This window comes from Dermacentor silvarum, unplaced genomic scaffold (assembly GCF_013339745.2).
Source record: "Dermacentor silvarum isolate Dsil-2018 unplaced genomic scaffold, BIME_Dsil_1.4 Seq517, whole genome shotgun sequence".
In the NCBI taxonomy this organism is placed as follows: domain Eukaryota; kingdom Metazoa; phylum Arthropoda; class Arachnida; order Ixodida; family Ixodidae; genus Dermacentor; species Dermacentor silvarum.
Window position 1 is genome coordinate 56,079 of NW_023606362.1, and position 63,923 is coordinate 120,001.

General features: G+C 47.2%; 1 protein-coding gene across 1 annotated transcript; it reads left to right on the forward strand.

Annotated features, from left to right (window-relative positions):
• The first annotated feature begins 32,026 nt into the window (after positions 1 to 32,026).
• Positions 32,027 to 60,711, forward strand: LOC119435197 (sodium-coupled monocarboxylate transporter 1-like). The gene is made up of 9 exons (XM_037702117.2): positions 32,027 to 33,604; positions 41,895 to 41,963; positions 42,986 to 43,037; positions 46,566 to 46,633; positions 47,211 to 47,291; positions 48,067 to 48,140; positions 57,495 to 57,635; positions 59,048 to 59,177; positions 60,589 to 60,711. Exons 1-9 carry the CDS (start codon positions 33,266 to 33,268, stop codon positions 60,679 to 60,681), a joined length of 1,047 nt encoding a protein of 348 aa, XP_037558045.1. The 5' UTR covers positions 32,027 to 33,265; the 3' UTR covers positions 60,682 to 60,711.
• Positions 60,712 to 63,923: the final 3,212 nt, after the last annotated feature.

Consider the following 63,923-nt stretch of genomic DNA (forward strand, 5'->3'; position numbering starts at 1 on the left):
GCGAAGGGGGGGGGGGGGGGGCTTGGCAAAAGAATGTTAGTCAGTTTTTACTGAAGAGCCTTAAGTGACTCACGGTTGTTGATCCTTTCCGCGTGAGGAAATCTGAAGAAGTCTCTGAATATGTGAAACACAACGAGAGTATCGATTATGGTTTGTCTGTCGACGTTGAGTACTTGTTTTATTCAGTACCTCAAGATAAGCTTTTAGTTGCTGTTAGGAAGCGCATTGAACAGAGTGGCGAATGCGATTTCCAAAACTCCGCTTGCTTGTCGGTTCATTGTTTAACGCTTTTAGAATGTTATCTTAGTGTAACATTTAGTGTTTTTAACGAGCAGCCTTTCCTGCAACGTAGAGGAGTGTGCATTGGGTCTTGCGTGGCTCCGATTCTATGCGACACATTTTTAGCTGATATTGACAGTGCGCTTAATTTGGCTTTTATTTGGGGGAAGGTATTCAAAGTGTTTCGGTACGTCGATGACTTTTTAATTCTTTTAAAGAAAGAGGACGGTTTCCCTGCCCCTGGGAGTATTTTAGATGTTTTATTCAAGCTGGGCAGGGTTTGAGTTTCACTCATGAATTGCTTGGAACTGAGGGGTTACAATTCCTGGATCTCAGGCTGAAATTTAGTGTAGGCCATGTTCGCTGAGAGTACCTCCCACGGGTTAAGAAGTGTCCCCTGCCTTTTGACTCTGCCCGCCCAAAAATTGTAAAAAGGGGCATCGCATTACAATGTCTGGATGCTGCGCTCCGTAAGTCATGCCAGCATTCAATGCAGCATAGCTTTGACAATCAGATTGGTCGCCTTTTAGCAGCGGGATTCCCTGAGTTGCTTGTTGTTGCGGTGGCCGAGTCTATCCTGCAGAGGGTAAAGAAGAGAGCTGGAGCGGAAAGGGCTGAGACCCAGCGATGGATGGCGAGACCCGTAGCCATGCTTTATATGCATCAGGTCTCGCACAACCTGAAGAAGGTCGCGAACAGGCATCGTATTCCTGTGGTCTTCACGGCTCCTAATAAGCTATCCAGGCTCTGCCCTCGAATTTGCGGTGACAGGAAAGGAGGTTGCCAAACCAGCCACGATAGCCGCTTCGTGGGGTGTGCGACAGGAGTGGTATACTCCATCCCCTTGTTGTGCGGGAAGGTGTACATCGGCCAAACCGAACGGTGCATAAACAACCGGCTCAGGGAGCATGCGCTAAAAGTTAAGAAAGAAGAGGACAAGTATGCTCATTTGGTTGCCCACATCATTACGTGTGGTTGCAAGGCACGATTTTATGAGACCACTATCTTAGGCAAATCAACACACTACACGGCTCGAGTGGCTCTAGAAGCATTCTACATCCACAAGAACTCAGATATTTGTATAAGCGTAGCGCCAATTCTTTTGCCCAGTGCCGAACTGAACTATTTGAACTCTGTTGCCCGAGGCAGAAAGTACTGTTAACTTTTTTAGATTTCTTTTTATCACCTCGCATGGGAAAGGGACGTGACACTGGTGTACGTGGTTCACCTTATAAATCGGAGGGTTTGTTGACTGAAATAAACGGTTGGTAGTAGCGCTCGTCCGCATCTGTCGTGTCTTCGTGTGTGTTGAGCGTACTTTTTTGCGCTATGTCTGAAAGTAACTCGTGATATGTACTTGGGCCATGCGGCCGTTGCGACAGCACCATATGGGTAGATAATAGAGGAATAATGCAGAAATCAGTACGAAAATGTATAATTTAACTGCCTGCAGAGCGGCGACAAATTTTCTGCACCCAAAATTAAGGAAGGGTATTGCTTCCGCTCAAAAAAGAAGTAAAAGCGGCTAGCTAAAAAGGAAAGAAAAGACCAAACGAAAGCCACAGATGATGCGGCAAGTTAAACTACCCAATATCCGAGTGTGTTTGTTGGGAAACGCCGCGAGGGCCGGGCTTTCAATAAACAAGATCGGTAAAAATTGGTTATTGATGTCCTCGCAATTTTCGTTTTCACACAATAATTTTGATCATGATGCTAACTGTTTGAATAAACGGCGAAAATTTCTGCGGTTTTAGAAACTTATGAACAGTCATACGTTTTCATAATTACGAGTTTATGGACCTGAAGGAACAGAACTTTTACTTGCATTGATTTTTGCCGCTTCGCTATCTAAAAGACAAACTTCACTCGGCGGGGAAGTTTAGTGAAGCGGTCAATGACTTCGGACACGTTGATGCCGACGTCTCTGTGGACGTATATAAGCACCTGCCTAACAATGTGTTCCTCTGACATTGTAGAGCGCAAGTAGTTTTTTAGTAATCTCATGTAAAAAAAACACCGCATATCCACGGGGTGAATGATGAGTGGGCGAAGCTCCGGAGGGAACCATCGGTAAACCGTGAATCTTCCGTGTAATTCGCCCAGTCTCGCCACACTAAATCGAACGATTGACTTCCACCAATGACACGCGCCATATGTGACGTCATTCCTATTTTATAACAGCGCCCTTCATTATAATTGCACCATCTCCCGCTTAAGGGGACGCTAGCACAAACGCGTTAGAAACGTGCAGTACTCTCTAGTAAGGGGGAGAGGCCACAGCGTCTTACGCAGCCGTTTACACATGCCGGAACGTGCACCGCGTTTGCCGACGCCATCACATGACTGCTGAGAGAGTATAACCCCCGTATTCATTAACGCTCCTCGACTTGAACTTGACTTGCCACCGCCTTCAACGCGTTTCGAACGCGCTGCCCAAGGCGGTGGCAAGTCAAGTTCAAGTCGAGGAGCGTTTATGAATACGGGGGTAAGGCGGAGAGGCCACAGCGTCTTACACCAGCTTCTTACACGGGCCGTAACGCGCTAGCACCAATGCGTTAGAAACGCGCAGTCTTTCGTTAATGTTGGGTATTTATTGTCATCGTGGTGCGTGTGTCCATGTGCGCTTCGTGGCGTAGTGGTTAGCGCCGCGCGTTCGGAAGCGAGGGGTCCCTGGTTCGATTCCGCGCTGCGGAAACAAGTTTCGGAAATTTTTTTTCATAAAAGTAGACGTGGCTACCTACTACTACGACGACTACTGCTACTACTACTACTACATACTACAGAGGAGGGACAGACCCCCACCCTAAGGAGCTTCGCCCCTAAAATATACTATCTGCGCTGGAAGTGGTTACTGGAAGGGTGACTAGAATCTGAAGCCGTTTCTACACATTTACATAGAACCTGCAGTCGCAGTGAGAGAGGGCATCTATTCCGGCGCTAAAACCTAAAAGTACTCCTTCGATGTCGTTGGCATCCTTGTTTAGGTACCTTGCACAAACAGTAAACTGTTGGATACCGGCAATATCCGTCGTTTCGTCAGCAAATATGGAGAAGCAGCCAGCACCATTTACTTTTGCATCTAGGATTTCTTTGATAATTTCACCATAAATTTCTATAATTGGGTTTTTTACATCTGGGCTTAAATGCGAGGTATTACTGGGGCAACATACAAATGGTTCTTCAGATATGTATCTCCACAATCAGCTCGCAAATGAAGAAGCGCTCTGAAAATACCAATATTTTCAGAGGGGATTTGCTTAAATCCATAGGACCACTGTCCCTATGGTCACGGAGAGCCAGACCTTGTCGTCCGCAAAAAAGAACCGCCTCAATAATAGGCCGTTAACTTTCTTCTGTTTTCGCTTATTTTACTTTGCCTGCCCTGGTCCAGCTGATTGATCACATCGGGCGCCCTTCCTGGAAATGTTTGGAGAAAATTATCAGCTGCCAGCTGGCAGTCACGGTCATATTCAGTATTTTCGTGTGTGTGGAAGATTGCGAGCGCGGGCTTCCATTTCTGAAACTGCTTGGACACGAGGGCTCCAGTGCGCGCATGTTAGCTCAAGTTTATAAGAATATTAAACCCATAAAGTTCCAGAATTGAAAATCTAAAGCACGCCTTTGGAAATGTCAGTGCACCTTTCGCGTCATAAGTTTATGATAACTTTATACCCATAAAGTTTCGGAATTGAATTCCATGCGCTCCGTAGATTCCGCCGCCGCTGCGAGATGCCGCAACGCGCCCGCTCGCTATCCAAAAGCCCTTGAAAGTTTGTGCTCGGATGGGGCTCCTTGCGTTACGTGACTCCAGGTGCAAGGGCGTTGTCGCGAAATCCAGCCCGAGTTCGCAATGTTCGTGCCGAATTGTCTTTTCGAGCGTGAAAAAGACATTGTAGACAGAATCCAGAATGATTCCCGGCGTCGGTGGCAGTTTTGGTCGGCGGTGCATGCCGGCACGAAAAAATTTCGAGGGGGGAGGGAGGGTCTGAAGCCCCATCAGTGCTACTACTGCTACTACTACCCCTACTGCTACTACTATAATACATTATTATTAAATAATTATTATAGAGGAAGTACAACAATAATGAAAGCTTTACATGAGATCCAACGCAGTGTTTTAGCATAAGTGATGCGAATGTTCCATTGCGATTATAGAAAAGTTTTCATGCGTTAAATCTGTCGATTTGATGCAGATTGACAGTGGAATCAACATACTCTGGCTTACTTATCGTGATTATTTTTTTTTCATTTACGATAAACCACATCTCCAGTACCAAATCTCTTAAGCAAACTTTAGTGGACTCTGGGCTTGGGCTCCCGTGTACTGGTGAGGGATAGTTGATACGGGGTAAGGCCGGCTGATCCGCTGTACACGCAGGGCCTCTCTTTTCCTCGCGCCACCGGCACCGCCGTTGGCCGAGCGTCGTCACGCCGTGACAAGTGATATAAGTCGTTCTACTCGGCACAGAGCAGAGAACATGGCGAAAACAACGCCGGTATACCACTTGCTTCAGCTCTTGTGCCATCCGTATCGGCAAAGGCGCGTTCCCACCACGGCGTCAGGAAGCACATCTGGCCGCTTAGGCCGGAGCAGCGGTCTCACTCCTATCGCGTGCACTCGAGTAGGGCCGCGATTTTGTAGCGAGGCATTATGACTTATTCTACTCTAGTCTTATCATCCACCGCTCAAGGCCGGCTGATCCCGTTGATAACGCGAGCGGACCGTCGCTCCGACCACTGACAAAGCGCGATAAGCGCGAAAAGGCATTATTACCGGAAAGGCATCGCTACAAAATACCGGCCCAGTATACACGCTTGCCCTCGTCGCCGCGCAACAACTATCTGCAGCAACTCTGAGCATGACGGGATGCCGCGCATCGGGGCTGCGCAAATCGCAATGAAAATGGGAAAGCTGTTTACTCTGTGCCGTGCAGACGGACCGTTGTCGTCTACAGTAGTCATTAATGCGAAAGCATTACATGAGCCTTGAGGTATAAAAGCCGGCGTCGTCCACAACGAGTGGTATCAAAAGTCAATGTGACGTCGTCAGCGTCTTCAATGAAATCAGTAGTAATAGAGAAGATAGTAAATGGTATGACAACGTTAATTAGTAGTAATTATGGGTAGTTATTGTGAAGTAATGTGAATTACAGTGAAGTTAATTAAAGTTACAACAAGTTATATTTGGGTGACTTAAGGTGGAGTCAATTGAATTAATGGGAAGTAAATTAAATTACAATGAATTAAATTTGGTTAAGGTGGATTAAAGTGGATCACCATATTAATTCGTAGCTACTCGGCGATGAGTTCTGAATGGTTGTGGTCTGGTGATTAATGAACGCAGAGAAAAGAAAGCGAAGGAAGGATTGCAAAAAGGTTGTAATAATTAAGAAGTCTTTATTGGTAATGACTAAGAGAAGTCATAATGATTTCGCATTCAAATCACGTAAGGATACTTAAGGTACAATTTTTTTGCGCATGGGCCACCACAGGGCTATCGCTTTAAACCCCACCGCGCCTCTACCCGCCATATACCTCTTTGCAATAAACCTTCGCTGTGATAGCGTTAATGATCCACCATTAAAACCCGCCATGTTTGGCTGCGTCATAGTGCACAGCTATCGGTTTAATATCAACAATCTTTTTAATCTTCGGCGCGAACGATCCGTCCCATCCAATTATCCTCGCGTTGCAACGGCAGCCCCCGCCACATCCGAGTTGCACCCCACCGCCCGTATACTTCGGCCGGCAGCGTGCTGCACTGTCATTGCTTGAAGGGGTCTGCTGCGTCACGGCGTGAAGCTCCCCTCGCTACAAACCGGCGTAGTTTCTGCGCACGCTAAGAGTGCATGTTTATTTCCCCTTAACCACTACGATTAGCAACATCTAGGTTTTAAACGTTTAATTAAATTATAGGCTTTTACGTGCCAAAACCACGATCTGATTATGAGGCACGCCGTAGTTAGGGACTCCGGAATAATTTGGACTGCCTGGGGTTCTTTACCGTGCACCTAAATCTAAGTAAACGGGTGTTTTCACATTTCGCCACCATCGAAATGCGGCCGCCCTGGCCGGTATTCGATCCCGCGACCTCGTGCTCAGCAACCCAACACCATAGCCACTCAGAAACCACGGCGGGTCGGAGCAGATAGAAAATTGAAATGAATCACATGCATCAAAGTTTGCATTGCGAGTATTATGAAGGACAGTTTCAGTTTTTTTCTTGCAATTTATGATATATGACAGTCTTTGTGATGACTTCAATTTCCTGTATTACGTTTAGGCTACTGACACTGCACAAAATATATTTTTTTGTCATAATACGGAATACAGGCACCAGAGTGCGGCTCATAAACACATCGGTATAATGAGGTGTAATTTGTGGATACATTTCTCGGTATGGGTAATATAGGAGCTCCTTTCTCGCAAATATGTGTCTTGGTTTAGAGAGCTTGGGCTGAAAGTGGACTGATTGTCCGCGCTTTCCGTGGAGCTGCCGAAGTGACTGTGAAAGCCTTTCGCTGTGTAAAGGTGTAAGCCCTTCGATGCCAGGCGCCTGAATTATACACAAAGAACGCGCTCGTCCGGAACCAGAAAAGTCGCAAGCATCACGCCAAGGTCGGGATTACCCTTCTACGGGTTAGTCGCGTCCTTGACAAAAAAAGAAAAACCGGGGAGTGACAAGTCATTTTTAACGACGCGCTGTCGTTCTTATCGTGATCACACATGACGATTGCGCCAACGTACCGCGCTTTGTCGGGAAGCTGTGATGGTTCATTCTTTAGAAAGGGTATTTTTTTTTCCGCAACGTAACTTACGTCATCGGGGCAGATTTAAAAATATAAAGGTCACGAGTCAGGCGGTGGTACCTAGGTGAAATGAACGCCCGAGAAAGATGGACTTGTAGTCACTTTCTTTTGGAATAACGTTGCAGTTTAAAGCACAATAGAACTTCGTACACAGTATTTTTACCAACAGCTTAACAGAAGGCTATTCAGTCGTGATATTATTAAACTTATAACTTTTTAGCAGATACACTCTCACATGGCTTCAACATATATACAATAAAGGGCTCTGTAGTTTCCACCGTGACTTAACCTAGGTACGTTGGCGTACTTCATGCAATAATCCCAGTCAGCCTACTCACATATACCGCATTACTAATCATATCTACCATGGCCTCGGCTACATCCGAAGAAGTAATTGCCTACCTCTTCTCATTGCTAAAGATTTGGTAGGCGTAAGACAGGCCAAAATTCGAATATAAATGCCCTGTATGGAATTAGCATGGAACCTTTAGTGATATAGAACGTATGCATTACACTCGAGTCTGTCCAGAAATGGACAGTAACATTAATTTACTCTGACTATTCATTTATCATCAGTGTTAATAAACAAAAAGCATGCTGAGCTTCTATCGCTAGGTTTGCGTCGTGAAGTCACCTGACCTTGCAGAAGTTCTACAATTCTACGCTCTAATATTCCATCATCAAGAGCTCGGCGCTTGTCATCACGTATAAGCTAAAAAGCAGCCTGGCCTTCAGACCGTATAGTCAGCGTCCAAAGCTTTCGCACGCCTGAAGCTGAAAAAATATTATATTTCTACGCCTGAGGCACGCATCGTGGTATTCGGATTTACAGCGTATGCTGGTCTAGAGTAAACAAAGGTTTTGCATACTTTTACTGGCTGCGGGCGTAGCTGCGTTGAAAATGAACTTATTCGCGGAATCTCGGCCGCGTAAACTTTTGACGGTGACTGTGCCATTGAACACCTGTATTTTCTTTATTCTGCACACATTTTTTAATGAATGGCCTTCCAGCCAACGTCATGCAATGCTTACACCTGGTTAATTTTCAGGACAGCCATCTCAGACATGATGTATTAAGTATAAGAACTGAACTACTATGTAGTACGTCATTATTATCACCAATGAGGTGTAATAAATTTGTAAACAAATAAGGATAATAACATTGCCTATGAAATTTTACTCAAATCTCAGGACTACTTCAAAACTTCGCCTGTTCGTCTTGTGTACCTACCACCCTATGCTTTCTAGGAAACTGAACGGGCGAAAATCAAGTGTGAAATTGACATGTCCTGTGGCACCATGGCAGAAAAGGGAAGGTTTGGCTTAGTGGGACATATGAAAGGTTCAGCTGCCATTGTGCTACTCACACACGAGGAACGACACTTTGGCATTTTATGTATAGGCAACAGACAAAATGATAAATGATGCTCAGTGCACGCTGGCGTGATCATGACAAAACGACCGTACCGATATGGGTCATAAACGATTCTAATAAAGGAACATTTCTGCAAACCCTCACGGTCCTTTCTCATGTTTCTTCAATTGTTCAAACATGTTAAATTTAGGGTAGAAGAATATTCTCGCAGAATTACTAAAGAATTGCACCAGTAATTATATCATGGTGCTGTGACCTGATTCAGCAATAGAGTTAGTCAAGAACAGAACAGCAGAATGCTATATGGCAACTTCGGTAATTGCAGTGACTTCTTGCACGACTTTGTGGGCATAACTCAAAAAGGGTGATTGGAGTCGTTCTCTATTTTTACACGACAGGCTACATTAACACGTCCCCAGAGTCTTTTCGCATAATTTCCAGTACTCCTCTGCGTAAGTTGTGGTAAAAGGGTAAAAGGATATGAAGACCTTTAGTATTTCTGGAATTTTGTGAAGGTATATGGGAATGGTTCAAATGATAAGACACGTGCGCTGCATATTGAGGGTAGAATGTTTATGTTTCGAGGTATCGGTTTGTACTAAGCAAACAAGCTTGTGCAATAATTCGGACAGCCTTCATTTGTACCGAAGATCAGGTATACACAAAAATTCTGCTTTGATATAATGCAAATATACTCAGTCAAATAGCTTCAACTGTATTCCTTTGTAAAAATACTACGTCTGGGGCTGCAGCCAACTTTTCTACTTCTGTGTCTTTTAATTGCACACACTGGACGCTAGTTATTTTTGTGGTACGTTTCAAGCCGCACAAGAGTCGCACAAACACGCCTTTCCCAAGACATAGCTGAAAAGGCAAAATATTTCTTAGTAATGTCTTCATAAATATTCACCTTAAGAAAGAAATGAACTTTCAAAACACCGTTACCTGGGTTTATTCTCCAAAATACAACATACCTAAAGTGCAAAAGGTGGTTGGAAGCACGTTCGCATGTTCTCGAATCCAGCCAGCTATTTTTTTAGGAAGACGTTGGTACAGTAGAAAGTAACCTAACAAGAACCGTAAGCAAATGACCTGCGTTTCGGAATATGCCATTCTGGCGAAAAACCGCCAAACTAAGCAGCGAAAAAGTGATAAGAAGCGTGGCGCAGCTGGCATCGAACCTGCGAACTCACGATCGTGGTATCAGTGATCTTGATCTGTGGTCGCTCAATACGCTCGGCTACCGTTTCGAAGCGCTGCTGTTGGCGAAAACTAGGTTTATGTATGTACCACAATAAATTCCGCGACCTTGTTATGAAAACTGCGATTTTGGAACGACTTCTTTGCCATTTCAAGAGCTGCTGCTTCAACTAGCTGAAAGCTGATTCATTGAAGTTGATAAATCCCCAGGAATACGTCAGTCGATGCAATAGGTTCATCGCAAATTGCTTTTATTGGCCAAAAAACAATTTTACACGCCTTTAATTTCAAAATCTGTTTCTTTTAGGCTCATTGTAACTACTGTATGCTACATACTGGGGCCGGATTCACAAAAACGTTCTCACGCTAAAACTGTTCGCAGAAGCAGGTGTCAGCCAATCGTGGTGCAGCACTTACGATCGAAAAGCTTTGTGAATTCGGCCCCTGGTGCTTTGTTTCTCTGTTTTAGATCTGGTTTTGGTTTGGGTATCACTTCTTATAATGTTACCTTGAAAAAAGTTTTAATGCGTGTATACATCCTCCCCGCTATAATCCTCCTCGAGCAAATATGGGACTGTATGATAAATAAATGAAAGGCTGTTCCAGTGACTGAATCGTCCTGGTTCTGTTTTCAAGAAGGCTTAAATGTGCGTGCGATGAGGCGAAATTTAGTCACAGCGTTACGCAGGCTAATAACCAAAGTGGGCCAAGCAGCAATAAAACATATACGTACCGCCACTAATATATACAGGCTTCAAGCGTTGAGTTGTACGAACAATGCTGAAAATGTGTTCCTATAATAAAGTTTTACAGCATGGCCTGCATATTGGTTCTTGGTTCACTAAAGTCATGTTATTCTATTGATTGACTAGTCATATGCACGCCGTCATGTGCAACAGTTGTCGCCTTGCGTCACCCTTGAATCACCTGTTAACAATAAGATTGTCGAACTTAGTGTGTCCTAGTGGTTTTTCCCTCATTCCTTTGGTGCGAGAAATCATTTTGTAGTTGGATTCATGATCTGTCTCGTTAGCGAATTTATTGTAAGGATAAGACCATGCCGCGTGCAGTTGTGCCTTTTCTCTGTGCTCTATAATATCTGACTAGCGGCATTTTCAAGCTTAGTACATTAAATAAAAGAAGCAAATCAATGCAGCACTTACACCATTGAACATTGATTTGGAGAGCACAAATTTTTCATGTGCCAAGAAAATGACAACGTAAGGGTGTGTAAATGGTGTCATGCCACTGAAAAAGCTTTTAGCATTTAACGAGAGTGCATCAATCAGCTGCTGAATATCGTATTTGACCGTTTTTTTTCCCGAAGCTCTACTCAACGCCGCCACACACGTCGCATTGCGGGAGAAGACGAATACTGTCGAAAATGTTAACTTCACATTGACAATGCTTATTCTAACCAGAAAAAAATTTTCTGCCGACTTTTTCCTAGCGCAGCATGCGCTAGAAAGAAAGCAAGTGCTAAGATCCAAAGACAGAGAGTTGATATACTGTCACTATCCGCTTTCAAAAGCACAAAGCCAATTTGTCTTGTTTGTGGTAAGGTTGTGACTGTTATTTGACCGTAGGGGGGTGGGACGGTTTTTTGGCGAGAAAACAAAGTAGTAGCCCTGGCATTGTCCGATAAATGACCATACCCTGACAGTCCATGTCTCGGCCGCACGAGAGTGGAGCCACGTGTGCAACTTTCAACAAAAAACGACTACAGCGCAAAAGCTAGTAATACTTGCCTTCGCGTACTACCATTAAATGTCGCACGTTTAATAAAAGAAAAAGAAAGATGAAGTAGCACTGTGCTTTTTGATCACCTCGGAAGGGGACTACTTCCAAGAACGCCGAACGCAGATGACTCTACCTACTGCAAAAATGTTTAGGTGTTTCCGTCGAACGAGACAGTGACCTTATGGTAATGTATTGAGACGCTGCCCAAAACAAACAGGAAGAAAACAACAAGAGACGGGAAGCAGTGCAAACTGCCTAATACCACCATTTTTGGGCACTTGTACTTTGGATTCACTTTTAAAGCAACGGCTTGCGCCAGAGAATATATCCATTTTTCGAACAAGGAATCGACCCACCACCCGAAATTCTCTTTCTGCGTGCTGATCTGCGCCATCCAGTAGAAAACCGGATTTACAACATGTCTATGCCACCGTATCCACAGTGACCGACACCAAGCTGCTTTTTGTAAACGACACGCTGTGCCCCATTTGCTCAAAAAAAAATTATCGGCACTCAGTCGCAATGAGACAGAACTGCGCCTGTATTTGAAACTTGTATGTGTATTGCGCCTGGCTTGAACGTAATAAGTAATAATAATATTAACTACAATAATATTAACAATAAGGTCAATTTCGCCCGACAGGCGAATCACTGATTGTGACAGAAATTTATTAGACAGCTGTGCAAACTAAGGTTAGTCGTTTTATCAGCTGCATAAACTGCTGTAAACATTCGCTTACTAACTAAATTAACCTGCACGTTGTCACGCGCGCACAATCACACACGAACACATCTCTCTCGATAAGCGCGGACACTCACTGTCAAAACGATGGCGTGGGGGAGAGCGGCAGCAACAGCGAGCGAATTGTCCATCGTGCTACTTCTAGCTTCAACGCGAACTAATTGCGCCGAGAATACACCGCACACGACGGCATCAGGAGCGCTTTAACGAAAAGCTATTCCAAACTGCCTCTATTCTATTTCTGAAATCAGGCCTCCATGATTGCCCAACTTCACTTGTCCTTCACGCAACGTAAAAAAAATATTTGCGTAGCTTGCACGGGAGGCGCAATGCTACAGAGAAAGCGGAGCTGATGGGCACCTAGCTTCGCCTGGCTTTTGGGCTAGGCTAAGCACTACCAAGTCATCCCCAGCATTTCCGGAATTTATTGATCATTTATCGATTATCGATTAGCTGCTGTTTGACTATCGGTTGTCTATCGATGACAGACTAAGCTTAAGTAGTCCCAACCATGCTTAGCTAGACTTAACCAGGCTCAGCTTCGCCAGTTCACAGAGGTACGTGTCATTGCGCTTGTACCCTTTCTGCACAACCGCCAGGATCGGCCCACAATTTCTGTTCGCAGGTTACGGACTAACGCTCGGCTTAAACAGCTCCGCTGTTAAAAAACCTCGAGAGCTACTCACTCTTATATGACGTGTGCACACTAATTATGCATGTGAGACCGAACAACAGAAAAATCTAATTTTTCGATTCTATGCCTTTTTACCATCAGCCATCCGCAATTGGTCAAAAGTTTTCGGGCTGCGTCCAGTTCACCTGTCTGTCACCTGACGTCCAAAAACAGTGAAAAATCACTGCGTCAAAGTGGCGTGTACGCATTAAAGATGCATTCTTACGCCGATCAAAACTTAATTTTCTTTTTAATAGCCGGACACTGCCCCGTTCCGACATGAATAGAAGGTGGGTACCCGCCGATCGCTCTGGCACTGGCTAGTCGTTGCTGCCGTGGAGAATGGATTAATTTGCCTATACTAAAAATTTTGCTTGACATTATATCGTTGTCGAGTCCTTTCAGCACGTAAACAACATCGCTATGTCAAATTTTCTTCACTGAAGATTCGTTTTAGCTGCATTGTTACGTTTCCGTTGCACGCCGACGTGATTTTCTAGCAGACACCGATAGCTAAGTAAGAAGAAGCAGGGCAAACGCAGACGCCGGCAACACCCTCCTCATCAGGTTATCTACTTTCACTGCGCTAGCCCGGCCCCACCTTACCGCCTCCACTTCTGCGTGCTCATCGCCCTTGGTCAGCCAATCAGGTAAGAAATATATGTCAAGTTAGGCAATGCTATTCCTTTTGAAAGCAAACAACAGTGACCTCCTAGAAAATAGGAGAGCGTTTCAATAGCCTTCTCAAACAACGCTGCGAGTCACCGCCCGATGCTTGCGTTGGCGGTTACGTAAATTGGACATCAGGAGATTGGAAGGAAAACAGATTGGAATAGCTTTACGTTATAGGGTCCCAGCCATCGGCCCGCCTAGACTTTGTACCCAGCGCAGATCGCTCTCTAGATCGGGGCCGCGCGGCCGCGCTCAGCCGCGTCATACGTAGCCGCCACAGGAGTAAAACGTCCCCCACTTTCCCTGCGGCCTTGTGCGCGATGGACGACGGAGCGCTTTTTCCCCGCCTTCCTCCCTTGCGCACGCGAGACTAAGCAACCATTCTCTGCTCACCCCTCTCACGCTTCCAGTTTCACCCACACCATACGGCGCACGGCCACTATGTTATCGCACTTGGACATTATACGAAACATCACGTCGACGACGACGGCGGAAATGTGCCTGCAGTGTCCATATATTTGCAATCGCAATAAAATTATGTGGTTCCGACTCAGTGTGGGAACCAGAGTAAGCGAAGCTTTCTCTGCTGTTTGCTTTGACTGACGATAGTACGCGGTGATCTTAACAGTGAATGTTTAATTTCTTCAGCATTTAGTGCAATGCGAGAGTGGTGAGTCGATGTTAAACGTTACCCTGCGTGCACCTGTTTGTCCGTGTAATACACACAATACACAGCGAGACGTGCTTGCTTGAGGCATTGTTGTGCGCCATTTTTCATAACCTTCGAGATTGAGCCACCAGGCTTCTCATATGAATCTGGCACGCTTCCACTCGCACCGGCAACTTACGGCATCCGGCCGCGATGTTATCGCACTCGGACTTCACACGGAACATGGCGGCGACAGCGAAGGCGACGCGGATGACGTCGGCGTAAATGCGCCTGGAGTGTACATATAATTTCTTTCACAATAATAAAAAAAAGTTTTGTACGGGAAATACCGCTGCCATAAACTAGAAGCTTGTTTCCCCACAGTGCGACTGAGTTTGTGGAGAAACAAACGAATTGTATATTTTCTTCGTATTTCCAAGCGATTTGGTGCGACAGCATTTAAAAGCCCGGAATCAGGTTAGTCATGTCCGAACGACTGTCAGACCAGTGTTTTCTTGCGCTACGAGGATATTGTAAGAGTCACCTTACGAGAGGAAATATTCCCGACCAGGCGGGGCTCCGAGAAGTATTGTCAAGCGATTACCTATTTGCGCAGCTAAGCAATCGTGTGGCTCACAGCAGGCCCTACAACAATTAACCCGGTGTAGTTCAGCGGTTGCGGCTCCACTTTCTCAAACCCTCACAACCCTACTTTCGCGTATAACGTGCGAGATTTGCGTACACTTAACAGGCACGCATGATTTTAGTTATACTTCCGAACTGAAAAAAAGAAATCACGCAGAAAGTCCTCTGGAAGTTGCCTAAGTATGCACAAGCATTGTGCCGCTTGTTAATCGCCACGCAGCCCAGTGTCATTATCAATGTTATGAAATTTGATTCGACCAGCATAAACCCTTATTAACCCTCATCCATCGTTATCAACCTTATCGAACATGATCTGACCCTTATCAACTATTATCGGTCCTTATCAACCTGGATGTCCAGCTAAGCTGTTGCAAAACTACCACTACAATTGCTGAGGGGGGCATGCAATGTTTTATTCATGGTTCGGATGCTTGTTTTGAAGTTTTTCTTTGTTGAAACATGTGCTGTTCTTTGTATTGTATGGGTGACCTCAATGAATGTATGCGCTGTTCGCTTCACTTCGCTGAGCGCTTGTAGCCTCTGCCTTACGTGGTTATGAGCCATTGCATTAGTCTGACGTGACGGACGGAAATGGTAGACATAGATTTGGTAGGCATAGAAATGCTTTTGCATTTAAAACTAAAATGACATCGTTTATTAAACGAGACGAAGCTGCTGATTTTCGCTGTAACACGGGGACTCTGTTTTTTTCTTTATTTCGTTCCGTCACGCGTTCTATAGATCATAAGTTCTCCCTTTCAATTTTTTTACACTGATAATATTCAAGCCTTCGCATTGTCGGCAAATTGCACTGTCAAGTAAACACAAGTAACAAGTGCTCCATTTGGCGATGTCCTTTTGTGTCAAAAATTTGCGTAACAGTAAATCTTTCTAAATACCTTATCGTTCTAAATACCATATGAAACACTTTACCATGCGCCGAAACTTGAGAAAAGGGGCAGGCGCAGCCGTTTTTAGTGCTTCGATGGCACTCCATAAAGCCATTTGGCCCGCTCCTTCTTGCAGAATCTGACACCATCATCTTTCATTATACGCCAGGGCGCAAATATGCATCACAGCTGCACATTCGTGTCCATTTTTAGCATGGTCCACAAGCTCTTTCCCATCAATTCAACGGCGGACGAATCTTTTGCCCCTGTAAAGATGCTTTGCCGCATAGTAGCCAAACAAAAGCGCCCCAGGAAAAAAATTCAGCCAGCGGAATAAAACCAAACTGGACCTACATATATAGAGAGACCTACAGTATGTGCCACTAGAGTGCAATTAGCGGATTAGTTTTTACTGTGCTGCAAATGACGTTTTAAAAATCACCCCATGCATTTTAAATGGGTCTACAAAAGTGCCCCAGGAAAAAAATCCAGCCGGCAGAATTAAACTACACTCGACATATAGCTTGAGAACGTTGTCGGGATTGAGTGCCTAAAGTGCAAATCGCGAGAAACGAGCCATTGCTCAGCAATTGATTTTTTAAAAATGCTGCCCATAGAGTTACGCCAACCGCATCGCCCCAGGGTTGGCTTCACCGCAGTAGTCGATGTCCCAGATTGCTGGACTTGAGAATGTGTGACAGGCACGCTGAACCACCGCGAAGCACTCGGTCGTTTTTTCGGGAATCTGCTGCCTACGTCCGTAGTGTGTACGCTGCTCAAGAAACAGCGCCGGACTGGATGCCTTTATTGGACGCGTGCACATGCTTGCCTGACTTTTGAATATGTACCTGTAGCGCCTTGTTTCTTGTGTTGCTGAAGAGTCTGCTCCCATGTAAGAGAGAAAAAAAAAAGTGGCTGTATGGCACAGTGGCTACGGCGCTCGCTTTGAGATCATGCCTATGCTGGTTCGAATCCCGCCCGGGCACGAATTTTTTTTCTTAATATCACGCTTTTCTTTTTTTTCCTCTGTGTTTGCCAGCGTGGTCGTTGGAACCCCGGTGCCACGGCGGCAGCCGTGGTACCGGGCGCCGACGCGAAGCGGCGGTCGTTGGGGTGTTGCGAAGCGCAGCGTAGCAACACCCCAAATAAAAAAAATACTGCTCCAGTCAGGTAGACTGCTCCCTCTCTGATAGTGTGATTATATTTGGATCATCAAAACAGTGATGCGTTTATAATACCACCGATCCCAACAGCAGGCTAAGTCACCACCGGCCCAGCGTTTTCTCCATCAACGCCTCCTCCGTTCCAACGGCGGCGGCTCGAAACATGGCACGCGCGAGCGGCGCAGCGTGGCGCCAGCGGTCAAACGCTGTACCTACTAGCAAATGGAAATGCGCTCGCCGGCGGCGGCGCGCGCCCGGCCTGAAAGCTTTAACGTAGACTTTCTAGGTGCGCCACCATCGACTTGGCTTTCGCAAGCAAAAAGTAAAGAAAAAAGCAAGCGCTTATGGAGAGAAGGCTGCGGAGGAAAGAGTAGATGGCGGTACTTTTCTTATATAGGGATTTTAACCCTGCTCAGCCGTTCCCAGCCGCTCTGTGCAGGGCACGCAACGCTGGAAGATTGGGTCGGGTGCGCTTCTTACCTCACCGTGCATTCAAGAAGAAGTCGCCTAATATAGAGGACGCGTAAATGGTTCATCTAGGCTTCTTATCAATGGATGCAGTGTAACCGTATTAATACATCGAGCTTCTTTAAGTTCACTGGGGATGCATGCGCCGGGAGAACAGCCCTCCATCATCAAATGCATTTTGAGGAATGAAAATAATTATTTATTGCTCGTATGCACTTACAATGGTTGCCATACTTTCAGGCGAAAACTCTTGCGGACACAGGAGCTCACAAATGTGTCTTATTCACAATTACAATCTAAAGTGTTTCCTTGGCGGCTTGTGTACAGAGGCCGAAGGCTTATCGTTTTCGTCTGTCAGTTGGTTTGACTGATTTACTGGAGTATTCTCAGAAACTTCTCGGCAATTAAATTTGTGGATCGTATCGCATCACTGTCGTCAACACCTTCAGGGCAGCTCAAGATGGGAGCGCGGTGTAAATTGCGCTGGACTGCTCTTTCGAGTACTTCTAGTACATTCCTGCGTGGCAGGTGTTCGGAGGCTTTATCGAAAAAAAAATGCGATTATTTATTTATGTTTATTTTATAAATACTGCAGTCACCATGCATGCGGTGATTTTAGCAGGGCGGTACAAGCTTGATGAATGCATTGGTGCGCACAGAAAATGCACAGGTTAATAGAAAAACTGTTGGTTGAATAAATACAAAGCGTACAGGTTGGGCAGACGCAACGTTACACTAAAGAAGTAAAACACTGTCACTGCAAACATGACACAAACAAAATAATGTCACTGTAAACATAAGAAATAAGTGAACGTTAGCCAAGAGAAGACGTCATTTTTTAGCTGGTTCCAGTCCACTATTGTGCGCGGAAAAAAAGAATGCTTAAATGAGTTGCTGCGTGAGGAAAAAGGAGTTATAGTGAAATTATGTCTTTGCAGAGTAGCGCATCCGGAGAAGGCTACGATCTATCATCTTTGTTATGTCCATCTTATAATTTCCCTTTATTAGTTGATGCTATCTTGTCCAAAAGCGCTAGAAACTCGGGCTAGAAACTCATTGCTTGGGAACTGGTGAAAAGAAACACCGGGTGTTTTCGTGGAACGGGACTTGCAATAAGGAAGACAGCAATACACCATCACACAGCGGATGTGCAATGAACGGCGCCAAGTGTTGGCTGTGGCAGCGTGTACTAAAGGCTGTACGACCGTCTTCACGAGCCCACAAGTTACTGCATACTGAACAACACTGACAAAGCACCGAATAAAATACGCGGGAAAACGATCGTGCGAGCGCGAAGGCAAGCGCATGCACGCGGAGCAGGGGAGGAAGGGTCAGGGTCGCAGCGCCCCTACCGCCGACGGGTGGCGAAACGTGCTGAGAAACTCTGCCATTGTTTCCACGACGGGTGACAAGGCCGTAAGAAGAGAGCGCGCAAGCCAGTCGAGCCCGGCCGTGGTCAGTCATGATTACTTCCTCCGACTTCCGTCGTGAGGCGCCACTCAGTGGGTACTCTCCCCCACGACCGTAAAACAGGCGCGAACGCTAGCCTACGGGGAAGAGTAGGAAAGGGCGACCGGAGAGGGTGGTGAATGGTTGCATCGGCCGCATCAAGCTGTCCTCCGTTTTTTTTCAATGCCAGCCATATAGTTGTTCAGAGAGAGGAAGGAAATAGCATCTTCCTCCTCTGTCTGAGCCACAAATGGCTGGCATTGAAAAAAATGGAGGCGCTATTCAATGGGAACCGCCGCTGAGGGATGGATTCGAGCACCACCTGTCACTATTTCTCCAGGCTATTTGTCATAGATCACATGACCATCCGGCGACTACTAAATAAATATTCGAAAAATTCTAAATATATATCGTCATCAGTTAATTCAAGGTATTGTGCTTTACATAGCGAATGAGTGCAGGTGGCGGAAAGCTACTCGCTTTAAGAACGAGTTCGAGACATCACATCATATTCTCTCTATATTCTTTAGAAGCAAACATTACAACATCCCTGTTTCAGCATATGTTTACCTTGCAATATGATGTTAAGTTTACGATTATGAAACAAAGTTAAGGATGTTTTGAGGTATGTGCATGTTAAAGTTGCTCGCCCCGCTAATTTTTTATACTAAGAAATCCTAATCAATAACCAGAGCAAGTAAGGTGGTTTTTCAGCATAGCCTATGTTAGCAGCGCCAATAAATATTTGGCTCCGTACACAATGGACACACCGTAACAAGCTTGCGATCCCCGCTCTGCTAAGGCGAGCGCCGTAGTCTGAAAGACGGCGACGGCGACGCCGACGGCAGAAATCTGCTTTTGAGTGTCCATATAATTGCTATCGCAATAAAAGAGCTGTATATGTAATGGTAGAGCGAACTTCAGAACTTGCGCCAATAGTACGTGTAGGCCGATTCTAAAAACCTAAACAGCCGTCACAGCTGCCGAAGTAAGTAATTTTTATGATAACATGACATGCGTTTCTCCGTCGCTCGAGCTGACGCGGGTAAGCGTTGAGACATGCTGTTGCGGCCGATTGGCTGGAGGGCAGCCTTTTGCATGTCCCGAGTGCGCATGCGCTGTAGCCTAGCGGCAAGCCCGGTAATTGTTTTGTACGGCGTCGTTCGTTCGTGCAGCTGACGACGCACGCGTATGCGGCATAGCCGTCGAGCACGCGAACTCTTTATTGTCGGCGCTGTGCCAGTCGACGACGCGGTATTTGCGCTGTGTTTCGGTAGAAACTTCAGCTGTTCACAGCGATATTCGGTTAACGTGCGGTACATCACAATATATGCCGACACGACACCGATATCGGTCAGAAGTCGACCTCACGCCGGCGCCAACGCTCGGCCGGCTGTAGTTGTGATACTGTGCCAGTGGGAGACCTATATTTCCATACAAGTATATGACAAAGAAGCGACCGACGACGCGACCGACGATAGCGAGTTATCGTAGTTTGATGAGCTTTTGTACCGACGACGCCGACTAAAGCAGTGTGCTGATCGCCGTGCGAGTGGCCGCCGAGTGAGAACATTGCACCGACAACGTGAATATTGCCGCAAATGCGCTCGTGTATGTATTTATTGACGCTCAAATTGAGTCGAAACGTGCTTCCGACGCTGACATGCACGGTTTCCAGCCCTTTACAGCCCTCCACATCAAGTTTGAGGCGGTGTCGGTCTCGTTCAGGCAGCTTCATTAGGCATAACACAGCCTACGAGTTCGTCCGCTACCGGCGGACCTGAAATATGGGATAAGCAATTATGACGAAGGAAACTGCTTATTTAGTTCGGTACTGACCTTACCGACTTGAAGTGAACCACTCTTAGCATATTACGATGCACACACAGACAGTGGGAAGCGGAGCCACGGCGCAGTGCTAATACCGTGGTATACAGGCACCGTTCTTGAACGAAGGCTGTCGGTCGCAGTCGCCGGTGCTTCCATGAACGAAGTGCAACTACGGCTAGTGTATTTTTATGCTGCCAGATTTAGTAGTTAACGAAAATACAGTTTGCCTCTTATGCTAAACAGGCAACAAGTGATGGCCCTTTCGATGCTGCATCGTAAGCAACAACACCGCTCGTTGCCACGCGAGTACGGCGGGCATCGGCATTTTCGCGTGCCACTGCGGCTAGGTGGTCGTTGTCACCGTTTTCGATGTGCCCGGGACGTTCATGCCTTTCTCGTCTCAGTGTGATCGCTTCTGATATGTGCATGAGAAGTGTTCATATATGCTTTGAACATTTCCTCATTATTTCGTGTGAGCGGTGCACGGTTTCTACTGTACTTGAAGCGAACAGCGAGCGGTGGCCGTACGCGTGCCGATGTAAACGAACGTGCGTTATGGCGTTGCTTGAATACTCTGGGTGCAGTGTCGCCCCTTCAAAGAGCTATGACCACTGTGGTCAAGACTCAGCTATAAAAGCAGTTTTAATCATCCTATCAGCGTGCGTTCAGTGCAGGTCTAACAATGGCAAAATGCATGAACTCGCCTGCTATATACGATGCGACTAACCTCCGCTGAGCGGAATCGACCCCGCTTATATTTAACTTAATGTGGGCGGCTGGCGAGTGCTCACGTTCGTGCGTTTCAACTTCCGAAGCATGTTTGGACTCATATTCGGTACGAATAAATATCAATAACAGGAATACAAGCGTAGGCGCTGTGTCAATCGCGTTACGCTGCGATGCATTCGTTCAGAGGCACATCGCACGGCGACTGGTTTTATCGGCGTAGCTGCACGAAATCCCGTCATCATATTTCGACGACTTGCGGTTGTAAGTCACACCAGAGTCATTGCCGGCCTAGGCATCCGGTCCAACAAGCGGCCACTCACACAAAACGAAAATTACAACGACTGACAAATGCACAAACGCATTTCAACTCGCTTCATGCAGCGTGCCTCTGCGTCCCGGGGGCCCCGACGCAGTACATATTGTTTCTGGCGGAGCCCACTAAGGTGGCGCCACAGCGCAATGCAAAAGGCGGATTGCCGAGGACGGCGCGTGCTTATATGTTTGTGGTGGGCTCTGATTTGCCATCCCAAAATGCACTGAGCAGTTTAGGTGCACAATTGCATTGGTACTGAGCTACTGTCGAAGGCAGTAACATGATTGCTGTGCTGCAAACTTCTGCCTAATGTATGATAGGCTGCTCTTTATGCGCGCAATGCTGACACCATGCTTGTTAATTTAGATAGTAAGCGAATGTTTGTAATGTTTCCAACGCTTTTTAGGCAGTTATTCTTCATACGAAATGGAACAACGAAAAAGCGCCTATACGTTTCTGATTTTCAAAACTTGTTGCTGTTGCACAATTTGCTGTCGTCCTTCCGTGCTGTTAGTCTCAGCCTTCTATTGTATCGCTGATAGTTTATATTCAGCACTAAGTCGAAGTTACGTAGTGTCTGTGCAAACAGTTTTGCTCATCCTGTGGCCTATTATGTGAGCAAACACATGCGTACGTCGGCCGGCAATCCTGTCTATGATATGAAGCATGACGTGAATACGATGACATATAAAAGACGAAATGTCGTAGTAAATCACCTACCACCATTGATACAGAAACCATGTGGTCTGCTAGAGATTAGTGATGCTGTGAAAAAAATTTCGCAGTTTCACCCGAAAGGCGAAACATCAACTGCGATAGCAAATTAGTAGAGAGCTATAAGGAGTAAGAACAGTAGTTTTATCAGCGGTATAAACTTGGACATGTAGCAGCACCATGAAGGCTCAGAACTGTTGTCGACGCTGTCGGCGTTTTGCCCGCATTCGCACCGAACGCGCGCGGCGTTGGTCACTGTTGCCGGTGCCTCTGGCGGCGGCTCGGAGGTTTTCGACGATATCACAACGGGACACTCGTCGAGCAGCGTCGGAAGTCTTTACCATCTTCTTGAATCGCAAACTTTTTATATAAATACCCATTTGGTGCCCCAACTAAACGTCGCCTCCCCTCCCTCCCTACCGTCCCCCCAACACCCTCTGGAGCAACCAACCTTCTGTGGATCGTCGGCTGAAGACCCTGAAACCTGGCAGAAGACATATGAAAGGACCGCGACGTTCAACAAATGGTGCGACGATGACAAGCTGCGCCATGTCTATTTTTCTTTGGATGACGCTGCTCGGACCTGGTTTGAGAACAGAGAAACGGATCCTGGTGACGTGGTACCTACTTCCTGAGAACTCTTTGAGGACCTTGATGAGTGTCGTTCGAAAGGAGAGGGCCGAAGTTAAACCAGAGTGCAATTGCCGAACCAGAACATCGCAATCTTCGCGGAGGAGATGACTCGCCTCTTCCGCCACTTGAACTGCGCGCCAGGCAATACAACTGCCGTGCGCTGACAAACTACGCCCAAGCTCAAGCGCTCATCGCCGACGACCTGCGAGAGACGATCAGAGCGGTCGTACGGGAAGAGCTGCAGAACTTACGCCCAATATCGCAGCCACAGGCTGTTCAATCAATGACGCCTAACGTCTCCTCTTCGCAGTGCCCGCCTGCCCACATTTATTCGTCTTTTTCTACATACCCCCCCCCCCCCCCCCCCCGGTGGCGTTGTTCAAGTCGCGCTTGTACGATTTCGCGCACTGGCCTTCTTATAAACATCCCATCGTGAGCTTTCACACGGCAGGCCCAGATTATTATATCTTGGCCAGGGAAGGCATCCACGACTCATCCCAGTGGCCAAATACTTCCAGAGATTTTAGGCTCCTCGATGAGGTCACGTCACGTAGCCTGAGCACTTCGAGCTTCGTAGTCACTCTTGGTTGGCTCTGGGGAGGCAGTAAATGAATGTCCGACAAGAAAACACGCAGGACATATTGGAAAGAGCTTTCTAGCATCCGTATATTTAAGTCGGCCGTTAAGTCACTGCTGCCCGCTTTGATCCAGGTAAGGGTGAAGATCGCGCATTATGGAATTTTTCGTGACAGTGTCTCTAAGTCGAATGTGTTCAATATCATACGCGAATACTTCGAGCTGGACACGACAGATACAGAACATTTGAGCCATGTTTAGCTCCTCTAAAAATAGCTCCTCCGAGTGACGTTTGAGTACAAAGGTTTCGATCCGCAAACCGCAATAGCCAGGCGGTGATCAAGGTGCTGAAATACACCGAAATATAAGGTGCTGGTCGACCACAACGTCTACCAGCACCTTGTAGACGGTACTCCATGGCTGCCGAGAGAGCTGATCTTGATCCTATGTGCGGCATTTGAACCCTACCTGAAACCGTGTGCTGCGCGATGACATACCATACCGACGAACATACCATACCGACGAGCTGGTGACCTTGCCTTGGCGGCCATATGAACTATTTATTATGCAGCATACGCTTTTTCTTTACCATACCTAGTATCAAAATAAAGACAATTAATCACTTTGAAAGATGGTGGTGGTGGTGGTGATGATGTTGCTACAGGCGGGATTAGCCTGGCAGATCTGGCCGGCAATTGCTCTGCCTGAGCGTCTCTTCCTGCGCCAGATATGTCACCATGTGCCCATCAGCTTTGTCTTTCGCAGAAGTGTGAGAAAAAAGTCGCAGTTTCGCCCAAAAGGCGAATCATCGTTTGCGATAGCAAAAGTAAGGATAGCAGTTTTATCGGCCGTAAAACTTGTAAACATAGGCCCACAAACTAAATTAACAAGAATGGTGTCACGCGCGCACAAGCGAACATAAACGCATCTTACTGGATGACCGCGGAAACTCTGACAAAACGCTGGAGTGAGTTAGCGCAGCAGCAGGAGCGAGCGAATTGAGCTTCCTGCCGGCGCTCGCATAAATGCGGTCTTATCCGCGAAAACACAGGGAGGATGAACAGTGACCCCGCCGCAAGTGCGTTTCAAGATACAACCTCCCGGGTGGAAGCGAGCGGTGTAGAACGCCGCCTCGACCCTGCCTGGAAGGCTCCCCTCGGAGCCTTCTAGCTCGGCGGGTCCGCGCGGACGCAGTAAAGCGACGCCCCTCCACCTCGCTGCCCTTCCTCCGGAGCGTTGTGCGTGACTGGAATAGTCGCGCTTTCTTGCCGCTTTCCGCCGTCGCTTGCGCCAGACGGGATTTCCAGCTCACCATCGCACGCTTTCACTTGCACATAGAGCGTACGGCGCGCGGCGACGATTTTATCGCCAGTGGGCCTAATACAGAACATCACGGCGACGATGTCGACGACGGCAGAAATGCGCCTGGAGTGTCCATATGAGGAGACGCTGCGAGCGCGCGACGGAGTTAGACGTGTGGCGTATCGGCTCCGTCGATTTTCGGCTGGAGCCACGGCTCAACTCTCTCTACCCCAACAAGACCGACGTCAATCGACGCAGCAAAGCATCTGGACCGCGAGGATACTAAATTTCACCAGGTGGGCCCACTTTTGAAGATTTTGCGGCCGAAGTGCACCCGATCACGGGGGAGACGCCGTTACGGCGTTACGCCTAACGGCGTCGAACACCGACGCCCGGCGGCGTTGAACCGGTCTCCTGAGGCAAAATGGCGGCCGCCGCGTCATTCCAGAGGGGTTACGATCCCGACGGCATGGCCTGGACGACGGTTCCAACATCGGAAGCCCAAAATTCTGCTGTTCCGAAATTTCGGCACGAATCTCTCAATGAAGCGGTCGCGCGCCGCTCGCTTGTTCAATCCAAGGCCGCCATGACATCCGGCACACCGGCCGACAAAACGCAGCCTCCTGTCTCGCGCGCTGCAGGAAGCAAAGGCAAGGCCCTTACTAACTGGAAGCCTCGCCCTTTCCCAAAACCGGGCCCGGACGACTTCGTGGTCGTGCTCAAGCCACGCGAACATGTGTCGCTGCACCAAGCATTTTCGCAAAACCGCTACGGCGCCGCTTTTACAGCCTACCTCGGGCCCGAGGTGGCAAGGTCGGTTACGGTTATGCCGTCCCGTGAACAAAACCTCATCGTCATCCACACCCCGAACCCTGCGGCGGCAGATCGGCTCCTCGGGGAATTGTCCATACAAACCGAGAGTGGGGCGATTCCGCTCCACGGATACCTTCGACAAGACGGAGGCGATGTCTGCCACGGCGTCATCACCGTCAGCAACACGGACACCACTGAATCGCTTCGGCAGCAGGTGCAATGGGGAGCAGGCACCATCGTTGAGGTGAGGAGTGCTTCAAACAAAGCTCGGGTCACCTTCGCCGGGAGGGAGAAACCGCGTTTTGTGCACTATGAGAACATGCTCATCACAGTGCAAAACTACTACCGGACGATCCCGGCCTGCGGCCTGTGTGGGGCCGTCGGCCATAGAGCGGATGCCTGTCCCAACACGCAGTCGAGCATATGCGGACTCTGCGGGCAAGAAGCCCCGCTTGTGGAGGGGGTGCGGGCCCCTCACGAGTGTGTTCCGCGGTGCTCGGTTTGTGGCGGTGGACACGCCACAAATTCGCGGGAGTGTGCGGCAAAATTCCGCACACACAAGACGGCCGCCCCAAAGGGTGGGACAAATAATCAAATCGCGGCCAAGAAGAAGAGCCGTCATCTTGGCCCTCCCGGCGAGTCACGGGATGACAGCAATACCGAGAAGCCGGCGCCATCTACCGGAGGAGCCGGCAAACGAACGTCGATGCAGCCGCCACCACACGGCGACACTGGAAAACTGTCGACGGCGCCACCACGCGGCGAAGCCAGGGCCTGGGCTAACGCCGTGAAACACGGAACGCAGGTGAGCGGTACGGGCAGGACTGCCTCCTCCTCCCCTTCCTCCTCCCCCCTGCAGCACGCAGTGCCGAGCAAACCAAAATAGCAGCTCTCGAGGGCCAAATTCAGATGCTGCTCAAGAAAATTACGCTCCTAGAATCGCAATCAAAACAGCTTACCACTCCCCCCTCTCCCCCCGCACCCGAGGCTATGGAGAGTGAGCCCGCGGCACCGAAGGCAGCACTGAGCGCGGAAGCTGCACTTGAGGCCCGTCTAGAGGCCCGCATGGACGCCCGTTTCAATGCCCTAGAAACTCAAATTTCCGCGGCCATCACCTCCGCGATCGCCAAAATGACCGAAACATTACCCACAATTGTCGCACAGCACATCGCACAATCCTCGCGTGGCGTCCGACGAACCGGCGGTCTTATCAAAGACGTGTCTGGCCGCTATCCCAAAACGTCGCGTCGCGTCACTGAAACTGAGCTAGACGACGAGGACAGCTGCTCGCTCTCCGGAATTGAGGATGCCCCCCTCCCCGCGAGTGCTGGCTCCGTAGCTGCGTCCCTACAACCGCTCTTTCACTTCAATGACCATGGCGGGCAGCCCTCAAGTTAGGCGCTCTCCCCGTATCAATTCGGCCACCCCCATCCAAATTACCCAATGGAACTGCCGGGGATTCCGCTCCCGCGTAAAGCGGGCGAACCTCCGGCTTTTCCTCTCAACATTCGCTTCACTCCCCGCGGTGGTTGCCCTCCAGGAGCCAGGGAGCGGCGCCACCCTTACAAACTATGTCACATTCCAACAGGACCCTTCTTCCTGTATATGCGTGCACAAAAATTACACAGCCAACCAGGTTGATTTGGAGCTGAATACTGAATATTCTTATGCGATGGTCACCCTTCTTCCGCTTAAGAAACAAAACGCACCATTACATATACTCAACATCTATTGTTCTCCCAAGTTAAAAAATGTAACTTTCGCAGCCCTCTTCAGTCGTGCCCTGAAGGCTGCGGGCAGGGACCCCCTGGTGATCGTGGGCGATTTCAACGCTCACAGCACACTCTGGGGGTACGTGCGTGAAGAGAAGCGCGGGCGCAAGTTGGCGGAACTTGCGTCCACGCTGGGCCTTACTCTTCACACCGACCCTGCACATCCAACGCGGGTGGGTAACTCCGTAACTCGGGACACGTGTCCGGACCTTACCTTCACCAAAAACATTAGACACGCAGAATGGGCCAACACCGAGGAAACCCTCGGCAGTGACCACTGCATACTCAACACCACCGTCCGAACCAAACCATTGGCAAGATCCCACGCCCAAGCCCGCTTACCCGACTGGACAAAGTTCCGGCAAAACTACACTAATTCGACCCCTATCCGCGAACAAGGTTACCACGCGTGGTCACAAGAATTGGTTACACACCTTCGTTGGACGGAGACTCAAGTTCAACTATCGGAGGCCACGCCGGAGGTGGACAACCACCTCCTGCACCTCTGGGAGGCGCGGCACTGCCTCGTCCGCAGATGGCGCCGCCAAAAACACAATCGGAAGCTTAAAATTCGCATCGCCGAGCTCACCCAACGAGCGGCAGAGTACGCGGCCCAGCTCGCCGACTCGAATTGGGTGGACCGATGCAACACGGCCGCTAGACAAATGTCTAGCCGGAGCACTTGGCGTCTCTTTCGCGCCTTGATCGACCCGAGTCAAACCAGAGCCGAGACACAAAAACATCTCCAACGGGCTATCCATGGCTTCGACGGAGACACCTCAAAATTAGCATGCAAACTACGCGATCAATACCTCTGTATCCAACATGACCCCCGAGGGCCAGCGTTCTCGTATGCAGGTTCCGAGAACGCGGAGCTGGATCAACCGTTCCGGCTCCATGACCTGAAGGCGGCCCTGACTAAAATGAAGCGAGGAACGGCGCCGGGAAGAGACAAAATAACAGTGAAATTACTTGCCAATCTTCCCGACCCAGCCTACGACGCACTCCTCGCATACATAAACTCAATCTGGCTTGGTGAGGCACCCCTCCCGATCGAATGGAAGACCGCTCTGGTCACTTTCATTCCGAAAGCCGGCAAAGCCATAAACACGGACAACCTCCGCCCCATCTCCCTCACGTCTTGTGCGGGAAAGCTGATGGAGGCCATGGTGCGAGATAGGCTGTCCGAGTTTTTGGAAAACCAAAACGTATTCGCAGACACCATGTTCGGGTTCCGCCCGCACCGGTCCGCGCATGATGTCCTCCTTCAACTAGACCGCGAAATTCTAAATCCCGTCGAATACCCCCTCAATGACAAGGCAGTACTCGCCCTCGATTTGAAGGGGGCTTTCGACAATGTCACACACGACATAATACTGACGCACCTCTCCCAAACCAACTGTGGACACAACACGTTTCAGTACGTTAGGCAATTTCTCGCCGACCGGCAATCGTATATCCGGATACAAGATGAAGAGCACGGCCCCTACCAATTAGGCACGAGAGGTACCCCGCAGGGCGCGGTCCTCTCACCTCTACTATTTAATTTGGCAATGATGAAACTCCCGGCTCAGCTGGAGAATGTAGGAGGCATACAGCACGCGCTGTATGCCGACGACGTTACCATCTGGGCTAAACACGGATCGGTAGGAGACATTGAAGCCAACCTGCAGCAAGCGGCGGAGATCGTGGACGCCTACGCCCGCCGCTGTGGCCTTCAATGCTCCCCTGCCAAATCGGAATTTGTGCACATTCACCCCTCGCCAAAGTGCACTACCAAAATTGAACTGTCCCTAGCAAACGGACCCATCCCAGAACACGATGAGATCAGAGTACTGGGTCTCGTTATTCATAAACACCGCCGAGTCGACACAACACTGGCCAAACTGCGCAGGGTGGGGGACCAGGTGGGCCGCATGGTCCGCCGGGTCTCCAATAAACGCGGGGGGTTACGGTGCAAAGACGCCTTGCGGCTGGCGCACGCATTCGTAACCAGTCGAGTCTTGTACTCAACTCCTTACCTCCACCTTCGCAAGTTTGATGTGAACGCCCTCGAGGTGGTTCTCCGCAAAATTTACAAGCGTGCTCTCGACCTCCCGGTCAACACGTCCAACCAGCGCCTCCTGGGCCTCGGAATGGTCAACACCTTCACGGAGCTCCGAGAAGCACACTTGATGAACCACTACACAAGACTCTCAAAGACGCCGTCGGGTCGCCGCCTTCTTGCCCGATTACACATACAACATCCAACACTAACGGAAGAGCGCGTGCGCATCCCCGAAATCTGGAGATGCGCCCTGCACGTGCGCCCTCTTCCGGCCAACATGACACGAGACGACCATAGTGGCCGGCGCCTCGCGCGGGCAGAAGCCTTGGCACGTCACTATGGGAACAAACATGGAGTATTCTACGTGGACGCCTCCGGCCCACACCATGGGGGTTGGTACACGGCCGCAGTCGTCCATCAAAAGACCGCGGTGAACGGCCTTACGTTCAAAGCACAAGACATAACACATGCGGAAGAGGTGGCCATCGCGCTCGCCGCCGCACATCAGGACTCGCGGGTGATCATCACCGACTCGCAAGGGGCCTGCAGGAACATCGAAAAGGGCTTTATACCTTATTTTGCATACCGCATACTTCAAAGCAGCGATTATCTCGGGGCCCCCGCGTCCCGCACGATAATATGGACTCCCGCGCACACGGGTCTCGAGGGCAACGAAGCAGCTGACGCCGCTGCCCGCGCGCTTACTCTCCGGGCATCGCCCTCGCCTCCCCTCGATGCGGACTCCGAACCCAATCCGGCTTTTACCTTTAAGGAAATCACCCAACATTACCAATTCGGCCACGCAATCTTTCCTAAGCCCTGTAAGGGCCTCACGAAGGCGGAGGAGCGTTTACTCCTTCGCCTCTATACTAAAACACTGCTGTGCCCGGCAGTCCTAAAACATTTCGACCCTGCTTGCACAGGGGAGTGTCCACACTGTGGGGAAAAGTCTTCGGACATTTTCCACATGGTGTGGGCATGCCAATCCACCCCGCACCTTCCCCCTATACCCAACCCTATCCGGGAGGACTGGGAGGCGGCCCTGCTCGGCTGCTCCGACCTGGCGAGCCAGAAGGCCCTGGTCGTGCGTGCCCAAGCCGCGGCTATAGCCAATGGGCTTCTGTAATGAGGAGCCCACCTAGTATTTATAAGGAACGTCCCTTAAGGATCGGTCCACACCCTCCCTGTCAATACTTTGGCCAATAAAGTTTTTCAGTCAGTCAGTCAGTTGTAGCTTGCCTTGAGAAACCAGTCCTTCTCGTCGGGTTTCGCAATGTCAACATTAAAGTCGCCTTAAAGTCGCTATAATGTCGCCAACATTCTTGCTTCTATTATTTGTAATTATTAGCGCTTGTGTATCACGTATTATGCTCTTTTGTATTCTGTGTAGTCTCGTTTGTTTACATGCTCATCGCAGTCTACCTCGCGACCGCTTGTGCGTGTTTGTGACTTTGTTTACAAACTCATTGTGGTGCGACTTGCCTTTGCCTTTTGTATTTATATGTTTGTGGTTGTGTAGGACTGTGTGCTGTGGATTTCTGGCCCTGTGACGTTGTTTCTTTTCATTTTCGCACTAAATATATATATTTTTATATTGTTGTTTCTGCTATACGAAAAGGAATATACGAATGTGCCTCACCATTATAGGGTGACTACATCTATTTCATTTTCATTTCAATAAATAAAGAAGCCTCTTGAGCAAGAACAATCGGGTCCTCCCTGGCTTGGCGCTTTGGCGCTTGTGCTGAGCCTATTGGGAACGAAATTCATCAATTTTGGCAGCACTCCGCCGGTGTTCGTATATTGCCGTCTCTTTTTCCTTTGCCGCTCCTCGGATTCACGCTGCTTCTCAAAAGTCCTAACTATGCGTTGCCTACCCATAGCGGTATTGCAACAACAATAAAAGCAGTTGCTAGCTAGGCTGGTCCTTTTATATTTAAAAGACTAGTAACGTCACTCCCCACGTCGCAAGCTGCGGTCGCCGCGGCAGCTTGTGCAATGGTATTCTCTGCCGTGAAAGTTATGCGGGGAGCGCTAGGTGCGTCGCCTTGTTAGTAGGAGCGCCTCAACATCAATTATGTGGTTTGGATCCTTGTTTTGTGCTTGTTTTTTTTTATTGTAACGAATGCTGTGCTGCATGTTGTATGCGTGATACCCAAGGAATGTATGCGCTTATCGCTTCAACCACTGAAGGGTCCCTCCCCTGTGAGGACCACGTCACGAGAAATCCCGACCAACTAGAGGCTAACAGCTTTGCTATAAGATACGTCTCAGTCAATGCCTCCACACGAGAATGAAATACTGAAACGTACACTTCCTGAAACAAAACACTGCGCCCACGAAATACGGCGTGAGTACCAAAGTTTCCCTGATCCAAAAGCTTTTCGCGGTCGGTTGTACAAAATGCAGATTCACAGTGCAGAACATTGCGCAGAATATAGTGCAGGGCAGTGCAGAAATGCATTCACCGCATTTTGGCGAGAAAGTACCTCAAAAATTTTCACGCCTTCTCACAATGTACGCTTTGTGGTTCTTTCAGTTGATCAAGAACTCACGTTGGACTTCACGGCAAGTCATTCGAAAACATTGCCACTTGTAGCTACTGCGTGAACAAAGTGTGGACGGACGAGCGGTTCCAACACGACTGCCATTTGGCCAAAGCTAAAGGAAGAAGAAATTGAGTCCGGGCTAATCGCTACGCAACCGTGAGTCTGGTGGGAATGGTAGTGGATCGTCTGCTGCTTTGTGGCATCAAAGTAACGTGGAACTTTGAGCTGTCTACACTCAAAACGAAGCTGCGAACACTTGTATCTTGACTGAGAAAAAAGAAACGAATAAGAGAACAGGAAGCGATAGCGTCGACAACCCTGCGGAAACTCACACGGTGAAAGTCTGAAGCCGCTGACTGGAGAGGCGCACGCCTTTGAAGACGCACAACATCAGGTGGCGGCACAAAGAACCACACACAGGAAGTACGGGGGAGTGACGCATAATTACCATAGTCGCGAAAACGCGAAGATTAAGACAAGCGGAGACGGTCGATCCACTCAGCTACCTACGCAATTGAGATAAGAGGAAGCTCCGAGAACACGAGTGACTCGAGATACGCGGACGGCCCGGCGCTAATGTGTACAGAAGGAATCGCCGAGCAACAGCAGTAGTCCAAGACACTCCTTCCTGAATTAGCGGCACATCAGACGAGGTCTAAGCATAAAATCCCGCGCACACAGAAGGCGGCCGAGATATTGCAATAATACCACCGAGACAGTCATCAAGGAGTTGCGGAACGGCACAGCGCAGGGGCAAATCCGGGCGTGTATAACAAGACATTGCGAAAACAGGTAAAGGAGACAGTGAGACGACACGCGAATGCGCCGCTTGATACCGGAAGGACGGCTAGTGCAGTGAACAGCGACATCTACCTAGCAGGAAAGGACAATGAAAAGAGCTGAAGAGATCACTGAATAATCGCTGAATCACGCGTCGGTAAAGCCAAATCGGAAAGACAGTATAGTGAAGTCGTCGTCGTAACTGAAGGCTGGTCCGCTCGTACGAAAGCCAACTAAGAAACAGAGCCGGAGCCCAACGGACAAAACACCCTCAAGAACGCGTTCATTGGGGACTTGAGAGCCGGACGGGGTAAAGAGAATCAGTTCTTGAGTGACAGTCGTCGAGTGCACGTGGACATAGTGTGAGATAGCATCTGCTTCCACAGCAGCCTCCTTAAGACCCTTCGTTTCTAAAGTGCGGAACAAAAACTATCAATACAAGCGAACTGCAAGATGTCAGCCGCTCAGTTTGCCGTGCTGGACTACGTCGTGCTCATCGGTTTCCTGGTGCTCTCCGCCGGCATCGGGGTGTTCTTCGCATGGCGTGACCGCCGCTCAAAGTCCAACAAACACTTCCTGACTGGAAACAGGGAGCTCAGTTGGCTGCCGGTGTCCATGTCGATGATGGCCAGCTTCCTCTCGTCCATCGCTATCCTCGGACTTCCGTCGGAAGTGTTCCTGCGCGGTTCGACCATCTGGACGGGTGCCGTATCTTCAAGCCTGGCTGTCCTCGTGGCGGCTTTCGTCTTCCTGCCCATGTACTACAAAATGGATATCACCAGCATCAACGAGGTGAGCAGGCGCTGCCACTCTGTTCATTTTTTAACCCTGAGTATCGCCTCTTAGTGGGGCGGGGCCAACTGCAGCGAAATATTACTTTGGCTAAATTCGTTACAAAAGAGTAGTAATATATATCTGAAGCAATCTTGCCAAAGCCTCAGGGCTGGTAATTGTATAGTTCTCTTTACCTATGTCAGCTGCCATTGAACAGCACGTTATCCGACGACCCGTGCCCCAGCTGGTGGTTGTCGCTGTGACGCAAGTCCCAGCAGAGTACCTCCCCGATCTTTCCAGCGCGCCCCGGGCAGCCGCGGAGACCGCCTTATCTCGGAGGTCTTACCGAGGAGTCCCGCGTAATCAGTCATGCGTCACTACCGGCGAGCGGTAATGGCGGCGCTTTCTTTTTTCTCGTTCCGGTATCAAAAGCGGCTATTTTTGCCAGCTGTTCGGGACGGTCCCGATCATATTCCAAATGTTAAATTTTGCACGGAGGCTCCTTTACATCTACACCATAGACTTTTTACGCTGTCCAAAATTTCGTTGCAATTGGCCTTGAAACGAGTGAGAAAAGTTGTGGTATTGGGGGGGGGGGGGGTCTGGACATTGTCTTCTTCTGTTGTTAACACGTAATAGTTGACATGACTGTTCATTGAAAATATGTATGGTACGTGGTACGGCAGATTGGAAGACACTAAAAAAAGTAATAATAATACGCATCCTTATTTTTTCATATAGCAAGATCGTGCCAGTCACCTTGGTGGCTTAGTGGCTTTGTCGTCACCAGCTTATGCAATCGGCAATTGAAGGCAGTTTAACTCGTTGAACTCCCCTTGCTACGGTTATAACTGCCGTCTAGCCTTTCCCGCGGCGAAACAACTTTGCTGTGCCGCTTGTGGCTGGGGGCGTTCACGAACGCTTACCCCTATCTCATGGGAATGGCCGAGAGCCCGATGTGCGACACCTGTAGGTGCGAAGAAACCATCGAGCACCTATTGTATACCTGTCTTTGCTACGACGTACGACGCCTCTCTCTCTCTCTCTCTCTCTCTCTCTCTCTCTCTCAGAACACTTTAAACCGACTGGACTCGAGACCATTCTTTGAGTCAAAGATACTCGGGCCGTAGCTACACCCGTCACTGGCACAAAAAGCGATTCGTGCACTATAGTACACTACTTGAAGTGCACCGGTTTAAGAGACTGCTTATGGTGTCCCTGTGCATCATCCCACGCACACTCAGCGCTCACTCACTCACCCTTTTCCTCTTTCTATTCCCCTTTCCCGTACGCCCAGTGCAGGGTAGCAAACCGGACGCCCATCTGGTCGAACTCCCTGTCTTTCCTCTCCTAGCTCTGTCCCTCTCTCTCTCTCTCTCTCTCTCTCTCTCTCTCTCTCTCTCTCTCTCTCTCCCTCTTTGGCGTTACGCTGCTATGCACGAGGTCGTGGGATCAAAGCCCGGCCGCGGCGGCCGCATATCGATGAGGGCGAAATGCAAAAAAAGCCCGTGTACCATGCATTGGGGGCAAGTTAAAAAAAAACAGGTGGTCGAAATTATTCCGGAGTCCTCCCCTACGGCATGCCTCATAATAACATCATGTCTTTGCTACGTGAAACAGCAGAATCTAATTTTAAAATTCGGCCACTGCGTAAAATATTATGAAAACTTTGCAACTCACCTCGCAACCATTTCACGTAACCCCGTCCAACTGGACAATTCCACAGGAACATCTTCTTCAAGATGTTCTACTGAACCGGTGCCGATATTACACGGATGGAAAGTAATTTTATTTATTGTTTGTTTTTTTTTTTTTTTTTTGCTCTTTGGTCGAATAGTTCGTCGCGATTGCTAACCTTCTTGGCTTGTGTAAATGTAAATACCGCATAAAGTCCTGTTTATCTCCTCCATAACGCGACCGCCTCCACGGAGATGGGCGATTACCGTTTCCTACAGCTGTCGACGTATTGGCAGCCGGGTCGGACCGGCGCGCGGCATTTTACTAGTCTCCTTAAGCTTCTTATAGCAGTAATAAAGAGTCCTAAGCCGCAGATTACTGCGCCCACTTATCGGAGTCGGTTCAACGTAAAGAACGACAGGTGGCTTTCCCTAACATGAACTTGCGCTCTAGCGACGTCACAGTGCTAGTGTTTACAAACATGAAGGACATTTACACAGGGTGTCCCAATTATCATGCACCAAGATTAAAAAATACGCAAATGCTACGTAAAGCTGGACAGAACCAAGGTCATGTTGTTTGCCGTAGCTTGCAGATACTTCAAGCTTCTATTAATGCGTTAGCATTAGGAGTCTTAAAGCGGGACAAAAATGTATGTGTGTGAAGTGTGGGAATCCGATCATATCGTCGAGGTATATATATATATATATATATATATATATATATATATATATGTGTGTGTGTGTGTGTGTGTGTGTGTGTGTGTGTGTGTGTGTGTGTGTGTGTGTGTGTGTGTGTGTGTGTGTGTGTGTGTGGTGTGTGTGTGTGTGTGTGTGTGTGTGTGTGTGTGTGTGTGTGTGTGCGTGTGTGTGTGTGAGTGAAGACAAACCACCTTATACAGGGTGTCCCATGCAGCACGATTTAAAAATATACAAATGCCAAGTAGCTGGACAGGACCAATGTAATGCTGTTTGCCGTCGCTTGGAGATACTCAGACTATTTTTTCATTCCTCCTAATTACATAATAACCTTAATTAATTAGCCACCTTCTCAAATTTTATAATTAGATGCAAAGTGTCAACGATAAAATTGTAGAGCAACATGAAAGCTGCTGATACAGCTTTCTGTTGCTCCATACATGCTACATAAAAGTGTTTTTCTTTCACGCTCGTAAAAACACTTTTATGTAGCACGTATTGAGCAACAGAAAGCTGTATCGGGAGTTTTTCATGTTGCTCTATAATTTTCCCGTTTACACTTTGCATCTAATTATAAAATTTGAGAAGGTGGCCAAATAATTAGGATTATTATGTAATTAGGGGGAATGCAAAAATATACTGTGTATGCCCAAGCGACGGCAAACAACATTACCTTGGTTCTGTAGAGCCAGGTATGGTTTGCATATTTTTAACACTTGGTGCATGATAGTTGGGACACCTTGACCAAACAAAAAACTGTCTTTATATTGAGCGTTTCGGCGTGGGTTCGGCCTTCGTCAGCGTTATATATATATATATATATATATATATATATATATATATATATATATATATATATATATATATATATATATATTATCATAATATAACTGCCTATAAATATATACATATACCATTTTATCTCTAAGGTTCGGGGTCCGGCTAATATCCGAGCTCGATTGTTGTCATTGGTCCTGCATGCCGATTATCGAAACATGGGCTGTGTAGGTTATTGTTGCGTTAATAAGTACAACGTCGAGGTAATACTTTCTTGCGTACTGCTTATGCACGCACTGTACTCGAAAAAAAAACATTAAATTATGGGGTTTTACGTGCCAAAACCACGATCTGATTATGAGGCACGCTGTTGCGGGGGACTCCGGAAATTTGGACCACCTGGGGTTTTTTTAACGTGCGCCTAAATCTAAGTACACGGGTGTTTTCGCATTTCTCCCCCATCAAAATGCGGCCGCCGCGGCCGGGATTCGATCCCGCGACCTCATGCTCAGCAGCCCGACGCCATAGCCACTGAGCAACCACGGCGGGTTCATGCTGGAAAGCTCAACGCATACTCGTGGCGTGTCCAAAAATCAGACACGATGTCGGCGCTTTTCGAGCGCAGATGCACGCGACCAGAACTAACCAGAAGACCTAGATATGGCGCGAGGACGAATTGATTGGCAGCGCCTGGTCGCCCGTTTCCTTCGCCGATTCAATAAGCCTTGCTCTCTCGTCTGCAGTTCTAGGTCACCTCGCAGAGCAACGGCATCGGCGCTTGATCAGCGTGTTGCTATACGCTCATATGGTTGCGCCGGCACAGACACTGTCTCTCGACCTCATTTGAAAAGCTCAGAGCTCAAGATTCTGCAGGCGAAGTTTTCTTTGCCTCGCACTTTGGCTTTAAGGGTGATTTCTTGCCCAGCAATTAAGACAACAGCTTGGGCAGTTGGTATGTGCCACTCTATGGGAATGTGACATTGGGGATGTCAACTTACGCCACTGGTTATGTGCTACAGAACATTTTAAACTCGGTATGTGCTCATTCTTGTCCGATGTCGCTGAAAGGCTATATATATATATATATATATATATATATATATATATATATATATATATATATATGTGTGTGTGTGTGTGTGCGTGTGTGTGTGTGTGTAATTGTATACTATGTATACATATAGTATATATGTCCGAATGGGCAAGAAGAAGGCAAAAAGTTATTTTCCGTCACTAACGCTATTCCATTACACTTGCGTCATTTTGTAGAACCGTTTCCGTCATTAGCGTTGCGTTTTCACAACATTTGTTTTAATATATGCGCAAACAGCAAATAAAGCTTTGCATAACCCTGAGTCCCACGTAAGCACGGGATCTACCGAATTTCTCTGTCTTTCGCTGGCGATTGCTGTACGTCTGCCAGGATTACATCTCGAAGGTATTTATTGCGCCCATGTACTTCCCGCGCCTGATCAGTTTTTCGTTGAACATTAGACTATATCTCGGGAGGTTGCTTGTAACGTGATATATATATATATATATATATATATATATATATATTAACAATGTATTCCTATCTGTCCAACATACAATGCTCGCGAAACGTTACACACTTGCATACATCCACACCATCTTTCAGCTTTGGGATCTCAACACATCTCGGAAAACAAAAGATGTGTGTGCATACATCACACAACATTTTGACTCAAAAGAAGTGACCTTGAGCATATTTCTGTTCTCCATAATGAAACAATAAATTGAGATAAGATACCCGGCATATACGTGGTCGGCTCTTGAGTATCTTAAGAGCACACTTACCTGCTAACAGAAGAGCACGTGATATTCGATAGTTTCATCATATATGAGTACCATCTGAGATGTCGCAACACATTATATGTTAAATAATGATACAAAGGTAGTCACATTAGCGCTTCAAATCTGACCGCGGCTGCGATTCGAACTGATGCCCTTGCGACAATGGGCACTTGGCAGTCGGCCGAACGTGCTAACCACTAGACCACCGAGCACCATTAGCGCTTTGTAATTATTATTTGCAATGTGTGAAGCGCACACAGATTGAGAGTGGCGGTGTCTCTCGGGCGGTGCAGTTTTCGGCATGTCTTGCAAGGCTAGATCCGCCTGCAGCCAACATCAGCAGCAGCAGCAGAAGCAGTATGCATTTCGAAGCCCACATATTTCAGTACTGTAGCGGACGAGGACGACATGTTGTGGGCATTGCAAAGTCCTCATGCTGTTGCAGTAGATGAGCGCACCGCCAGACGAATTGCTGAAGTCTGCTGATATATTTTTCGACAGTCATGCCCATTTAATTACCTGATGCTATAACGTATTTAACAATCTAATCGTAGTGATTGCAGGCGCTTTGCCACAACGATTCTCGCAGTGCAGTAGTATTAGTATTTGATTAGGCAGAACAAAAATGTACAAATACGTGAGTGCGTACATATACACAGATATATTGTGAAGTCATATACTATGTGCCCTGCGTAACTAGCGCCAAAACTTAAAAACATGCAAGGGCCACGTAGCTGGATTGAAGCAACGTAAGGTTGTCTGCCGTCGCTTGGAGCAAGTCAGACTATTTTGTATTTCACCTGATTACACATTTCGTTATTATTAATTAATCAAGTTATCAAATATTATATATTTAGAGCAAAATTGTCAGTGAGAAATTTGTAGACCATCCTGCAAAATTTGTGATCTAGCTCACTGTTGCTCAATATGTGCTACATGTTTTTTTTTTTTTCTTCAAACCTGAGAGCAAGCCCGTGACAAACAAACAAAAAATGCCACGGGGCTAGTCACGCTGACTGAGTTACAGAGTTGTAAACTTGATATTTCAGTTTCTTGCGATTGCGCAATTTTCAACATTTTTTTACAAAAGCATCGACTAAACCAATCTAATCAAGTTCGGTGCAGTGGTTGCCGAGAAAAACGATTTCTCCGTTCTTATGCATTTAGATAGAAGCCCCCGGGTTAAAGCTTCCTCTTAATGTCAAAAGCATCGCATTCCGTATCTTGATAATTAAATAACTAGCTCCTCCTAGTTAATCTCCCGGTGCTATAACTTGCAATATGAGCTGAAGAAAGTTATTTGTTGGCACAAATATTGTCAAATTATGCTTTATAATTTCGTGTCTGCGTATGAACTACTTGCAGTTTCCGTGTTTGCATTCTTGATTAGATGCAGGCCGACACACTGACCATGCACTGTGTAACGAAATCAAGAGGTGAAGAGGGCTTTTTCTTATATATTTTCTTTTTGTGGACAAGAAAACGTTGACAAACGATATCTAGCGAGCTATGCACGCACGCGGGGACAGTGGTGATGCGCTTCACAGGAACCACATCTCATTTGGTCACGAATTATGATGGAATACCGGCACACATGTGAAAGTTGCATAATTTTATTCCAAGGTGCTGCATTTATTTATTTTTTATAAAGAACTGGCTTATGGGTCAAAGCACGTGAGCGAGTCTGTCATTGACTACAATGGTTACGAGAAACGAAGAACGATTATTTCGCCGTTCATTAAAGAACACAGCACATATCAGACTAGGTATATTGCCTTCGCCGAAGTGGTTGTGTGTAAAAACAATGAGCGCGCTGAACTGAAATGGGGCGACGTTGAGTATGCAGATGGTTAAATTTGCCCCCGGTTTAATGTCACAGGATTTTTTTTTTTTTTTTCATGACGCAGGTGGACAGAACTGGCAGGAAACAGGTCACGGTAGAAAAATATTTAGGCCGTAATTGAACTGGATATAAGGAGCATATAGTAATATAAATTAGTGAAGAAAGGCAAGCGCAGATTTTTCAACAGACCGTTCTTACTGTCACATCAGTGATATCTGTGTTCCCGTGGCGCTTACCTGCCGCCACGTCCTCTTTTGTCGGTAATTCACGCTTGCGGTGCTCATAATTGCTAAACGTCATAGCGCAGAGGTACAGAGACAGACAGAAACTAAAGAAAGACACCCGAGCATTGTGTGTCAGTGTGAGCTCTGTGCTGCAATTCTTTTCGCATGCCACACTAGCAGGCGCATGAATCCACAATGCATCACTATGTTCTCCAATAGTTATAGCTGGGATCAATAAAGATTGCGATCAGTGATATTGCGTCGTGCGAAACCGGTTTAGTCGGAGAATGGAATCAATACAAGAAAGTAAAACGCATGAAAATATTTAAGGGAACGCTTGCTTCACCTACGGCAAACAGCTCTTAACCTGTCTTTCTTTTTATTTTGATCGCTGTCGAAAGCTTATTATTGCTATAGCAATTATATGGACACTCCAAGCGCATTTCCGCCGTCGTCATCACCGTTGGCGTTGGCGTCGCCGTGATGTTCTGTCTAAAGTCCAAGTGCGATAACACGGTGCTTGGCCCCGGACCGTTTGCTGCAGGTGCGAGTGAAAGCGTGCGAAGGTGAATCGAGGATGGTGGCTTGAAGGCAGGAAATGGAGGGGGGGGTTAAAGAAGCGCGCCGTCTTCCAACGCCCGCAAGGTATCGGGAGGCGTTCTACTCTGGCGATGGCTGCTTATGGCGTGGTTGAGCGCGGCCGCGCGGGCCCTTGAAAGCGATCTGCGATGAGTACAGTCTGCGTGCGCCGAGGGCTAATAGCTTCGTGTGCGGTGTGTTGACGCTTACTCCGCGTTCAAGCAAAAGGCAGCACGAAGGTCCATTCGCTCGCTGCTGCTGCTGCCGCTCTTCCTCACGCCAGCGTTATGACAGCGCGTGTCCGCGCTCACAGAGTGAGATGTGTTTATGTTTGCCTATGCGTGCGTGAAACCATGCTTGTTAATTTTCATTCAATGAAGACGATAGTCGATCAGTCATCTGGCCCTGGCCAGAATTGCGACAAAAGCCCATTTCCACGAACTGGCAGGTGATGCGGTCACGTGAGCAATGCCTTGGTGACTTTTGGCAATTATAATAGCTCACGCTGCGATCAATTTGTGAGTGTGCAGTGAAATTTGCACACTCACAAATTGATCGCAGCGTGAGCTATTACACAAATACATTTTCACTTACCTCTCTACCAGTGACAATATAAAACAAAATACCTGGCTTCTCAACAGTATGCACAAGTTGTATTTTGAGCGTGAATTAATGAGTAAAAATCTCTGTTTCAGTATTTGGAGAAGAGGTTCATGTCTACTGCTGTAAGAAACATCGCGTCAGCCGTCTTTATTGTACAAACGGTAAGTGCACCTTCGTTCGCCGCTCTTTGACAGCCAATCTTCCAGTCGATCCTGTACCCGTTGCCTTGCTCTTACGTGTACAGTTCTGCAGTTCTCCCCTTTTGATTCCAGTACTAGACTACACGTGGCAGCCACCTCATGACGCTGTTGTTTTATTGTCGCTTGGGGCGGGGGGATGCTCTTTTTACAATAATGCTTTAGATACCCACAGTAAGGGTGATGTTCGGACAACGACGAACATCGAAAATCCAGCTGGGCGTCTCTCAATTTTGAATTCAGTGGTACATGAAAGATATTTACTATACGAGTCTAAGTTATTGCTAGCTCGGGTGCAAATTCAGGTGCTTGTGAAGGCAAATAGCGTCGATGTACACATATACCCACATTCACTGTATCGAAAAAGAAAACTTCTGCAATCAACGTAAGACAAGGGTTGTTAAACTTCTTGATGTACCTTCTATAGTATATTACGGCGCACAAATATAAAGCAACAACCCAAGGTATCTTTAGTCGCTGGAATTGACTTTTGATGATTTGGATAGCCGGCCCTTCGGATAGCCGGCCCTTTCCCGCCAACTCATTTTTCAATAAAGAGCAAAAATGTCCAGAACTAAGGCGCACAACAGTTCGCTTGTGTTGTCTTTATGGCGTAGCTATATTTTTGCGCAATATTCATATATAGCCATGTGTCAACTCGCCCCAGCGGTATGCCATATAAGTTTCCCCATTGGTTTCTTGGCTTCCTGCCTAAACCTGATTCGACTACTCGCTTTGTATTATAGTATTTTCAGAAGTTTTGCGTCATACAAGGAAATCATTGCAGACTATTTCAGTACATGTGGACCTGCGTAATGTTAGGCCGTAGCTTTCAATTATGAAGTAAAACGGGAAGCCCAAGCTACAGCACTTACACATTTCTTTCATTCGTCCTTTAGTTTGCGATGTTTCACTGTGCTGACGTTTGACCATCTATTGTCACATCGTACACTTAAGCCGTGCAAACTATTCACTCTGCTTTTCAGCTCCTTTACATGGGCGTTGTGCTCTACGGCCCTTCATTGGCTCTTGGATCTGGTAAGAATATCTGATGTTTCTTTTTTTTTTTTTGTAGGCAGACTGCACCTGCCTTTTCTACGTATAGTAAAAAGAAACGCACATGCGTACGTAAAATTAATGTTCCAAACAAGGTAGTCCCTACTAGACAGCTAAAGAGAAATCGTGGGGACAACGTCCACTTTTATCCTTTAATTTGCAAAATATTTTTTTTGCTGGAGGTTATTTGTTAAAACTATCTGCACTACGTTAATAGCGAACAGTCAGTGAAGCTGTAGCAGAACATGAAGAGCATACTTTTTTTTGCCTTCTCGTTCATGTCACTACTATTCATACTAGAAAAAAATTTTCATCTTCGAAATATTACGCCAGTCTACGCCACGACTCACCAATTTAGATATAGGTTATTTCCCTGAACCATCCAAATCTGGAACTGGTTGCCCCCTGACAATCGCAACTTGTCATTTAACGAGTTCGTTGCTGCAGTCGACGCTTGCTTGCCTTGGGCTTCTCAAGACCATTTTTCCCCCTATTTTGCATTGTCTATATTTCGCGCGGTCTGTATCTTTGACATTTTTGTACCCCACTCCTGCGATAACCATCTTACAATAGCAGTATGTATAAATAAATAAATAAATAAATAAATAAATAAATAAATAAATAAATAAATAAATAAATAAATAAATAAATAAATAAATAAATAAATAAATAAATAAATAAATAAATAAATAAATAAATAAATAAATAAATAAATAAGTGTTAGCTCTCAATCCCAGATGGTTATTTGACTAAAATCTAGCCCCAAATTTCCACTGAATTTTCTCGCTTATTGCATGAACTACAGCTGCCCTTAACTGAACACACTGCCGCCGTCGCATACGAGCGCCATCCAGACGCCAGCCGGCCGTTGTAGTTTGTGGCGCCAGGTGGCACTGCGTTTAACTGCAGTGTAAAAAAAAAAAACAGCAGGGAAGAAATTGATACGACCGGATCCGATAGGTAGCGATGCTACCATGCATCGGTTGAGGGGGAAATTATGGAGATGTATACACAAATGGCAGAATGAAAAACATGCACAGTATACCTGATTAAATCAAGCAGGCTAGTTGACTATTCGTCACCGCCCGTTTCAAAGGGGATACCAATAAATCATCATCATTATCATGAGTAGCCGTTCATCGTGTTGCCTAACACCGTTTTCACGCACCTTTGATGCTTCTTAATTTCTCACAAGTACATTGATTATAGATACTTAACGCGCTCTCCTAGGAGCTTGTCCCTGTAGATTCTTCTGAAGTTTGGGGTAGAAATATTGCCCAATAACTTTGCCTCGTGACAAATAACGAGACCTGATCAGTACTAAATAAAGCATGCGACACTGGTATGTACAGACGACCGTTTGAGGCTGTTCGGAGAGCCGATCCTGTACACACGGCTATACTTTTGTAAGCCAAGCTTTATCATATAGTTTAAAGATAACTGGTATTCGTAACAGTACTACCGAGCGCTATTTCTGCTGAATGCAAACTTTGATTATACTGTGATTCTACTGGGTTGACACAACGCGTTTTATCTTCGCACTGGAGTGTTCTAATTGACAATTTCAGTTGTCTTCGCTTAATAATAAATGAAATAATCTTCTACTTTAGTGGATCTTTAAGTTAAGAACCTAATTACTCACAAAACGCTCGGTAACATCCGTGGAAATTTGCGGGGACTCTCTACGTGACAAAATTACGCCTACAAGCGGAGCGTACCACAGCATGTCACGTGCGGCTATCATAAAGGAATACAACAACGGGGAATCGCTGTCATATCCACTAAATGCCAACGCTCCATCGTGACCCACTTGCTTCGGGACTTCTTCCTACGAGTTATCTTAACAGCAGAGGTCATGGCTGTCGACGCTACCGTGTCAACAAAACCGCGCGCGTTATTTCCGCAATATCAAACGCCGCGCACCCGACATAAAAAAAAATGCTGGCTCTCCCGTAATCGATAGTAGATTAAAGCATGAAATGACTACCATATGGCGTCTTTTGCTGCCTGTGGTGGCGCCGCCTTCAACCGATTTTCTTCTTCCAACAGTGCTGCGCGCTCAGCGTCTGTCGCTACTTTTTCTTCTTGGCGCGGACCGCTCACGACTCAGACCGCTGGCCTTCAAAAGTGCACAGGCAACCTCTCTATCGGTCTTTTGAACGTCGCTATTGGAAATGTCAAATAAAACTTCAGCGTACTAGAAGTTACAGCTTGAGCGATATTGTGAACACGCATTAGGAAGAAATTGGAGGCAATATTTTTTGTGACTTGCTTGGGAAGTATCTAGCGTATGTAATGCGACACTGTCCTGAGACCATATTTTCTTAAATTTTGACTGGTTGCCCGGATAATCTCGTATTGTTCTCGCAACGGTGCGCGGATGTTCTCGTTTGAGAGCCCGGATAACAGCTGTGGCTTTTGGCTCAAGGTCACTTGAAGATCACCGACAAAGGGCGCTAAAAGCATTTCATGCTTAAAAACAGCGTTCAGTTTGAGCAAATGCGTGGCTCACCCAGCAAATATTACTGTGCCTGTATACACTCCACTCACTCACTCATCGATCACCTGCCCGCTAACTCGTCCACTCACTTACTTATTGGCCTAAGAGCTGATCAGCCCAGAAAGCCATTCGAGCTCTTACTTTCTGCAGACTTAAGTGCCCGACTTTAGATATGCTGCACCTACCTTAGTGCATTTGAAAGTGCAATTAAGGCTCGCGTCTTCTCTCTCTCTCTTTTTTCACTCCCTCGCCCCCCTCCCTATGTGAGGGTAGCAAACTGGACAAAGTCTGGTTAACCTCCTTGCTTTTCCTTCCTCCCTTCTCTCTCTTTCTCTCTACTCATACGCCGAATTCATTGGGACAGCCCTCTGTAGCGAAAGAGACGACGCGAGAAAGAATTTCATAAAAACCAAAAGTGTGTCACTACCTATATACGTTGAAAGAAGGCGACAACCGTGAAGAGGGAGTAAGTTCCTTGAAGACGCGTGATCACACTGTGTTGCATGTCTAGTATTGGCATGCTGTCAGCTCAATGCGGCATGAGTTACACATTTTGGGAATTGTTTTAACTTGAAATGGCATGAATTTATACAGTTACGAAGAAGTGCGGCATTCCTTCGGGTATATCTAAGTGAGAGGACAGGAATTCAGTGAGAAATGTCTCGGCAGAGACAATATCGACAACGTGATTCAGCCAATGACACGTTGGCGAGCAGTGCCTTTGTACCTGAGACCTCTAGTTGTTCGCCCTGTTTTTTTTTTTTCTTGTTTTTTTTTTTAGGTGAGCGTGTAGGAGAAGCTGGCAACATATGTGAGGCCTGCTGCACAATTTCTTTGAGGCAAACGGTACATATCAAAGGCAGCTGCTCACTCAATGATTCTTTTTTCAAGTAAAAGCCAGATTTATATCATGGATGACTGCACGCTGCGCTCCATATCGTTATGCACCACTTTCGTGAGACATGAAACACGTTTTAGATCAAAGAAACACAGATCCTTTTGTCTTACAGTGACAGGCATACCAGTATGGTCATCCATTCTCCTGAACGGCGTCGTATGCACCTTCTACACCGCCATAGTAAGTATTGTAATCACGTCTTTGCATATGTTCGTTCTTGAGCAGATGCGTGAGCATGAGTTGATATATATGTCTTCATACTTAAAACCGCGCCAAAAAACACGGACAAGAGAGAGCACAGGACGAGCGCTGACTGCCAACAACACCTTTATTGAAGCCTGCGCAAATATATACAATTTGCAACGGGCAGCAAGAGAAAAAAAAGGGCGAAAGGGGAGGCGAGTCATCGTCAGTCAACTCCTGCTACGCATGCGTCAAAAACACTATAAAATACAAATTTAACAATACACATGGTGGACACAGGCCGAACTGATTAACTCCTGAGGAACTTAAGTTACTTATCGCAAAGAGCTATAGATGGGGCACTTACACAAGTGGCTCCTAACTGACACATTGAAAAGGCCTCAAAAATTTCGCTGGCCATCTGATTGCTGTACCTTCTTAGCACACGTGTGTTATCTAAGAGTGGTGAACATCCACACTTTGCACAATGAACAGCCAGATTACTGCCAGTCTTAATGCGTGCGTTTCAGGTGAAAGGATCGAATGGACATGACGGTAGTCACATTTCACGCAGGGAGGAATCAAAGCGGTCGTGTGGACGGACGTGGTTCAGATGATTCTCATTTACGTCGGCTACATCATGGTCATCGCATCGGTAAGTCTCGCAGTGCCGCTGTGTCCTTCCAAGGTATGTTGGTCCAAATGACAGCATTATACAGACGTCGCGCGCACTGTGAAGGGCAACTGTAAGTACCACTGGCGCTATCCTGCAGTTTCCGGTTTCTGGCAGCCGCACTCAAGGTTAGTTGCACAATCCCGCTTCACTGCGTAATGCGGAGATGCAGACAGGAGAAAAAAGCACTGTTCGATTCCACAACAAAAGGGGACGGCAAACGCAAGTGGCAATGTACTCGTCGAACATTTTCGCTGCTGTAATTCTAGTTTGGCATTCTTAGGAACCGTGACGGTTCAGCTCAGTGTCATTCTCCCATGAAATTGATGTAAAGCATCAGGGGGAAACCATACAGTGTGAAAAACCATAACTATTTGTTATGGTCATTGCGCGTGGTCAGAACCTCTTTTGCTCCAAGTATTCGTTCGCACAATACGGGCTTGTGATTGTTCGCTTCTCCTCGGGTTTATTACAGAGGTAACTGGAACTACTTCCATCACCTTAATTTGAGGCTGTGGATCAATTCTTACTGCTTTAACAGAAATAGAAAATCGGGCCAGAAATTGAGGGCATGCTATACCTTTCGGGGGTGGGCCGTCTTTTGGGATACGGCGGCACGCCCGTTACAATGTGGTCTAAACAGTAGACTATACGTGAACGGGGCACAGTTCTCATTCCGACAGTGTGTAACGAACCACATGACGATGCGAAGCTTTGTTAAAGTGTTCACGTTCTGGTGTTTCTCTGTTATTCGCAGGGCTTGTACCACTTGGGAGGTATCGGCAACATGTGGCACATCGCTGGCGAAGGAGGTCGGCTTATTTTCTTCAAGTAAGCTATACAAAAGACGACTTATCGAGGCGCGAGAATAGTAAGAGGCACCGAGGAGCTTATTTATTTTGTTAGTTGCAACCGTATGAAGTCAACAGACAACGATGCCAAGTAAAGTACACGGGAAATTGACTGTTCTCTATTAAATGAAACAACCGCCGCGATTGCGCAGTGGCTATGGCGTTAGGCATAAGGTCGCGGGATCGATACCCGACCATGCCAGCCCCATTTCGCTGAGGGCGAAAAGCAAAAAACACTCGGTACTTAGATTTGCGTTGTGCACGTTAAAGAACGTCAGGTGGTCAAAATAATCCAAAGAGCTCTACTACGACGTATTTCTTAGTCCCCAGAGTTAATAACCACATGAATCAATGAGTCAATTATTAATTGAAATCTATTAATTAAAGGAAACTGAACGCTTACGAAGAGACATTGCACACGCGATTCTCTATCGACGAGCTCCTGCTTGAGCGAAATCTCCTCTTAACATCTCAAAGCACCTGTGAATTTAGGATAGGTCATTTCAAAGAATGGAGAGCCGTTCGCTTAGAGGGTGAATTTCTTCCCGGCGTACGTATGCGGCACATGGTGTGATTTTCGCAGCGCGAAGCACTTGAGTGCGGAAAGAAAAGAAACACCACGAAGGGTTAATTAGCAAAAGGAGGACAAACACAAGCGCTCACAACCAACTGGATTAATTGGTCAAGAACACACAAATATACGTAAAAGGTGATCAAACGCTGTATCGAGGACACTAGTCACATCAGTAGGACAAGCTCAGCAGTAAACATTTGTAAAAATTCATTACATAGCAAGAGTTTTCGATAGATCAAATAACAAACAAGATTTGGGTTGGCATATAGGCTCAAAAGCGCCAACTTCTTATCGTGTAAAGCCACTGATGGTTTACTCACGCACGTGCCACCACATTTCTTAACATATTGGGCCTCAGACATTTCCCGCGTTCCTCGATCGTGATGACGATCCAGTACATTGACCCGACGCATACCTCTCGCGATACAAAAGGGATGAAAGCTAGGAATACCGCATCTGTGCTGTTATACATTTTCCCTCTTTCTCTCTCTTTGCGTTACTTTCATGGAAAATGGGCTGTTTTCTTGCAGTGTCGATGTTTTTTTTTTTTTTGGTGTTGTTGATCCTTTTATTGTTTCATGAAGTCTAGCGTCCCAAAGCCAGAGTTTGGGTGGGAGACGCCGCAGGCTCTGGATTTATTGTAACAACCTGGGGTTCCCTAACGTGCAGTGAAATTTCAGTGTGGTACGTTCATTGACTTCTCTGCCATTGGAAGGCAACCGGCCAAACGAAACTGCGACTTCGTGTTCAGCAGGGAAAAAATTCAGAGCCCTTCCACTACTCTGAAGGTGGAAGCCAGCGAAGCTATGACTATGGTGGGTCTGGTGTAGTGAATATTGCCCCCCACGATGAGGATGGGCGTATCGTCGTAGAGCACCACCCAATTGAACATGTCTATCAGGAACGTATCGATGTCTTTCGTAGGCGTTGCAGGGGGAACGTACGCAGTCGCGATCACAAGTACCGTCAAAGCGTACAATCCTAAGTTTAAAAACGCCGTCAACCCGGCGTTTTCATACGATGGCTACACCAATCGTGGCGCGCACACAAGCGAACGCGCTCACGTGGTCTCCAGGGTGATCTACGTCACGTAATGAAGAAGCCAACGTAAGATCTGGTGAAAATCGCGGTATAATGCACACTTTTGTTACAATCCTAAGTTTAAAAACGCCGCCAACCCGGCGTTTTCATACGACTCCACGAGAAGGCGCAACGTGTCTGAAATCGTTGTACACTACACTTCCGGTTTTCTACGGTCGCAATCTCCTGGAACCTACACTATAACAGCTTCGCTGTTAGAGACTAGGTTTCACAACGTGCTTCAGCGTCTCACCGAGCAGCGACAGCGCGTTCATTTTGTTTATGAGTACCAAAATATGCAGAATGGGGAACCTGGTTCGTGCGGTAGCAGCAGCGAATATATTTTGTTGCGATAGCAATTATATGGACACTCCAAGCGGATTTCTGCTGTCGGCGTCGCCATCGCCGTGATGTTCCTTGCAAAGTCCAAGGGCTATAAAATCATCACCGCGCGCCGTGTGCTGCATGTGCGAGTGAAAGTGCACGCAGGACACGCGCTTCCCTCGCGCACTTTCACGGAGAGAGAACGCACGGCGGGGAGTAAACGCGACATCTGCCGTCGTGCGAAAAGCCGTGGGGGGATGGGAGGGAAGTAGGGGAGGCGACGTTTAGCTGCGGCACCAAACGTGTATCTTGCAACTGGGCGCAAGGGGAACTGGCGACTCAATCTCCCACGCGAAAAGAGGAAAGCGGGAAGGCAGCACGGGAGGGAGGGGGTGCGGTTTCTACTCTGCCAGCAACTGTGTACGTGTACTTTGCGTGGCTGCGTGCTGTCGCGCGCACCGTATCTTGAAAGCGATCTCCACATGGCTCTTACCATTGTATACGCTGTGCTTTCGCCACTGAGTTTCTGTTGAAGCGATAGACCGCACAAAACTTCGCTCGCTGCTGCGCTGCGCTTGCTCACGCCAGCGTTTTGACATTGGTTGTCTGCGGTCCTCGAGTGTAATCTATCCATGTTTGGTTGTGCGCGCTGACACCATGCTTGTTAATTGAGTTAGTAAGCGAGTGTGTCCAAGCTTAGGTAGCCGATGAAACTACTATCCTTACTACGCATAGCTCTCTATTAATTTGCTGTCGCAATTGATGCTTCGACTTTCGGGCGAAACTGCGTCTTTTTTAACAGAAGCTACAGAGCGTCTAATTGAGTTGCTTGAATGGTTAGCACCTACAGCGCGATGCGCCAATTGAAAATAGATCACAAATACGTTAAACGTTCTTACAGCTTAAGAAGTTCAAGCAAGGTCACCAATGTACACTCCACCATCCCTAGTACACGGCAGTTACCGCAAAGAACAACTTTTATTTTGCCATCGTTATCTCGCTACGGCTCGAGTCTGCTTCTTCAATATGGCGTATGTATTGTTGTTGTTTCGGAGAAACCAAATACAGTAAAGGAAATAACCACCACAATATATGAATATTCGTATTTACTACAGACGCACAAACACAGCACAACCACTTTGGGACAAAACTAAGGAATGAGGTATTGATGAAGATTACAGAGCAATGTTGGCTGTGCAATTACATGCGTGCGATGGTTACATTTATGTCACCTACAGTCGAGTCCAAAAGTTTAAGGACCGGAGGTGCCGCTGAAAATTCTTTTTTTCTTTGTAGCCCAGGCATAAAGGCTGAAATCAAGTAGTACTGCCTACGTGCGCCTGTTTGGCCAGCTTCATTCGTTAATACAATTTCACGTTGTACGGCGGTGCTAGAAGAAATTAATTTTTCTTGCTCATGCCGTAGTCTCTAGACTTTTGCACTCAACTGTACGTCCAAGGAAGCAGGTATACGGAGTTACGGCAGCGGCAATAGACTTCCCCACGCTCACAGTGCACGTTGTCATGCCGGTGCCATGAAGACAGTACTTCTCAGCAAATTCCCAAAGTACTTAGGTTTATGGCAAAATTGAGGAAAATGCCGGACTGCATCGTGGACTTTCCCAGTGAATTATAGGGGGGAGTTCGGGGACGCGTATATTCAACCTCGCTCATTTTGCAGATTTTGTGTCGTTCTCACCTCTTTGCCGTTTCACCCCTAGAGGTAAGCGGGCTTGTCACTGGTACGAACACAACGCCCTTCTTATATCCACGGCTGCCGATATGCTTTGCGGCAGCTGGGACGCAGTGAAACTCGTCTTAGTTCGTCGATTTTCTTTTTTGAATGCGTAAGCATTTCTATGCTTACCCAACGAAAAAACCCGTCCGCCCGTCTGTCACGTAATACGAATCGCTATAAAGAAATTAATGCAAAAAGTAAAATAAATTCGAAAGGAAAAACGTTGGTGGTGGTAAGTTTCTAACCTACGAATCTACGCTCAGAAGTCGAGTGTCCTACCCACTGGGCTAAACATAACCCACGCTTGCAGAAGTGGAATTTATCTGAACGTTATGGATTTGTTGTACAGCGGTACAAAACAAACGTCAAAGGAGGAGAACAGTTTCTATGAAGGCCTCGTTGAAAGATTTGGTGATGGTGGAATGAAAGCCATCTCTAGGGACTATATATGTAGACCCGACTTGGGGCATAGTAGACATCAGGAAAATTCCGATTTTGCGAAAATTTAATGCCAAACACGCCACACGTCCGATGCGTTTCGGTGGGAGCGGGATGCGCCTTCCATTTGGGGCGTTCCTTCACCGACCGAAATGCAACCGATCTCTGAGGGTTAGTGCGCTTGAGATCGCGCAACACTCAGAGGTAAGCAGTCAATGAGTTGATAAGGAGGATAAGAATGGATGAGGGGTTGTATGGGTTTCATCACGGTTGATAATGGTTCGACGCGGATGGATAAGGTGCTAGAGAGCGATAAGGGCTTATAATGGTCGGAGCAATTCTGATAAGAGTCGATAAGTCCGATAAGAGTTGATAAGAGTTGATAAGAGTCGGATCAAGTCCAATAAGGTTGATAAGGGCCGATAAGAGTTCATAAAGGTATTATGGTGTCCGATAAGGTTGATAAGGACAGTTAAGGATTGAGAAAGATTGGATCAAGTGCGATAAGATATATACTTGACCTATAAGGGCTGATAAGAATTGGATTGAATTAAAGTTTGGCATTTTACGAGCCAGAACCAAGGTTTCATTATGAAGCACACAGTAGTGGGGAACTTTGGAATAATTTTGACCACCAGGGGATCTTTAACGTGCTCCCAATGCACGGGACAGGGACGTTCTTGCATTTCGCCCGCATCGAAATGCGGCCGCCGCGGCCAAGATTTGATGCCTAAACCTCGAAGGGTTGATAAGGGGATATATTAGTCAGATCAAGTTTCATAGCAGTGATAACGGCACCGGGCTGCGTGCAAGCAGCAAGTGGCATAAGCTTACGCATACTTGGACAACTCCCAGAGGAGTTTTTGTGTGACCTCTCTTCTTTTTTTCTTTTTTTTTCTTTTTTCTTTTTTTTTTTTGCTTTTGTGCCTTGCTGAGCTTGTCGGCTCGTCGTAGCCTTATTCACTGACGGGCCGTCCTTGGACACGTTCCGACGTCCGGGAACGTAGATAGCGCACCTTCAGTGGGTGCTGCCTTTGTCTGAAGCGCCATAACTATCTGCTCCCGTGTCCCGCAATAAGCCTCGTATCAGACATTGTCATGGCAATAAAAAAAAAACCCTTCACGTCGCTATTGCCTTGAAGACGGTGTATGACGTCCTTCGCGGGTCGAGATTCAGAAAGAACTTAAAGGACAGTTCTGAGGGACGAAGCTTTATTGGTATATTGTTGCTGTCACCATAAGCTTGACGAGGCATTATGTACTACTGACGGTCGTGTTGCGGCATCAGACCCGACCTCATCACTACACCGGAAGCTTCGGCGTGAAAGGAGGCGTTATTCACCACATTCTACTCCTGGTGGTTTGTGTATACCAGGTCCGGCGGCTGATGTAAACAAAACAAACGGAGCTGTTACATTATTCAATGCCTATAGCGTCCCATTTGTTTTTGTTTTTTTTTTTTTGTTCGCCCGCGAGAGAGAGAAAACAGAAAATTATAGGTAGTCACTCATCCTCATTCCCACGCGCAGGCTACCCTGCAGATGGGAAAGGGGATGAATGACTGAAAGAAAGAAGAAGGCAAAGGCATAAAGGGGACAAGGTTCGCGTGCACAGTAGCAGACACAGTATCTCCACGTATCTTATCACGTCTGTTGAGCTTAGGAAAGTCATTAGAGCGCGCGTATCTTTCCGCGTTTATTATGAGTGATGCAATGCACCCATGATATTTGCCTCCGTAATGGGTCGACCGTCCACTTGGATGAGCGCGCTCCGAAAAGGCTGACGTCGGAGACCGAAGCGCGTGCGACGGCAGAAGAGGTGCTCGATGTTTCTCTTCACAGTTTCAGTGGCAGCATATGGGGTAGTCAGTCATTGCAGTGACGACGGAGTACCAATTTGCAAAGGTTACACCCAGTTGCGAGTGGCACAGCAGTGTAGTGTCGTACCGGGAGAGGACTGATGGTAAACGCAGCTGCAATGACAGAGCAAGCGGAACAAACGACAGTTGGAATTATCCGGAGTCTTTCAAAAAGCGAACCTGATGTCGCGAGCAATTTATCCATGATCACGCATGCATTCATTCAAAACGGACGCAGCTCAGGAACTCTACTGAACTGCTCGCCGACGAGACGCCCGCTAAGAGTAGAGGCTACAGAACCGACAGATCGCGTTACCGAGCGGCAACACACTGGCGCGACACTTCACTGCTATTCACATTTTAAGTTGCAGGCGATCGCATCGTCGTCTTACTGCTTTATCGAGTTCCTGCAGAATATTTTCATGCAGTGTTGCCAGATTCTAAAGCTTATTTTCCCCACATATCCAGGCGCAATTTACCCTAGTTTCCCCGGTCACGCAGTAAAATTCCCTTTTGTTTCCCACAAGAACAAATATATTCCCGAAAAGTTTTTAAATCAACGAAGAAGTTGTTTGATTTATTTTAGATGTATTTCTCTGAAAATAATGTCTCTTTCCGAGCGTATACAATTATATTATACTTTTTAAAGCGTACCTAAGTTGAAATTGAGACACGATTGAATCTGGCATGTGCAAATGTGTGTGTGCGTGGGGGGGGGGGGGGGGGGGGGGGGAGCAAAGCTTAAAAGTGGTTTATAATACTTTTATGAATTCTTGCTTTTCTAAACCAGAGACATAAAACCCTTCTAATTGCTTTGCTTTACTTGCTTAAATTTGAGTTTATTTCACCAGAATAATCCGCATTGTTCATAGTCCCCTGTTGCCATATAATGGGAAACTTTCCATACGGAGGGAAATATCAGGGGTCCACGCTAATTTTTTTTTTTTGCAATGTAAAACTTTAGAGAGATGCTGAGAGAGAACCCTTTTACGAAATTTGAGCGATGACCTCGCCGGGAATTGTTTATCTATGTCAACAGTTTGCGCTACACGACTGCAGCAAGTGGTCTGACGCATGCGCAATGTTTTCAAGTATTTGAGTACGTTGCCGCTTGACTTTTTATCGTGTAGTTTTCAAAGTGGTAAAGCTAGTAGAAGAACAGCGTCTGTCTTGTCATGTCGTTCTTTCTATGGTAAAATTGTGGGGTTTTACGTGCCAAAAACCAAGATATGATTATGCGGCACGCCGTAGTGGAAGACGCGCTTTTGCATTTCGCCCTCATCTAAATGCACCAGCCGCGGTCGGGATTCGATCCCGCGACCTCGAGCTCAGCAGCGCTACAGCAAAGCCGCTACGCCACCACGGCGGCTTTTTTCTATGTTCATCTACGGTATTTCTTTTATCCCTAAAGCACAGAAAAATGTCCTACATCTCAGGAACCACACCAGTCTAGGGGCAGCGATGCCCTTCTTTCAGGAGTTAAGTCGAGTGGCAGAACGGTCAAGAAGGTGAATGTAATCTTATATTGTAGCCAAATTTCGGAATGCAAACTGTGCACCAATATGAATCGGAACATTTATTCAGTGTTCAAATAAAGGTTCCTGCGAGCGGAACAATCCGAACCTCCCCATTGTCTATCTACAACATTGTACTCGTAATGAAATGGCCTCACGGCACCTTACCAACTTCATTAGAAGTGTGAGCAAAATGGGGGGCGTCCGACACAAATCTGGTGTTCCCGCTGATATCGGCGTAGCGTGTACGCTCCTGCACCAAAAACGTCACCCACAATTCCAGAGGTTTGCAGGGACATTTAATAGAGAAAAGGAAAGTCAGAGAGGGTTAGCGAGCATAATGCTGGCCGCTTCTTTTCGTGTCCAATCGGTCCTACTTCTGAAACACGCGGACTACCTCCGAGGTAGCGACAGCACTGTCGTCTTGATTAGCGTTATCTTTTCACCCACGGCAACCACGTCCGCTATCGTGAAAGCGCGATCGTAACCTTCCCAACACCGACCGCGCGCGAGAGCTGTTCGCATTCGGGCTCGGGCACTTCAGTGGATAGCTGTTTCTGTTTATTTGTTTGTTGTCTTGCTCTCACGTGCGTCGGCAATTACGAGCACGTGCTCAGAGATAACGCCGTCCCCACCACAAGCCTTTCAGGAAAAGCCTGCCAGGGCAACAATCCTGCCTACTATAATGAACAGCGACTGTATAGCGTTAGAACGTGTTGTATACGCCTCTAAAAACTCTAAAAGCGCGATTGCAACAATCGTCTCGTAAATTTCAGAGTACTCCAGTCCCCACGTGTTAGTGTTCAGTGCTCCTGTCCCCCACATTCATGAACGTGCCCATGTCGAAATGTAGCAAAAGGGATGACACTTTCAGACAATATCACCCAGAAGGCGCGCAGGCCTCAAAGAACGCAGATAATAGTAACTCAGAAAACATGGCTGTCGGCTTGTGGAAGACTTACTGCCGACACTATCCTCAGAAAGGTTGTAAACTAAGATTGTTGGTACATGTAACAGGGCAAGGCCGGACAAAGCGAGAGCAGGCTAACAACGATCAGTTTTCAAATAAATTCTTGTTGCCAGTCTGCGCACGTGTTGTCTAGCCTTTCACTCTTTTACGCACTGCCCCCAAATATACGGTTTTCAAAGGCGGAAGCGCGTGAAGACGTGGTGTGTGTTGTTATATACAGTTTAAAAAGACAAGGTGTTGCAAAGGAAGTGCTCACAAAGCATTGTTTTTTTTTTCGACGTCGTCAATTAAAGGCGTGTCGCGCCTTAAACATTCAGACTACGGATCACATTGCCAGATATTTATCAGTTTTAGGGGAGTCTCCATTCATTGGTAGAACATACAGCGAACACTCAGGTAGGACGCTCCGCATTAGGCCATACAGCATCCGATATTTAGCTAGCGAAAGCGGACAGACAAGTTAGTTTCTTTCTCTCTTGCTGACCACAGTTTATGTGGTGTCTGGACGTGAATGGTCATAGGGATATTTGGCATCTCCGTCGGGCTATATGTCAAAGATAATGCAACTAGATGTACCCGCGGCGTCCAGAAATTGCAGCACAGAGGTTCGGAACGTTAGGAATTGCTGTTTCTGCCTGGCAAATTCATGGACACCTTTCCGTGGTTACGCGCCTCTCAGCAAGAGTCGTGGGCATTCTAAGTGTACGACAACTCTGGTTTTGCTTGTGGCTTTCTCAATGGGCGATAGATGATGATGACAGACTCTTGTTACGCCAGGAAAGCCACCGCTCAGCGCAGTGCCCGCTGTGATAGGCTGTCATATCGCCGTGTCTTCGCAGCTTCAGCCCGAGCCTTTACGACACGTACACGACGTGGAACGTCATACTCGGCTGGACCATCGGTTGGATGGCCGCCTACTGCGCCAGCCAGACGCAGGTGCAGCGCTACTCCAGCATGAAGTCGCTCAAACGAGCACGCAGGTTAGTAAAGTAGCGGACACGTTGTTTCTTCCTTCTTATGTTTTCCTGTGCTTGCTTCTTTAAATATATTGGCACGTGCAACAGAAGGCCTTTATGGCAAGAAGTACTGCACCGGCAGAGACTAGCACTAGCCAAGAAGATGGCTGACCCCCAAAACGAAAACTTCTTCTCTCCTTCCCTGAATACTGGCTCGCGCTCGCCGCAGCTCGTGACCTGGTGGCATTTTCCCCCTGTGAAAAAAAAAAGAAAGAAAAGAAAAAAACGGGCGTCGTCCCGATGCTAGTACTAGTTGACGTAGGTATAGGGGAGGAGGGGGGGGGGGGGGGGAACAAACAAAGTATGCACAAGTTGGGATGAGGACACTCACCTGTAACTGAAACGCGCAAGTTGTGACAATATGTGTAAAGTGGCGGCGTTGTCGAACGGCGTCACCGTTTTCCGCGTTATTGCGCTATGCGCTAGCCAGTTTCCATGTGCTGTAACTTCCCAATAGACTCCACCGTAGCCAAATAGCACTACAAGCGTACACGTTCATATGCAGCACTAGCACATGACCGCTCTGATCAATACACAAACGATGTTTTTATGTGTGTGCGTGTGTGTGTGCGTGTGCGTGTGTGTGTGCGTGTGCGTGTGTGTGTGTGTATGTGTGTGTGTGCGTGTGCGTGTGCGTGTGCGTGTGCGTGTGCGTGTGTGTGTGTGTGTGTGTGTGTGTGTGTGTGTGTGATGAAAATGTGGAGGACGAGACAAAGTGCACATTCGTACCAGTATTGCAGAGCGGATCCACCGATTTCCTTTGGCACTGCTGAGGCTGGCGGCGTGTCCAATAAATTTATCTCCTCCAAGTTAACCATTCCCTCTTCTAAAATGGCTGGGTTACACCACTCTTGAAGTTTAATAACATGCACCTAAATCTAAGTACACGATCGTTTTCTCGTTTCGGACCCCATAAGAATGCGGCCGCCGCGTCCGGGATCGAAACCGAAACCTTGAGCTCAGCAGAGCACCGCATAGCCATCATGCTTCCGCGGCGAGTAATTGGCTACCAATGCGTGTCAATAATGCTCAAGAGGGCGCGAAGCACTTGGGTCTGTTCGCACATTCCCACTTTCGGTAAACTTATTGCGCCCTGAGCCACCGTCATTTTTTTTTTACGACTGTCCAGTGGTCCAGTAGACAAATACAATACGCTCTGAGGAAAGGAATTCTCCGCCTTCGCAGTTTCTGACTAACAACACGCCTTACGGATGTGTCTCAACGGGGCTCTTAGCTGTCGACGCTGCCTTATATATAAAAGATAAACTGCTGCATTAATGATGAATCTCTTCCTTTCGTGTTCCTCTTACCCGACCAGTTATGATGGGCGAGTGCAATTGACTGATCTAAAGTTGGGATTCTATTCGCCACCCTAGGGCGCTGCTGCTCAATATCCCCGGCGTGGCCATTACCCTGCTGCTGTCCGTACTGTCGGGGCTAACTATCTACGCCGTGTACCGGGATTGCGACCCGAGGCTCACTGGAGACATTGACAAAGCCGATCAGGTAAGACACACCTTTTGTTTTTACGAAAACCCTGGGATGGGCGACCACAACGATTCCCGGCAGATTCGCTTTGATTTTTTTTTTTTTTTTTTTGCTTTCCATCATCGGTGCGTTCGCTACCGCACCGTCGTGATGGCGTGGCCAGGCCATCCACACGCGGTGAGTTGAAACAAAGCAACGGAGATCGAATTTACGATTTTTTTTTCTTTCATAAAAGGATGTGTCATCGGCTGGCTGCCTCCACTAACAACGTGTTTTCAATCCCTATTCGTAAATGCCTGTTTTACGAATCCCAGTAGCTTAAGAATTCTTTTGTGAGCCTTGTGAATACGGGTATAAAAATAAAGGCCAACAATCGTTCCGATATACTGCCCCTGTGCACACGGAGTGGTTCGGGCGTGGTATTAATTTGCCCTCCGAGTCATTGTGAGCCGCGTGATACGAGTCCGCCCTTAGCAATGTGCAAAGTTCATGTAATTGCGAATTGTGACTCCTAGAAATAATAAAATATATTTGCATATATCTATAAAAATTCCACAGCCACCTTAATTTTTGATAGAAAAAAAACCAAAAGCATACGATTAAGAAGATCAGGCAATGGGATAGGATCTCCTGCCTGCTGCTCACTGCATGCTTAGAAGTATTCAAGCTGTTAGACAGGGCATAATTTAGTGCGAGCATTAACGACGAACATCTCGGCTATGTGCGGTTTACAGCTAGATGGCACCGTCCTGTTCAGCAACGCTGCACGCGTAGATTACTTGCAACAAATTATCGAGCACCCTAGCCGGGAAAATGCAAGAGTAAGTCTGACGAGTAAATGAAGAAGACCAGGGTGATGTTCAATAGCCTAGCAAGAGAACGAAATCGCGTGAATGGCAGCACGCGTCACGTAGACGTGACGCCTGCGGCAGAAAGGATGTTCCACATTCGCCGCCATGGCCATCAGTGATGGCGCCGGTTAACACTCCCAGGGTTATTTCTAGTTGTAAAACATAAATACCCCAGAAAGTGGATGTGAAAAAGGCGCCGCGGCAGCTCAGTTGGTAAGCACGCGTAATGCGAAGACGTGGGCTCGTATCCCCCCTGCATTTTTTTTTTTTTTTGGGGGGCCCGATAAAAATCGGGCACCCTCGGTATCCATTCTTCTCGTTCATGTATATATATATATATATATATATATATATATATATATATATATATATATATATATAATTTCACATCGTGCTCTCCATATCTTTAAGCTTTGATCAAGAAAGACAGTGACAAAGAAAACTTACAACATATTCATAGCATCAACACTGTTTGCAGCTCTCGTACAGTCATTATGCAGTCTGGATTTACCTACTTCGTGCGTTCATGCGGGATCGTGGTCCTAACCCTTTCAACCGACCTTACGCTTTGATTCCAGCTGATGCCGTACATTGTGCAAGACCTGCTGCGCAACTACCCGGGACTCAGCGGACTGCTCGTCGCCTCTGTCTTCAGTGGTTCCCTAAGGTAAGTAAGTGTTCACACACAGCCTGCCGTTGGCAACCATTACAAAACTTTCTTGGCAAGAATAATTTCAATTATTTCATATAACGCCTTAGTTGGCAACGATTGGTTTCTTCAAGTAGAAAAAGAAAAAAAAATATAAAATGAAGATACCCTCAGTCTCGGCACGTCTTCTTGTTTTAATTAAAGGGCTCCTCACCAGGTCTAGCCATTTTAATTGAGCTGACAAGGGCAGTGCTTACAATGCGCGCTAATTATCGTGTCTGCTCAGTATTACCTCGCCACGCGCCGCGGGAGAAGCTGAAATGTCAAACGAAACGCCGTTTGCTCTTCTCCTGGCCGGCGCCGCGCTCCCAGGCGGAGAGTGACCTACATATTCCAAGTGCGCTACGTAAGTGACCGTGCTGTGTCGTCACTCTCAGTGACACGTGACTTCGAGAATTACTCAAGGCAACAGCAGTGATTTGCTTGATCTTTTGCTTCAATAGACGAATAATAAGAGAAATACTAAAACATACAACCCGAACGTCTGCGTGCTTTTGTTTTACTTCGTACCGTAGCAAGAGAGATGTACTTCCGTTTCGTCTGCTTGTTTCCAGTCGCGCGTACAGAGAGCGAAACTATGTCATTTTCTACCGAGTTCCAGCGCGCGATCGCGCTCTGTGATCCGCTTGCGTCTGCCTCAGTGTTTGTGTATATAGCACTGACTTATGCCGCTAGTCAGGTGTTCTCGTGCACAGCGCGCAAAATTGTGCACTGCGCGAAACGCGGCAAACGGAACAGCTCACGCGCGACACCATCAGCGGAAGTGCGCCGCGCAGCAAAAAAGCCAGAGAAAAAAAAAAAAAAAAGGAAGAAGAAGAAGGCGGGGCCCGTAACGTATGCGTCACGCGATCCTCGAGCTCCGGTATGGTAGAACATAGGCGTAGTCCCTCAATACTATTAAGGGACTATGAATTTTGCTTGCACGGGCTAGACGGGGTAAGTGGAGAGAGAGTCCGTGTTGGCGGTGAAGCTCGCCTGCTGAAATCATGGGTTCGCGGCACTGAAACATTTCTATCTCGGCTATTAATGAACCAATTTGAAAAATGTCTTGCGGTGAAACGCTCCCCAGAGGACACGTAACGACTTCCAGCATATAACCGAAATTTTCTAACTAGCTTGGTGAGGGGCCCTTTAAGAAGACGTTTTAGCTCGGGAACCCCTATCGAAATGCATGGGAAAGGGAATATCGTTTTTCTCTGCAATCATTGCACTGATTTTGATTATGTTTGTTTTGAAGAAGAAATTATCATCTAGTAACTATGACAAGCGGATTTTCAATTTATTCCCTCAAATGTTTAGGAGACATTCTTGAAAAGTGCAAAATCTCGAAAAGCTCAAGTATCCACGTTAAGATCAACTGGGAGTTTGTACGGTTGCGGCCGCGAGAGATTGACGGCGTGGTGCATCAACGCAGCCTGCGTGGGCGTTCCTAGGCGGCCGTGTGACCTGGGCGTCAATGAGAACGCACAGGCGGTGTCGGTGATGAATCATCACTAAAATTAGCCAGCAAACAGAGCCCTTAACAATTCCGACGAAGGGTGTCAGAGAGAGAGAGAGAGAAAGGATACATAGAAAGAGGGAAGTTAACCAAAGGTAGTTCCGGTTAGCTACTCTGCACAGGGGGGAGGATTATGGGGATAAAGAGAGATAGAGGAAGGGAGAGAGAGAGACGAGCAAACCGCGCTCACTATAGAGCGGTAGGGGGCGGCGTTCCTATATAAAGTCTATCGTGAAGGCCCGTAGACCGCAGGGTGGAGAAGTTGTTCATACAGCTTCGCTATCTTTTAAGTATCAGTTGCTCATACATCTGCGAAAGTTTTACGCTCTTTTCTCCATCGAAGAACTAGAGGCTACACTCGCTGGGTGCAGGCCATCTTCGTCACCAAGACCCGATGGCATCACATACTCTGCGCTTGAAAACCTTAGTAAAGAGGCCAGAGATGCAATTTTTGGCCTATATACAACGCATCATGTCATGCCGGCTTGGTCCCTACCACGTGGAAATCCAGACGCCTTGTTCCGCGCCTCAAGCCTGGCAAATATCTATTGGAATTGTCATCTTACCGTCCAATGGCACTGGCCAGCTGCGTTGGCAAGGTAATCGAGATAATGATCCTTACACGGTTAGAATGGTACTTGGAGTTTTTCAACGTCTATCCAGAGGTAATGGCTGGCTTTCGAAGCGGACGCTCGTCAATGGATAGCGTTACTGAACTTGTAACGTATGTAGAGCGCCAGAAACACCTGAAACGAATCACTGCGACCTTATTCATTAATGTTAAAGGTGCCTACGACAATGTACATCACCATGCAATTCTGGACGCCTGAGAAGCTGTGGGAATTGGTGGACACGTCTTTCACTGAATACTCAGGTATTTGTTTGGAAGATATTTCTTTATTTTGACTGAAGATGGACCAACGCCATCTAGTTATAGCAATCGTGGTGTACCGCAAGGCGGAGTACCTAGCCCTACCCTGTTCAACCTGGCGCTCGTTGGTCTCGCCGATCCGTTACCTCAAATCATACTGCTCTCCGTACATGAAGACGACATTCGCATATGGGCTTCAGGAGTGAGACGTGTACAAGTCCGCGCACGACTTCAGAAGGCTTCAACGGCCGTGTCAACATATCTAAGAAGACAAGGCCTGGAGCTTTCACCTGAGAAGTATGTACTCGTGGCTTTTACTCGCAAAGCGATGACCCTGTTTGCTTTGCGGATTAATGACCATAGTGTACCATACAGACGAACGCACCTATTTCTTGGCGTCATCATTGATAGAGACTTGTCTTGGAGCCCCCCCGTCTCGTACAGGACAAAGCGTTTGGTTGCCATTGTGGACCTTCTCGCGTTGTGGACCATAATTTTTAGCCCCCTACTCCTTTCCCCCGTGCAGGGTAGCCAACCGGAACTACCTCTGATTAACCTCCCTGCCTTTCTACGCACCCTTTCTCTCTCTCTCTCTCTCTCTCTCTCTCTCTCTCTGTGAGAAAGGCCAGCAAGCTCGCTCAAACTAACATTACGCTATAGTGTTAAAAGTGTTAAAAACAATGCCTTTGTATTCGATATTTCGGCTTTGTATTTGACGTTACTTCGCGTTCTATACAAACAAAGAGAGCGGCAATAAAAAAAGAGCCCAATCTGGTTGTTGCGGAACGAAGCAACAAGGACCGCAAAGGACAAAAATAAATTATGTCGTGCAACA

Excerpts from the sequence above, each read along its gene's own strand:
- LOC119435197 (XM_037702117.2), top strand. The coding sequence starts at position 33,266 with ATGTCAGCCGCTCAGTTTGCCGTGCTGGACTACGTCGTGCTCATCGGT. Across the intron at positions 33,605-41,894 it reads ATATCACCAGCATCAACGAG|TATTTGGAGAAGAGGTTCAT; the intron begins GTGAGCAGGCGC and ends TCTCTGTTTCAG. Across the intron at positions 41,964-42,985 it reads CCGTCTTTATTGTACAAACG|CTCCTTTACATGGGCGTTGT; the intron begins GTAAGTGCACCT and ends TCTGCTTTTCAG.